Consider the following 61,910-nt stretch of genomic DNA (forward strand, 5'->3'; position numbering starts at 1 on the left):
GTACACAATGTCTCCACAGCCTTAATCACACAACCATTAAAGCAACCCTGAACCAGGGAACGAATAGATCTCAGGGCACTGGTAATGGGATAATGAGCATTTTGCCTCTGGTTCATTGGTTTTAATCCAAGCTGGCGGATTGTAACTGAAAGTCTTTGTAAGAGGCAGCTCTTTGGTGGCCTATGTATGTTACACAAGCTAGTGCTTTCACTCCAGTTCTTAGCATGCAGGTGTCAACCTCACAAGACTCAAGCGGCACCTACTTGTCACTCAGCAGAAAGGCAAAAGACTGAATAATCAGTGAGGCTGAAAAACGTTCTCATCCCTGCAGGAGTTAGTCTCCAAAACAAGAGAACACTGGTGGATAGGGTGAGCAAATATATACCACTGCTGTCCATGTTGAACCTACTCTGTGGATAAACAGAAGATTCAGCTGCCCAATCCCATCAATCCAGCACCTTTCATAGCACTAAATTAAGTTTAAGAAAGGAGAGCAAGAATTTGTTTTTACAAATAAATCATTAATAATTTAGCATGGAATCAACAAGTGAAGAAGCACAGGGAAAGCATAGTCCAACTGGCTAGGAAACAAGAAGGTATTTGACATTTCCTTCTAGAATAGGGTTTGTCTGTGTGTCTTTTCTCCCCCCTTCCTCCCCCCCCCCCCACTTCTTCTGATCGAATCAGACACAAAAGTGTTTGTAGGCGGTGCTGTTTGTTATGCCGCATGTGTGCGGTCTCTCTGGAAAACAGCAGTGTCTGTATTTACATGATCACAGATCCTCACATTAAATCAAATCCTAAATCTATTATTTATATTATGGTACATAGCACCTAGAGAACCTAACTGAGATCAATGCTCCACTGTGCTAGGCCATAAAGAATTTACAGTCTAATAGACAAGACAATCAAGGGTAGGCAAAAGGAAGCATTATCCACATTTTACATATGGGGAACTGAGGCACAGAGATTAAGCGATTGCCTAAAGTGACTTTAAGTGACCATCCAAGTCTATTGCAAAAAAATTGTTGATGGTCTCCCCAAGCTCCAGCCTAATGTCTTAGCCACAAGGCTATTCCTCCTTTATTATGTTACTTTCTTCCAACACTACTACACTACTCACTGGAGCTGAAGTATAATGTAGCTTATACTATTACATCAGTATGGTAAATACCTGCTAGTGATATCTCCATTACGTACTATGCCTTCTTAGCATTAATTCTTAACAGCTCTCAAATCCTTAAAAAAAAAAAAAAAAAAAAAAAAAAAAAAAAACACTAAAGAAAAAAGGGCTTGTTTGACATGTTGTAGATTAGAGGATTTTCAGTTAAGATGCTGAATCTCCTCCTATTTGGGAATACAAATAAAGGGTAACACTGAAGGCCAAAACAAGATTATGCTTGTTAATATCAGATAACTTTCATTTTCAAGTATGAACATGGAGATTGTATGTAATATTGTGCATTCTATTCAGCTCAATTGTTTTGATATCTAGCTATCTGGATACAAGTCCAAGAGATTTTTGGTTAATTTAATCTCCTTTCCAATTCATGGTCTCTCTCCCCCGACCATGTACCTGGGAAGTTATTTTGTCCTGTCCCATGGCAAACGGTTCTCTGATTAAGGGTAGGGAGGGCTGGGACATGAAAGACAGCTCTACCTAACTGGAAATCTAGTGCTATCTTTCTGTATTTGTTTTCACAGACTTGAGGTAAAGTCATTTCCTTCCGGCCCTAAACCTTGCTTTATCAGTGGACAGCAATATTCCTTCTTTTAATAATTAACTGAATAGAGTAGTAACCATCTCAGCTAAATGCTGTAAAATGAGTTGCTATTATAAAGCCCTTACTTTAAGCTGTGAGAGCCAAGAAGGGTTCCTTATAACTCAAGAATTCACAGATTAAAAACATACAGGTACGGACCCCATTTTCCAAAACCAACCTTAATCAGTCTAGCTGCTCAATCAATCTTTCAGTGACGGAACAAGTATATGTTGATAGAACTCTTCTTAGGTATGTCTCAGAGGAAAGTAATCTGCTATGTACAAAACAGCATTAAGGTGCCCTGAAGATGTTATCGTTTAGATGGAATATTGCCAGCATACTTTCTAAATGTGGCCTTCGGTGCACTGAGAAATCTAGAAGCCTTTCAAAATAAAATGAAAACAGCTAAGAGATTTTAAAGTGTCCTCCCATTTTTTTTTTTTTTACTAGCAAAAAATTAAGTTAAATCACACAGAGCAACTTAGATTTGGAGATCTACTAAAATAACAGTGACCAGCAAAGGTTATTTAATGACGAACAGCATGTTCAGCCCTTATTCTGTGTTTGTACAGCCTTAGCACAACGAGGTCCCAGTCTATGGTTGGGGCTCCTAGGTGCTATGGGAATACAAATTAATATCTGGAAAAGACAGATGCAGCTCCACCCCAAGAAGTTTATGATTCCGAGACGATACACGCAAAAATAATCTCCAAAAAACACAGAAGAAAGTCTAGCTAGCAGGCCCACAAAATTCATCTGCCAGTCAGGTATGTCAATCTCATGGACTGGGTACCAAATGAGACAGCTTCAGTGTCTAGTACAAGGGCGGGCAAACTTTTTGGCCTGAGGGCCGCATCAGGTTTTGGAAATTGTATGGAGGGCCTGTTAGGGGAGGCTGTGTCTCCCCAAACAGCCAGGCATTCCGCTGGCAGCGCAGTGAGCATAGGCTGCATGGGAGGGGGGCAGCAGGGGAGGGGCCGGGGGTTAGCATCCTGGGCCAGGAGTTCAGGGGCCAGGCAGGAGGGTTCCGTGGGCTGGATGTGGCCCGTAGGCCGTAATTTGCCCTCCTCTGGTCTAGTACATGGACACAACAAGAAACAACAACCAACCAACCAACCGAGTATTCATCTCCCAGTTTTAGTTGCATCCTCCCATATTACTGTCCTAGCTCTCTGCCGCCACCCTGCCCCCCCGGGCCATGCCACAATAGCGAATGTGTAAGTGCAACAATATATTTTTTAATCTAGAAAATTACAATCTGCTTCGGTTTTGGATTTGAAATTTTTCATTTCAGCAAGGGTTTATTTGCTTTATCAACAAAAATGTAAGAGCCATGTTTTCCTCTCGGTTACAATTCTGAATTCCACTGAAGCAAAATAGCACAAGCGAAACTGTGTAATTTGACCCAGTGTCTAGATCTTACAGATAGTTTAATCAACTAAATAAAGTGCTGTTGAAATTTGAACTGGTGTTGATGTTCTTTGCTTTCCCTATCAGGGAAAGGAACAGGAAAAAAAAATTAGGCATGTCTTACTTATACCTAGAGTTATATGCCTCAGGCTACCTACTCACATAGTTGCCTTATGTTATTGGACACACCTAAAGGATTTTGTAATTCTGAGTACATCTACAGTACATGAAAATGCTGTACTTAAGGGCACTCGATGGGTGAGCACAAGTGGAGCAAGGATATTGAAAATAAATTGTCATATTTAATATGCTTTATAGGATTTGACTGCCTTCAGATAAATTACAAAAGCCCTCTCAATATATTGTATTCCCATGAGTTCAGATTACAGCCCCCAGGCATTAGCAAGATCCTAAATGGCCCAGTCATGCAAAGGGCCCAGCACTTCCTGAAGAGAGTTAAGTGCCAGTTCCAATGGGAGCTATGGGTGTTCAGCACCTCGGAGGATTGAGTCCAGCTAGCACAAAATAAAACTGCAGCCCTCTCATTTCATACAGCGTTTGGCAGAAGAAAAAGGTCTGAATATGCATCTACCATTCTTTAGCACAGGAGACAGCAACAAGCTACACAAGCTTGTCCGTCAGATCAGGGAAGCAGATGCACTAAAACAGGTTGTCCACACCCCACTCACCAATGAGATTCTGGAAGACTTCCATAATTCCAGCAGCCATTCAGGAGTCCGGGGTGGAACACCACAGTCATGACCAATCTAACTCTCTCTCTCACACACACACACACACACACATATACATGTGCAAGAGGTGGCCTGAGTTTGGCTCAGACTCTCAGATAACATGGAAGTTTAAATATTGTGATTCACATTCCACAGTGCAAGTCTGATTAAAGATCTGCAAGACTCCAGTCAGCCGTGGAACATGGGGGAGAGCCCAGGCAGCACTGCTGAGGGGGCAGAACAGCAGAGAAGAGGAAGAGAAAACAGCTCCAGCACATAGGGAAAGGCAGCCCTCGTCTTACACTTCACTTTGAAAATAGCGGACTGGAGTGCAATAGATTTATTTCTTCTCCCTCTTCCCCCACCTTATATTATAATCTGGGTTTCCCTCCAATAGCTCCATGCATCCACCTCAACTGCCACCTCCTCACCCACGCAGCAGATTTGCTGAATATAAACTAACAAAAAGAAATTTTAAGAGTCACAGACCTGTTTTCTTCTGGGAAGGAAGGGGCTTTCCCCCTTTCAGCCCATCTCTTGAACACCAGTCCCCTTCCCACCTCTGCCTGTTGCAATGGCAACCAAACACTAGCATTGCAATCAGATCCAACCGAGGTGACACAAAAGTACTTCAACAAGGATTTTACACATTCAGCTGTAATGAGGACTCACACAGTAGTAAACTTGACAAAAACTGTCCCAGAGAGGTGAATGGGCCAGATTCTGAATCTTCCCTCATCCATGTAAGTCTGGAGTATTTGAATGGAAGCAAATGAAATAAACCAATATGCAAGACCTAAACTTGAAGTAAAGGAAACGGTTCAGCCAGAGACTACAAACAAATTCCCCAATTTCTGGGGATTAACACATACAGACAAAACCCAGTGTATCCAAAAGACAGAACTTTGAAATGTCTGAATATGACTAAAGAAGTTTTCAGCCAGACAGAATGTATTCAATAAAGCTGCTAATTCTTTACTTTATCAAGAAGTCTTAATGTATTAATACCAGGCTATAGACACAATATTGTGTTACTTAAATTACAGTTTTTATTTAGCCACTTTGAAACTAGCCATTTTAAGCCTAATCTTTGGATAGTATAGAGCAAGATTAGAGGACATAAAATTAAATAGTTATTGGTCCCTGTCAGAAAAGGGGTGCAAGTCTTTCCAGAGATTTCCAGACATTTCCTTGTCAACACGATCTGCCTTCTGAAAGTGTGTGATATGAGGGCCTATACAGGATTCCAGTCATATCACCACACTTTGCTTTTTTACAAGGCAGCGATGTGCTCTTGCAAAGTGGGGTAATTTTTGGCAGTGAAGTCTCAAAGGAAACAAAGAGTGAAAGGAAAACCCTTCTTATCTTGTTGAAAAGGAATAATTTTTTCAGAATTTGTCCTGACCACAAACATACTATTGGACTACTCTGTATAAGTGCTTCCTTTTATGCTTCTCTGCATCTAGAGCTAGCCATACTGGTGAATTTTCATTACAAGTTTAGTTTCATATTTTGGATAGCTAGTTGCTTCTAGATCAATCTTACCTTTCTGCAAATCTAGTCAATAGTCAAGGCTATGAGCTGTTCATATACAGTTTGCTTTGACTATTCTTTATTTGTGGTCATTTATGTGTGGGCAGACATGTACATCACATGACATTGTTCTGTCTCCTAGTTGGGAGACTTTTTTTTTTTAAATCCAAATACAGTGAACAGATTAATGTTCTTCATACAAGATTTCAGGTGAATCATTGTGGCGGGGTCTAGAAGTCATGAGGCATTTGGAAAACATTAGCAAGTCTCAACTAGCCAGCAGCTGTATGACTATCTGCAAATATAACCCTAACAAAAAAAAAAAAACAAAAACAAAAAAAACCACACACACCACACAAGGAGTCCGGGGGCACCTTAAAGGTGAACAGATTTATTTGGGCACAAGCTTTTGTGGGTAAGCTTCTTCAGATGCATGGAGTGAAAATTACAGATGCAGGCATTATTATACTGACACATGAAGAGAAGGGAGTTACCTCACAAGTAGAGAGCCAGCATTGACCAGCACGCATCAGCTGAAGGGTGAATAGTGCCTCTCTGTTTTAGGGAGCAGCCTGCTTGGTCTGTTGTTGGTTTTTGTTGTTCTTGTGCGTTAGCATTCTGATTTTTAATTAGTGTTATGCAGCAATCTTCCAGCAGGAGCATTCTATGTTTTTAACTTCTCGGTGTTTATGGCACGAACATCAGAGTTTCGGCCTCCTCAGAAACTACGTAGTTAAAGCAGGGTATACATAGACTTTTCAAAGGAGTTTCTAAACCAGATACATTTCACTCATTGTGAAAGCACCAGGGCTATACAAATCTACAGAAAAATAAACCTGGATGCAAACCTCCTCCCCCTCCCATGTCCTCAGCATTCCCATAGCCCTTTCATGGTCCTAGGACCCTCCTCACCAGTCTTGTCATTTTGTTTTGGTCTTATCTCAAAGTAGCCGGTGAGGGAGTCTCCCTTTTATAAAGTTTCAGCCACCTCTAGCAAGTAACCTTCCCATCCCCTGCAGCTTCAAGTTTCTTATTGGGGGAGTTGTTGCTTGGTTGCAGCTCACCTACAGTCTAGATTAGGAATGCTGGTTACCAGAGCTGCAGCCAGTTCATTGTTCTGGGGTGCTTCCATTTGAGTGGAAGACATCCAGGCTGACAACTCTGGATTATGTTCCATTGTTAGCCTTCTGCTAGGAGCCAGGATTTCTCCTGACACTTCCTGGACAATTCAGCTCAAGATAGAGGCTGTAGAGCCAAAGTAAAGGCTCAGTACAGTCTTACAATCAAAATGACATTCATGAAATAGAATGGAGTTTTCAAATTAATAGAGACAGACATATACCAAATCTGTCACACCCATTAGGTCTCTACTGTCATGACCAGACAATTCCTGTGCTGCTGTCATACTGTAACAAGGACCATGCGGTAACATCACAGCTATGATGGAACAGCACAGAAGCCTTCTACTTGGTGCTCAGTTAAGTCCTTTGCATTCTGCATTTGATTTTCAATATTTGACAAACTGTTATACAGTTTATTTGCATTATCCTCTTAGGCCCTTTGATACTCAAAGGGAGGCAAACAGAAGGTGTTTAGAAATCTACAAACTGCTGTTGACTTGTGAGAATTATACTTGAGTGGTTCTCAGAACTGTATGTTCTTTCTATCCATGATATTTATAATATACTTACCAAATTGGTAAAAAGAAGAACAGGAGTACTTGTGGCACCTTAGAGACTAACAAATTTATTAGAGCATAAGCTTTCGTGGACTACAGCCCACTTCTTCGGATGCATATAGAATGGAACATATATTGAGGAGCTATATATACACACATACAGAGAGCATAAACAGGTGGGAGTTGTCTTACCAACTCTGAGAGGCCAATTAATTAAGAGAAAAAAAACTTTTGAAGTGATAATCAAGCTAGCCCAGTACAGACAGTTTGATAATAAGTGTGAGAATACTTACAAGGGGAGATAGATTCAATGTTTGTAATGGCTCAGCCATTCCCAGTCCTTATTCAAACCGGAGTTGATTGTGTCTAGTTTGCATATCAATTCTAGCTCAGCAGTCTCTCTTTGGAGTCTGTTTTTGAAGTTTTTCTGTTGTAATATAGCCACCCGCAGGTCTGTCACTGAATGACCAGACAGGTTAAAGTGTTCTCCCACTGGTTTTTGAGTATTTTGATTCCTGATGTCAGATTTGTGTCCATTAATTCTTTTGCGTAGAGACTGTCCGGTTTGGCCAATGTACATGGCAGAGGGGCATTGCTGGCACATGATGGCATATATCACATTGGTAGATGTGCAGGTGAACGAGCCCCTGATGGTATGGCTGATGTGATTAGGTCCTATGATGATGTCACTTGAATAGATATGTGGACAGAGTTGGCATCGGGGTTTGTTACAAGGATAGGTTCCTGGGTTAGTGGTTTTGTTCAGTGATGTGTGGTTGCTGGTGAGTATTTGCTTTAGGTTGGGGGGTTGTCTGTAAGCGAGGACAGGTCTGTCTCCCAAGATCTGTGAGAGTGAAGGATCATCTTTCAGGATAGGTTGTAGATCTCTGATGATGCACTGGAGAGGTTTTATTTGGGGGCTGAAGGTGACAGCTAGTGGTGTTCTGTTATTTTCTTTGTTGGGCCTGTCTTGTAGGAGGTGACTTCTGGGTACTCGTCTGGCTCTGTCAATCTGTTTTTTCACTTCAGCAGGTGGGTATTGTAGTTTTAAGAATGCTTGATAGAGATTCTCACACTTATTATCAAACTGTCTGTACTGGGCTAGCTTGATTATCACTTCAAAAGTTTTTTTTCTCTTAATTAATTGGCCTCTCAAAGTTGGTAAGACAACTCCCACCTGTTTATGCTCTCTGTATGTGTGTATATATAGCTCCTCAATATATGTTCCATTCTATATGCATCCGAAGAAGTGGGCTGTAGTCCACGAAAGCTTATGCTCTAATAAATTTGTTAGTCTCTAAGGTGCCACAAGTACTCCTGTTCTTCTTTTTGCGGATACAGACTAACACAGCTGTTACTCTGAAACTTACCAAATTGGTAGCTAGACAGCCTAGTGCACGTATCTTGTAGCACAGGGGGAAAGATGGTACTGTAGGTAAGGAAGAAGACCTGGACTATTTCCCACTCTATCTATGGTATTTGTATAACCCTATTACCACCATAGTATCTGACCTCCTCAAAGTCTTTATCTCACAGCATACCTGAAGTAGATATCCTAATTTTACAGGCACATAGGAAATAGGTGGCGAATCATGGACTGAATGGCAGAGGGGAGGGGGCCGGTGTCAAGACCCATGCTAGTCACTGGATCACCCTTCCTGTCTGCTGCGACTTGAACAAGTCATTTAGCCTGTGCCTTTTCTCATGTTATTTACCCATCTTACAAGACTATTGGGAAACTTAGTTCATTAATGTCTGTAAAGCTATTTCAGTTCCTGCTAAAAGGTGCTATAGAAAAGAAAAGAAAAAAAAAAAAAAAAACAGAACTTCCTTTTCTAAAGAAAATGATCTTGCTTGATCCTAGACTGCAGAGCACCATAGAATATTTCAGTTGGACTGTGCTATGTGAAATAAGAATGATCAAGCAGACAATTATGCCAAGCTTGAGAAATGTGCTTGGCAGAGTGACAGACACTCTAGCAGTGTTCTTAATTATGGACCTAGGCTGCCCAGAAAACAGAGGTTAAGGCCACTTCCTCACATTTATTTTTAGGATATTCCACACCTTACTGAGTTGTACTAGAAGAGATGGGTCCCTTCAAAACTGCTTTGTGATCCACTTTTATTTTAGCACGCTGGTTAGAGCATTTCACAATACAGTATCAGATTAAATGACAGCAATGTGTCACAGTGACAAGACTTACTGAATATAAAGTGCTAAAAAAAAAGAAGAAGCTATATTTTAGTTCTATTTCAAGCATCAGGCAAAAGTACTCCTTTTGCACATGCGTTGTGTATATTAGGAAAAAATCAATAGTGGCAAGTCAGGGAAAGTTTTGCTCACAATTCTTTATGGTCTTTTTTGGGGTGGGGGAGTAAGAGTTCAATCTGTTTATCTTATAGAAAGAGAGGTAACTTGATTATGGTGTACAAGAACCTTCACAGGGAGAAAATACTAGGTACTAAAGGGTTCTTTAATCTAGCATTAAGGAAAGTGAAACAAGAACAAACGGCTGAAAGCAGAAGTCAGACAAATTCAAATAGGAAAGAAGGCATTTTTTAACTATTTCAACAGTGAGAGAGATTAACCTTTGGAACAAAACTACCAGGCAGAGCTGGATGGGAAACAGCTTTCCCATCCCTAAGAAATTTTTTGCAATTTCAGAGAGTTTCTCATTAGTTTTGTACGATACAGAATCTCGTAATTTTTTTGTGTGAAAAAGGACAGAAAGAGACCAACACCAGAACAGCCAGTAGCCTGGTGGTTAGGGTACTGACCTGGGATGTCGAAGACACAGATTTGAGCCCCTGTTCCATATCAGGTAGAGCAGTGACTCTCACATCCAGAGTGAGTGCTCTAACCACCACCTTATTGGTGGCTCTGGGATGAGAGGGTGTCTTCCCCTCTCTCATTTTGCCCAGAAACGGACTGTAGGCCTGATACACCTTTCCCAATTACAGTTTTGCCAAAAGTGACCCTTTCCCACAAAAAAGTTTTGAATCCCACAAATTGGCATTTTCCAACAAAGTGTTTTGTCAGAAAGTTTGCAACCAGTTCTACTGACAAGGGAAATGGTTGATTCTCCACCTCTTGGCATCTGGATCAGTTTTAAAAAGGATGCTTTAGTCAAAACACAAATATTGGGCTCAGTACAGGGATAACTGTGTTAAGCGCAATGGCCTATATTATACAGGGGGTCAAATCAGATACAATGGTCCCTTCTAGCCTTGAACTCTATGAATCCATGGGGGAAAAGTCAGATTGAAGGCAAAGTCCTTGCCCCTTCCCAAGTAAATGAGCTGCATGCAGGAGAGTTCTGCTGAGACTGAAGAGGTGAAATCCTTTCCTCCTCCCCAAATCAGTGCAGCAAATAGGACTATGTCACCACTGTTACTGAACTGAATTGGCTGCGGTAGCTCCTAGGACAAAGGCCCTCTGAAGGTCACAAGTGGGTTGGCCAATGGAGTTCTAAGGACTTCAAGATTTGACTCCCCACTTACAGCTTTGCTTTACAAGTAAAAATATTAAAAGACACTGTCTGGAGTAAGCACATCTCCAGTAAGCACAGACTTGGTATTTGAGGCAAGCCAGAGCTTGCTAATGATGGAGCCTAAAGAACAATAAGCTTGAATGAACTTGCACAACAGTCAGCCTGACTGTGCTGTCAAACCCCAGAAGTAAATGCAGACAGGGCTTTTGTGACTCAGTGCTTCTAGCCAGTGGTCATTTTTGGCTGGAATGTACTTTTTTGCAATATGCCAGAACTCTGTCCAAAATAAATGAGAGAGGGGTCTCTATAACCACTTCCAGTTACCCTTATCCCACAGTTTCAAAACTCTACGTAGTGCAAGAAATGAGGAGACTGAATTCTTCATTTAACAAAAGAATCTCTACAGCCTATGGAGTTGCACTGCTGCTGGAGACTGACAAATAGTAAGAGCCAATCAATCTACGGTCACTCAACTTTGGAAGAAGAGAGGAGCTCCAGTTTATGGTTGGTTAGCAGCTGAAGCCATTGTAACTGTTGCTATACATCTTGAAGCTGAGTAAAGAATTTGTATAACTGGGGCAAGGCAATTCGCAGAAGAGGGAAAACTTTTGGACAACTGCGGTTGCATCATATCATAGGATAGATGTTGTGGTCTGCCAGAGCTGACTTCCTCTAGTCCTGCACTAATCTGATATTGGGGGCAGAGGGTGCCACAGATTAGCCAATGCATCTTAGATCAGTACTAAGACTGTGCTGAAATGTGCCCAACTCCCTGTGGTCCAAGGGACTATTCTGGCAACCAGGAACTGTGGAGGCAGAGAAATGTTCCAGGCATGACCACAAGGCCAGGGCCTGGCAGGATAGCATGGTTATTAGGCTGGCTCTGTGCCACCCAGTGACTCCTGCTGCACTAGATAGATTCCCCAGAGGCTGGTTAAGACAACACTATTTCTCCTTTGACCACCAGAATAGCACAAAGGCGCCATGGGTGGGCTGTGGATCTGGCTCCATACATCAGTGTGCCAAGTGTACCTGTCTTACAGTTAAGAGCGCCACCAGCTTTTTTGCAGCCCTAGGCAGCGGAAGGTCCCGCCCCTGAAATACCGACGACAACCGGGGATGCTGAAGATCCGGCCGCCGCGGTCACCGCCCCCCAAATGTTAGTGCCCTAGGCGACAGCCTAAGTCGCCTAATGTGTTGCGTCGGCCCTGCTTACAGTCACTTGAGACCAGAAGACAAGCTACCATTGAAGACAATATATTCAGCTCTCCCACTGGGATAGCTGACAAGTCATTGAGAATGCTATGGATTAGATTGGGAAAGAAAAATTATTTGCTAAGAGTATAATGCCTTTGCGATAGAACTATCCAACAAAGACAAAGTCTTCCATAAGAAATACTTGAGTCAGACAGACAGACATTGAGATGGTGGCGGGTATAAGGTACCAGTATTTTTGGGAAAGCTGCTTCTTCCAAACTAGCCACTTCCTCCCCACTCCGCTCTTGTGCGGAAGCAAACCATTTATGGTAGCAGCAGTGTTGAGAGTTATAGTAAGGGCCCCAGTTTTACTCCACAAGAAGATAAAAGCACTGGTGACGGATTATCCACCCTACCTAAAGCCCTGGGTTGTACCTTCCTTCCTGCAAATTACAGACCTCTTATTTCAGACTGTACTCATGAAACAAAGGGTGTTTTGATTGGGTGGGGGTGAGAAGCAATACACATTTTGTTGTGCAGATTGTTGTATTCTTGCAGCATCAGCTTCTCCTTTGAGTCTTCTATGCTGCAACTACATGTGGGAGGTTTAGCACAATGGCCTCATTCTAATCATACAGATCTGGCTTTGTGTTGGGGAAAAAGGCATCACAGCATACCAGAGTTTTTTTATTTTGTGTGTGTATGTATATATATATTGAATTTATATAAAATTAATTCAAAATATATATATATTCAAAATAAGTTGAAGCCAGAAATCAATGACCTAACAGGCAGAAGTCTGAAGGCCAGATAAGCCCCCAGAACCTGTAGGAGATCTCTAAATAGATTTGGGTTCCACTTTGACATTACCATTTTCCCTTAACTCTTCCTTCTCCTTCCTCAATTGTACTATCTCCTTCTTTCTCAGTAACAGGTCTGCTACACCTATGGCATCCTCCCTTCTTTTTCTTGTAGTTGTATAGTCCTAATTCCTGCCATTATTGCTACCCACCTATGTTCCTACCACACAGTGGCCTACTTGTAGTGACTATGGCCTGGTCCCCACTAAGCCCCCACTTCGGACTAAGGTACGCAAATTCAGCTACGTTAATAACGTTAGGGTTACCATATTTTGTGCCTCCAAAAGGAGGACACTTCACGGGCCCTGCCCCCGCCCCAACTCCGCCCCTTCCCCTGCTTCCTGCGAACATTTGATTCGCGGGAAGCCTGAAGCAGGTAAGGGGGGTGTGGGGGGAGGAGAAGCGGCCCAGGCTGGCCCCCCCGGCGTTTCCAGCCTGGGTCGGCTCGGGCCCTGGGGTGCCGGCCCCGGCCCCCGGCCGAGCACCCCCGGCCCGCCCAGCACCGCTGGCCCCCAGCAGCCCGGCGCACCCCCCGGCCGCCCAGCACCGCCGGCCCCCGGCGCACCCCCCGGTCGCCCAGCACCGCCGGCCCCCCCGGCCCCGGGCCAGCCCCCGGCCCAGCGGCACCGGATTTTCCCGGACATGTTCGGCTTTTTGGGATTTCCCCCCGGACAGGGATTTGAGTCCCAAAAAGCCGGACATGTCCGGGAAAATCCGGACGTATGGTAACCCTAATAACGTAGCTGAATTCGAAGTACCTTAGTCCGAACTTACCGCGAGTCCAGACGCGGCAGGGAGGCTCCCCCGTCGATGCCGCGTACTCCTCTCGCCGAGCTGGAGTACCGGCGTCAACAGCGAGCACTTCCGGGATCGATCCGGGATCGATTTATCGCGTCTTAACCAGACGCGATAAATCAATCCCAGAACATCGATTGCCTGCTGCCAGACCCTCCGGTAAGTGAAGACGTACCCTTACAGAAGGAAATCTTGAGAAAGTATAGTGGAGACAATGGGCATGTTACTCTAACAGCACCTCAATGACTATCAGAACTCAACAACCCCTGAATACCAGTTGTCACATTTGATATACCAACAACACAGAAGAGCTAGAAGAGAAACAGCCATCCTTTTTTTGTTAACTATAAAACAAAAGCAAAAGAGAGGAGTGTCCTTTATGGTTACATAAAAGCCATTTTAAGCTTTCCCTCCCATGTTGTCCCCCGCCCCTATCTTTCTCACATGCATACACAGCTTTACCTATTTTTAGGCTACACAGGAAATCAGGCTCACTTGCTTTTTTGCCCACACAGTCTTCACTCTGCACCACTTATGCACCCACCACATAGCTTAAAGATAATGGTCAATAATAACTAGAATTTGTGTTTCACTGAGAACTGAGACCGTTTAATCATCATTTTGGTTGTTCTCGGGTGGCACTCTCAAATTTGAATGACCTCAGCTGTATGTTTCCATAATGCTGTGGGTCTTTTTGTGAAGTGCAACCTTAACTATGACTTTCCAGACTAACTTTTGAAAGTATTTTGAAGGAGACTATGTCCTCTAAGGTTATGTCTACACTGCATTAAAACACCCACAGCTGGCTCAGGCTGTAGGGCTAAAAATTGCAGTGTAGATATTCCACCTCTAGCTGGAGGTTGGGTCCCTCCCCACTCACAAGGTCCCAGAGCCCCATCCCAGACATCTACACTGCAATTTCACAGCCCTGCAAGTTTGAATCAGCTGCAGGTGTTTCATTCCCATTTAGACCTACTTTAAAGATGTCACAGCTGAAGTGATAAATTTATTCAATGCCAGCTTGGAATTAAGGCAGTGTTGCCTGGAAATATGACCACATGCAATGAGCACTTAGGCATCCCAGTAGAAACTAATTGGATTAGAAGAGAAAAACCAAATCAAACCCAAATGTGTATTTAAAATAATAAGGAGACCTTTTAGGGATTGATATGTTTGTCACAAGAGAGGAGTAACTTTGTGTCCCCACCCCTGTGTCTGAGGTATGTGGGTATTAAGCTGTAAAGACAGGTTTCAGAGTAACAGCCGTGTTAGTCTGTATCCGCAAAAGGAACAGGAGTACTTGTGGTACCTTAGAGACTAATGAATTTATTAGCATGCTCTAATAAATTCGTTAGTCTCTAAGGTGCCACAAGCTTTAAAGAGCGTATCAGGATCACCTATGAGGTACTGGAGGTAGTTAACGAACAGACTTTCTGTCTTAAGGGATTTGCACAAGGCTCAGAGCAAGCTTAGAGAATCTTTGCTTTCTGGGATGATTGGTGCTTAGTTGACATTGGCACTATTTAAATACAGTCAGTATTTGTGGAGGTCACCTCTCTCAGAGCCACCTCTAAGCAAGCCCTTAGCAATGAGGAAGCAAACAGCTCAGCTATCCAGTCAGACACACACACTGCATGTGAAGAGTCACTCTTGGATGACTCAGCCAGTACTTAGCACTTCATCTGTGACAAGCTGTGTATAAGCTTGTTGCACAATGGGGTAGCCTGTTATTTCTATGAGTCTCTCTCTCTCAGAAGTGTTACACACCCATGAAGCAGTGTTGTGGAAAGCATGCTGGCCGCAATACAAAGATTTCTCTGATGTGAAAGCCAAAGTCTTTTTATGAGCTAGGTGGCAGGGCTGCCAAGTGATGCAGTTTTGTTAATACTATACATTACTAACACTGTCCCCCATGCCTGATCTTTAAAGGCAATACTGTACTTAGTGTCCCAAGTTTTGAATATTAGTAGAAAATGTAGGTCTAAGAAAGTGCTCAAGTGAAGCAATCTACACATTAACTTCATAGGTTAAAGTAGTTTGAGGGAGAATTCCACCAGATTGCAATTTACAGCTCAATCAAGTGTTCTAGTTTAATTAGAGATATAGAATAAGTGGAGCAGATTGCACCCACCTGAATTTAGACCATTTTTAGACAGAAAACAAATAAGGCTATGGGATCTTTACCCTGGAATACACATGCGGAGCTATTTAAAATAGTATTAGCTTCCAGGGCTATTGACCCACTTCTGCTGTTTGCATCACAAGAAGAAATCCAGCTTGCCAAAAGGTGTGTGATTGGTAAAGCCCACATGAAAAATCAGAATGCCTCACACAATGGAATAGATTTTACAGAGAATTATCACCATGGAGGGTGGGGGGAGGGAAGGCCAAGGAAGACATTAGCAATTACTGCTAGGCAAGAAAAGTTATCCTCTCCTTCCCCCAATGGGTTAGCATCCCATTCCAGGGTATAAAAGAAATCATGGAAGGCTTCCTTACACTTTTGGCCTGCATATGTTCAGAGAGTGCAGTATTGAAATTGCAGTATTTCACCTAGCTTTACATGCAACAGGCCATCTTGCCACACTCTGGATATTAGGGCCAATAGAATTAGACGTGCATCAATGTGACATCCCTGGCCTAGGTAAACCCTGCTCTAGGTTTTTTGTTTTAAACTCTTGAAGGATATGCTGGATCTAGGAATGCTGATGCTGCGTGGGTTGCTACATCTGTTGATCTACATGCCATACTCAGGATGGTCTTCCACAGCCTCAAGTATCTCATAGAAGTACTGGGCCTGAGCTTTGGGACCAACCAGAGTCTGACCCCTGATAAAGTTTATCACACACACTCCACAAAGCAGAAGTACTAATCCAGTAAACAAAATCAGAAGAGAAAGCTTTAACTTTTGATTTTGGATAACATTTATAAAGCTATAGTGCAACCAAGTGGACACATTTAGAAAATACATACATTAATCAGACCAACATAACAGTGATGGCTGTAGGCAAGAGGCATTGTCAGGGTCCAGTACTCTAGAACAGGGGGTCCCAACTCCTCCCCCCCGCCCAAAGACCCAACTGTGCAGCTGCAATAGGCACTGAGGTTATTAACAAGCGTCCGTCAGGGAGTGGGGCACTGCTGAGCATGTGCGGCCCCTCACTTCAGTAGAGACCAGGACCAGCAAGAGGGCAAAGGGGCCATGCAGGTGCCACAACCAGCCCCTGCCAACACCCTCCACTTAGCAGTTTGCGGAGTGCCTTGAGCTTGTCGCTTGGCAGCCCTGCCCTGATCACCCACCCAGCACCCAGGCGTGCCTCACAGGCACCCCAACCTGGGAACGAAGGAGGAGCTACCAGTGCCAGACAGAGGCAGGCGCTTGGGCCATCACTTGACAGTCCTAATCACACAGTGTTGTCCAGGCAGAAACAAAGTGGCACCACCAAGCACCAGTCCCTGGGGGAGGGGGATTGCAAGGCCGATACTCCAGGGAGCCCAACAGCCATGGATTGCAGGGGGCAGTGGCTCACAGTGGGAATGGCCACAACTGACCAGCCTCCTTCAGCCACCCTGGGAGCCGCTGCCTCTCAGGACTGGCCCCCTTCTCCTCACCCTCGGCTCAGTAGCTCCACTTCACCCTCTGCTGCCTGCCAGGGTGCTGGGCTCCCCTGGTCCTGGGCAGGGGCCACCACTCCAAACTCTGCCCATGGTGGACTACCCAGGACTGTTTCACGGCCCACAGTTTGGGAACCCCTGCTCTAGAGGATATGGAAGCATACACTATGTGTATTTGGAAAATAAAACCTGCTTTCAGGAGAAAGCTCAGGCATTGTTTTTCACTTGTAAAAACAGTGTTAATACAAGTCTACTGAATTAATATTATTCCTCTTTGGTGAATATTAGCACATATATTGGCTACAGATGAAGTCACTCACACACACACACACTCCTTCAGTGGTCATGTGTGTAACTGGAGGCAAACTAAGCCACATGTGCGTTGTAGCACATGCTCAAAAAAACCAAACCTGAAGTTCATGGTACTGTATAGTTCACTTCATTTATGAACCATGATGTCCTTCAGGGAATCTCCTTTGTATGCTCTACAGGGAAATTGGACTTTTCAACTATATTCAGTGTGTGTTGAGGAAAACAATTGTGATAATCTGAAAGTTTTCCATTAAGACTATTGAATTCTTACCACCAACTCTAATGGTGACTATTTTCACTAAACACTCAGCTAAAGGCATTAAGGATGCAGGAGTATCACTGCAGTTCATTGCAGAAGAGGATTTGCACCCAGTTCTCAGTGCATACACTTATCTCTTCACCTCCCTAACTCCCAACTCCTCCACAGAGACAGTGCACAAGCTTCCAGAACTGGTCACCAAAACTGCCCAGGCAAGTCTCACACCTGTGCCCATGAATGGATACTCACCATAGTTACCCATTCTGTACATAAACGAAGAATCTGAGCACACAATTTAGATCAGTTTTGAAAGTGTGTTATTGTGTTTAAGTGCTTTCCCAACTGTCTCCTCAAGAGAATAAATTACTATTCCTTTTACTTCCAATACATTAGATATTTGTGACTAGGACCTTGCACAGTTTGTTAGGGAGTTTCTAGGCAGAAAAAGGTGACAGAGATCCTGCCCCCAAAAAGCTTCCAATCTGAAAACACATCTGTGAATCTCCAAGCACTTTACAGGTGTTAATTAAGCTTCAAAAGAACCCTGTGAGGTAGGAAAATATCCTCCCTTCCCCTCAGCCACAAAAAAATCTGCAGATCAAAAAGATAATAGTCTAAGTTTCCACAAGTGACCACTGGATTTTGCATGCCTCAATATTTGGGAGACAGTTGGGCTGACAAAGGTGTGTGTCCACTGCTGCCACTGGACTTCAGTTGCAGTTCTGACTTTTCAGCATTTCAGGAAAATCAGATCTAATGTGTCTCAAGCTGGCCACTGAAGAAGAGTGGCCACCTTTGCACCAAAACTTTCAAAAGAATTACCCATGAGCTCACAGAGTCTGCATCACAGGTAGAACTTGAACTAAAGTCTCCTAGCTCTGAGTTCTTGATCTAACCCCATAGAGCCTTTAAAAAAAAAAAAAATACAAGTTTACAAAACATTCATGAATGGGATATAACCTTAATTCCTCCTTGATGCTACCAGGCAATAATATTGATAGAATATGCTGTCTGAGGGAGACTATGCATCACTGACTGCTTTAACTGACTTGAAACATGGGACTGATGTTAAAGACAGCATGTCAGATGTGTCAGTCTCACCTCTGTCAACACTAGCAGGAGAATGACTGAGATGAGGCAAGAAAACTGCTTGATGTCAAATACATCACCTGAAACGAAGTTCCAATTTGTTTGACTCCAATGATATGCTTAAATAACTGGTGGTTTGTGTAACAGATAGACAGGACAGATACTCTCACTTCCATTCCCTTAAAACTCAATAGCTTGTGTGTTTACACTGACTGCTAAGGAGTCTGAACTAGGTAATTCAAGCCAGAAATTAAAGCAGCCTCAGACCTAACCATGGTTAACCTACTGAGGACAACACAGTGCAAGTGTAGACACTGTATGACTTTGTGTCAACCCTTATAGTCCTCCAAGCAGCTGTCCCACCGTGCCCCATTTCCTGCAACAGTGGCAGTTCTGGTCACACAGTTATAAACCACTCCACAGGGATCAGGGCGACTAGAAGCCACTGTCACACAACACTTTAAGAAAGTGTGGCACCTTAGAGACTAACAAATTTATTAGAGCATAAGCTTTCGTGGACTACAGCCCACTTCTTCGGATGCATCCGAAGAAGTGGGCTGTAGTCCACGAAAGCTTATGCTCTAATAAATTTGTTAGTCTCTAAGGTGCCACAAGTACTCCTGTTCTTCTTTTTGTGGATACAGACTAACACGGCTGTTACTCTGAAACTTAAGAAAGTGTGTATGTTTTTGAAATGCCTTTGCTTGATTGCCCACCTTGGCAAGCACACCTAGCAGCTCTTGTTGCATGCAACTGCCCAGCCAACCATGCCAGCTCCATTCAGTAGATGGGCCTGTGGGAAGAAGGGTTTGTGCAGGCATAGCTATGGACCAGCTGTACAAATGCTGACACGTAGGAACAAACTGCATTGGGGGAGGGGGATGCAGGCAAACGAATAGGACAGGGATCAGCAGCAAGGACATATGAAAACAAAGAACCGTTGCAAGGCCGACCACAAAACCAGGGAGGCCAACAATCGATGCTGAGTCACAAACCTACTGCTTTTACAACAAGCTGCACACCATACATGGCAGACACCCCACCAGCACCCCACAGAGCACCATGGACACCTTGGAGGAGCCTAAGATAGAGACCCCCTGCTGTGAACAGCAAGGTGGAAGATAAGGAGGGGAGACTCAGCAGGGTGACTCTGTTCAAGACACTGCTACAGTCTAGCCAGTTCCACCAGCTGAGCCCAATGAAGGGAAAGGGACCTTGGGAAAGCGTGTGCATGTATTTTGGCTTGCAATGTTTAAATTTAAAGCGGGCATCCAGCCCATCCCCATGTTAACAAAACACAGTATTGACTTTCATTGTTTTACTCCTATGAGAAGAGGCAGCAGCACAACAAAGAGAGGTAGAGTTGGCATCCACTTTTCACTCCCCATTGGCTAGGCAGTGGGGATGTGCAGACCACTCTGTTTATGTGAATAGGGATGTCCCTTTTATTCTCTGGAGACCTTGATGAAACTTTCATGGAGACACTCTGTAATAGTCTCCCAAAAGTTTCTAGGGGTGGCTGTCTTATTTCTTCCTCCATGGTGGAGGAAGAAAAGTTCCCAGGCCACTGCACAAGGAGTTCAGCTGGCACCATCGCAGTAAACAGGCGAGTGGCAAATGGGCCTGGACAGCTTTGGGACACCAGGAGCAGCTATGCTCTCTGAACCTTTTCTACCCTCAGGAGTGAGAAATCACCTACAGACACCAGTAATAGTGGGAAACAGTGCTGATATTCAGTGCCTTTGCCTTGTACTTATACCCAGGGACTAGAGCAGGGGTCGGCAACCTACGGCACGCATGTCAAAGGTGGCACGCGAGCCAATTTTTAATGGCATGCCGAGGTCCCGGCCGCCGGCCCCACTCAGCCCGCCGCCAGCCTGGGTGAATGGAACCCCAGGCTGGCAGCGGGCTGAGCAGGCCGGCGGCTGAGACCCCGGCTGGCAAGGGGCCAGCAGCCGGAACTGAAACCCAGCGCCAAACGATGCTGGGGCGCTCCACTGTGGGTGGAGGCGCAGTGTGCTCCCAGCTCGGGGGGCCTGCTGGAACTATCCTGCAGGCTGGCGCTGGACAAAGCAGCAGGCAGTCAAGCAAGTGAAAGGGGCTGGCAGGAGGCGCGGTGGAGGTGTCCGCGTCCCAGCCTGTCCTGCTGCCCCTCTCTCGCCACTGTGGCTGGACACCAGGGCACTGCAGGCACGTTCCATCCCTGTGGCCCCAGGGGGAAGGGAGCAGCAGGCCAAAGAGTCTTCTGCAGGGCCGGCTCCAGGGTTTTTGCCACCCCAAGCAGAAAAAAAAAAAAGCTGCGATTGCAATCTGCGGCAGCTCTACCACTGCCACTTCAGTCTTCGGCGGCTGGTCCTTCGCTCCAAGAGGGAGCGAGGGACCCGCCGCTGAAAAACAGGATGTGCCCCCCCACCCCTCCGTTGGCCGCCCCAAGCACCTACTTGCCGGGCTGGTGCCGGCCCTGGTCTTCTGCTGCCGCCCCCCATTTGCCTGCAGATGCAGTACCCCCACACAGCTGGCCCACAGCTCCCTTAGTAGGAACAGGAACAGCGTGGGGCAGGGACACATCTACCATCCAGGTAACCCGGCCGCAACCGGGACTGTCCCAGGCCAGCCCCAAGTCCCTGGGACTTTCCCCCCCCCCCCCCAACCTCCTGCCCTGAGCCCCCTCACGCCACCCAACCCTGACTCCTACACCCCCCATGCTCCCAGCCTCGACTCCTGCACCATCCACTTCCCCACCCCCTGCCCCGAGTGCTCCCACACACACATCCCAGCCCCTGAGCTCCTTCCCCCCCCACACACACACCCCTGAGAGGGTTGTAATACAACAGTACCTGTAAGAAATTTAAGTTACTTTTACCCCTGCAGGAACCCCAGACCAGCAGTGGACTGAGTGGGGCCAGCGGCAGGCTGAACAGCTCAGCCCCCCTGCCAGCCGGGGTCCAGACCTCCGACCCCGCTCAGCCCACTGCCGGCCTGGGGTACCAGCAGCCAGCCCGGGGCTCTGCTCCTGCCTCGGCCCAGCACTCTTCAGCCACTCCCTGCTGTGGCCCACATTGGAAAACTCAGCAAGGAAAAGCAAGGGCAAGGATCACACTAGACTGCATAAAATGCAGATCACATAAGATCTGCATTTTAATTTTATTTTAAATGAAGCTTCTTAAATATTTTAAAAACCTGATTTACTTTAAACAATAGTTTATTTATATAATATAGACTTATAGAGAGACACTTTCTAAAAACATTAACATGTATTACTGGCACGCGAACCCTTAAATTAGAGTGAATAAATGAAGACTCGGCACACCACTTCTGAAAGGTTGCTGACCCCTGGACTAGAGGCTGAGCTTTTACTGCTTCTTGCAAGCAAAAGTCCTTCCCCCTCTTACCCATGGCAGGCCAAACTCACCATGGCTGGGACTGGAGAGCAGTGCCATGCACATGTGCTCCAAAGTGTCAAGTATGTCTTATTAAAGTATTTATGGGAATAAGGGAAGGGAGTTTTGAATCTTTTCTTTCCCTTTCCATTGTGACTGTTAATCCAGCGATACTTCAGTCTTTTTTTATTAGCAGCTTCTCCCATTGTGGCCTTGAGGGATGACCCCTCCACATCTACAGAACACCTGACTCTGATGAGAGAAGGAGGAGGAGGAAGAATATGTTCAGTGAGATCATGCAAACACTATCCTGCTGAGACAGTATTTGAATCTTTCCTTGGTGCTATCAGTGTGCAGTTTCATGAGCCAGGTAGCCAGGGGTAAGCTGGGTTTCCCAGAATTACTCTTGGCATTTCAACAACGACAATGGCAATCCACCAGTCAGGAAAGAACATCCCTACTTGCAGCTTTCTGAAGAGGTCTTGTGTTCTTAAAGATGTGAGCGCCTTCCCTGACCAGTGCACATTGGTATCAGTGAAGTGTCCATGGTGATCCACCAACACTTGTATAACTACAGAAAACTAGAGCCCTATCTATTAATATACTCTGTGGCAAGGTGGGCAGGTGCCAAAATAGGGATAGGCATGCCATCTATTACCCCAGAGTAGTTCGGGAACCCCACTACATCCCATCCATCCACTATGTCCTGCACATTGCTGAGCGTAGCAGGAGCCCTACACAATTGCATGCCAATCACCTCCACTATGTATTTTTCAATTCCCAAATAATTTCCCACTGACTGGTAGCCATCTGGAGTTGCAAGCTTCCAGAATGCAATCACAACTTCCACTGTCAGTGCAGCTCTCATTCTACTGTCTCAGCACTGGAGAGACAGGGTGAAATCAGCAAGCAAATCCAGAAATGTGACCTTTCACAGCCATAAACTCTGCAGCCACTGCTCATCATCCAAACCTGTATTACAATCCCACCAGTTGGTGCTCATTTCTCAGGCCCAGAAATGGCACTCCAATCTGCAACTGCTCCCTGAATGCCAACAACACTACTGAATTGTTTTTCCATTATGTCCCTCAGTAAACTTTCCCCCAAGAAATCGTTATGTCTCAAGTTGTTGCAGTACTTCCTAAGCGTCTGCAAATACAGGAGAATCCTGCATCCTGTGTTTGCAGTATTCAGGAGAATAGTTCAGAGCTCTGCTGGTTCCATGCATCTGTCAGAGACCGAGAAGTGCCACACAGGTTTGTAGATTTAAAAAAAAAAAAAAAAAAAAAAAAAAAAAAGAGTAAAACATAGAATATGCAAGGCATTATGGGACAGAGAAAGTTGCACACTGGGAACTTGACCCTTAGCTGCCAGAGATCCCTGCACAATATATTGCCAACATTTCCCAAAAGGCTTAGCGCAGGACAGCAGCATGTGGCACACTGGGATACCTACACTCATACATGCACTTTGCATTGACACAAGCGCTCTTGGTGAGTTCACACAGCACTGACGCAAGCAGCCAAATATGCACGCACTCAGGCTATATACAAACTTCTGTGGCTGTATGCCAACATAACTTGCATTGACCGAAGTTTGTAGTGTAGACATGGCTTCATTCTCAGCCCACAGATAGATGTCTTTGCAAGTTAATAGATAAGAATCCGATCCTAATAAGTTATATCCAGCCCTACCTAAAATCCTGACAGCAAGTCAAGGAGACCAAAACCCTTTAAGAGGTTCAGAAATATTTAAACTGCCCAATCTGGCACAGCCTGGTCTGGGGTATGACAAAGAGGATATTCAATAAATGCAATGTAAGATTTAGATAGTCTGCAACTTTTTTTTTCCCTTGTAAGGAAGTGAAAGTCTTCCATATGGCAAAAATATATGGTTTGATTTTCCCCACAGCCTTCCTCTCCCTCCAGTATACCATTCTGTCCACAGGGTTCTCCCCTAGCTCACCAATACTAAAACTTAACTATGTACACTCACAAATTCTAATTGCTAACTAGCAGTCACAGCTACTCACCCCATGCTGAAAATATGGCTGCTGGTGAACATTATGTTTAGGGAAGTGAAGAACATAGGTAGAGTGCTTTGGCCAAAGCTACTTACTAAAGATGGGTCAGGACAGGACACGACTCCCTTGCTTTGTGTCTCTCACAGCTAGACCATGCTACATCTCACTACTGAGCTGCCCCCTCCCCTCTAGTAGCCAGAAGACACATTCCCTCCCCACCTGCAGAAGAGGCAGTTTGTGAAGGGCTTAGCACCATCTCTGACAGGTTCTAGAACCACATAGTGATCTGGGATTCCCCACTAGGGACTGCGGGAACTGCACATGGTTGTTACAATTGTCTCTCTCACACACACACACACAGCCATTTGCTCATAAGCATATTTAGTCCTCAACCAAGAGATAGCACACATTACCCAAGAGGAACAGTTTACAGTTCTGCAAGGAAGACACGAGAGTTCAGACTGCCAGAGTCAGGCCTGCCCCTCTTCATTTGTTTACTTTTTCAGCACCAAATCTATTATGAAGTTTTGACCAAATCAATACAAGTATACTAGAAATACATTAGTTGAGGAACTGGCCAGACAGGACTACAAGGATCTTAAAATATTACAGTTCTGAATTTGACTGTCCTGTCTTCCATAATTCACTTCCACCATTACTTAATACATTGCACAAATATTAAAAGAGCCTGAGCTAGAATTCTGGTCCTTCAGCTCCAAAAAAAAAACCACCACACAATAAAAAGCTTGTTTCCCTAGTGATCAGTTTCACTGAAGAGATCTCATAGCATATTTTCACAGCTCATATTTTTATGTATATATCTGAACTGAAGTTTGACATGGATATGATCATAAGAGCTGTGAGTTTTGTAAGCCCAGATGCCAACTCATATCAAAGTTTTTGTTCCATGCAAAGCTAGTATTGAAGCCAAAAGGTCCAAATCTATCACTAGTGTAAGGGGATTCAATTTAAAGGCAGTTATAGCCAGATTAGTTTGGCCCAATGGAAGTCTTGTGCATACTAAGAGGGATGGTAGAATAGGACCTATTGATAAAAATCCACACCCAGCCTTGAAAACTTCAGCCACAAAAAATTCATGAAATATACCCCAACACGAATATGCACAGAAGACATTGTTTGTTGGAAGAGAAGCCACAGCTAGAATGATTCTCTTCCCCCAGTGTAGAATTTCTAACCAAGACCTTTCAGTTAGAACCCAACATGTACAGTCACCAGATCTGAGTTATATTAAGTCCTCCATGGCAAGAGCACAGTCTCCCTACATGTTCTTTGAGTGCTGTGGACACAGAGGCAGCTATTTGAGTGTCAGGAGTGTTTTCTTTGGATCTGAATGCAAACTAACAAGTGAAAAGCCAGCCATAGACTGCAGCAGCTAATGAATTTCAAAGTTGCTCACAATCTACTCACTGTTACTCAGATTCAGAGAGATCTGGTCTATAGTACCATTTAAATTAGGCTAGAAAAGTCATGTATATACACACAGTTGCTAGATAACTGTAGAGTTGACAAGGCTGCAGGGTGCCATAAACATTGTGCTGTTATCAATGGACGATCTCAGATCACTGAGAAAAGCGCCATTGCAGTAAGGACACAGAAGCATAATTTAACAGTGGTATACACCAAGAGAGAAAGCCAGGACCTACTAGGAACAGAATAATCTCCTCTCACAGTTCTCCCAACAAGCTGAATGGTTACCATATTGCTATTCACACACCCCTTTCTTGCTAGGCAGATGAGTCAATCCAATAAGACTTTCTAGGCAGGACAGATCTACAAGTGTCGCTGTGTTCCTCTGTCATATTCATAGTATCTGACTTCTAGGATTCCACTGGAACTGCAAAGGCACCACCCATTTGGGGGCTGAGGTAGTCTACCCCAGCAGATCCTAAGCATTTAGAGCCAGATATTCAGAGATGATGAGAACTTCCAGCTCACCTTGAACTCAGTTGGATTTATACGTCCTTGCTTAAAATAAAAATATTCAGGTTTATGTTGGCGGACTCATCTGAGTTCTTCCAAGGTATCAGGAGCACATATTGCAAGGTTCACCAATACATCTTTTAAGACCCTCAATAGGAGGGGACTATGGTCCTGCCCCTTTAAGGGAGTGTGGTGTCACTAGCTATGCTCCATTCTCCCAGTCCTCATACTGAGCAAACATGTTATGCTCCATACTCTTCCCCTTGCATATTCATGTAGAGACAACCACAGTCTGGCCCATAATGTATAGTTTATAAATGACTTGGGGACCCATCTGTTATTTAAATGGCACATCCTATAAGAAACCTTCTCTTAATAGCCATTCCTATTAGTCATCGGAGCAGAAAGAAACCTGATTTCCATATCTGACTGCTGAAGGAACTGGGTAGTTAAAGCAGAGGACTGAGTCAGGATACTTAGGTTCTCTTCTGCTCGGTGTCCCCGTCTGGTTCGCTTTGTTTAACCCTTTGACCTCACTCCTGTCCCTGTGCTTTTATTAGTTGTCCCCTGTAATTTTTTGGTCTCCAGGTCCTGTGGACCCCCCCTTAGGCTGGGGGGGATCCTTTAGCAGTGGGCGGGCTTTGCCCGCCCACTTCCTGGATCCCAATAGGTCTGCCTTAAGCTTTGTAGGTCAGTCTAGCTCAGGGGTAGGCAGCCTTCGGCAGGCGAGCTGATTTTCAGTGGCACTCACACTGCCCGGGTCCTGGCCACCGGTCCGGGGGGCTATGCATTAATTTAATTTTAAATGACGCTTCTTAAACATTTTAAAACCTTATTTACTTTACATACAACAATAGTTTAGTTATACATTATAGACTTATAGAAAGAGACCTTCTAAAAATGTTAAAATGTATTACTGGCACATGAAACCTTAAATTAGATTGAATAAATGAAGACTCGGCACACCACTTCTGAAAGGTTGCCGAGCCCTGGTCTAGCTAGTCTGTGTTAGAAGATGTTTGCCAGTATACAAGTTCAACTCTCACTAATGCTAGAGGAAAGCCACTAAAAATCAATGGAGCTGCCTCAAGTTTTCAGCAGCATAAAGAGGAGCAGGAGTTTAGCTAGCATAACACAAGCCAACCAACTACAGCAGCCCTGGTCAAGCCCAAGGGAAACTTAAATTGATTCTTTCCAGTATGAACTACCAATCATATTTTGTCTATTCACAAAAAATGAATAATCTTATTGAAAATCTCAGACCTAGTCTACTCTCTGTCCTGTGTGGTTCACTGAACTTCCTAATACAGGAGAGCTTTGGTTGACTCACTAAATTTCTTCCTTCTTCCCTTTATCAGCTGCAGTCACTACTGAACTTAATCCCCAACCCAGACATAGCTGGCTATCTTCTCAGTTAGTAAAGGCATATCACTTGCAGCTCAATACAGTGCACAAAGTAAATTCCAACCCTTAAGTCATGGGCTGGGTTGGGTGTGTGTCAGATAGTTAAGTGTGAAGTTTTGTACTACAGGATAAATGCCCTGTCTGATACATTAGTGTGGAACAGTGGTGACATCCAGTGGCCAGTTAGATTATTTACACTTAAAGTAAATAATAGAAACACTTATTTATTCAAAGTCATGTTGTCGGAGGATTCTATTCAGATCCAAATTCATTTCATAAAGTTATGAGTCCTAAATGCAATGAGGACTTCTCAGCTGGTCTCCCACAAAGCCTTCTACATAACCCTTTGTTAAAAGTCACCTTGCACTACTTTACACACCCCACACTCCTGTTAACTTTTCCTTTTTTAATTCTCTTTCAGATGGAATCCATGTATACTAGAAGGCCCATATAAAGAGGCTCGCCTGCTGTTATGACATAGTGCTCAACTGTGACAAGCATACATCCAAGACAAAAGGGACATTATTTTCCTTTAATTTGTTTAGATTTATAACAACATCTTTAAAAAGCCCTAGTCCTCAGCTCTAGGCACCCTTGTGAACATTAAAAATGCAAGCAAATTAAAAATAAAGCCAGCAAGTACTTCCCAACCACAAGCCCAAAATAACTAGCCACAGTACAACTCAAGCCCAATAATTCTTCCCCATCTGAAAAACAATAGCCCCTTTCATCCCCCTCCCTCCAAAAGACTATTTCAGACCAAGGTCAGGCAAGTTCCAAAGGGGAGAGAAGCCAATGACAGCAGCTCCCTCTGTTTTCATACTCAGGGGTCAGACTCCAACTCAAGCACCTACACTGATTTCAGATGTGGTTTGGCAGCATGGCAGAGGGAGAAGGTGGTCTCTCAAACAGAGTTTACAAGCCAGTTACAATTCTCCAGGTCAAGATCAACACCTCACAATGAGAACTGACTGAAAAATGTGGAAAAACTAATGAAAAAAAAGTGTTGATTTTTTTTTTTGGGTGCAATTTGTGACTAAATTTTGACATTGAGAACTGTTGACCTCTTTATATACCAATACACAGCCAAAAAAATTAATGAAATTTCCCCCCCAAAAATTGAAAAGCTGTATTTAAAATACAGCAACTGGCTGCCAGTGCAGGTCCTGGAGCATTGGTATCCTATGCCTCTACCAAGAGGGGCTGCTTAATAGGCTGGCAGCTGCATTTCTACTTCATTTTCTGAGCTGATTTAAGGTGTAATGCCATGTGGACCACAATGCAATAGTCTATCTTGTCAAGAGCACATAGCAGCAGTCTAATCTCCTCAAATAATGGTGTATTGAGCAAAGACTAGTAACCATTTCTTGAAGAAAAGCCAACATCCCGTCCTCCCATAGGAGGGGTTCATGGTCTCCTAGCAATGGACCCCATTTCTTCACCAGCCAGGAAGGACACTGGTCCAAAGGACAAAACATAGGATAAAACACCTCAGATAGTATTGCCTAAACTCAGCCAAGAAGATTAAGACCTAACATTGTCCTCTTCAAATATCTGTTTGTGTCCCTTGACAAACAGAATCTGTTCAGTTTTACCTACAAAACAATCTGAAATTTCATCGCAACAAAAGAGACTAATATCAGCTACCAAGTCAAGGCATCTTAGATTAACCAAGCTGTTCACCACAAACAACAAATCCATCGATTGAGATTTTGTGGCTGCTAAAGGTAGAAGCAAAGAACCTCTTCTTTGCTACCCATCCAATGATGGCATAGGAACTTCAAATCCATTACAATATAAATGAGATCAGCTTCAACCTGAGACTGTCACCATTACTCCGGCCAGCTTCCCTCATGCTTCATCCAGCACAGGTCATCTGTAAATCAAAGCATCATAAACGCAAGTACTTTGTGATATTACCCCATAAAATGAGTTTTCGGGCACTGCTACACTAACCTGCCTATTGACCCCTTAATCTGTTCTTCCTGAGGTAGAAGTTCCCAGGGTTGCTAAAGAGGCAGTCTAAAGGACAGATATATAACCTACTGATAAAGTAATGGACACAAGCAGTAATCGTTCTAAAACAAAGTATCTTTTCATTAAAGTAATAATCCCTAATACAGTGTATCCTAAAAATCCTAAACAATACACAAAATCCCTGAGACACCAATCTCTTATTGCAAGTTAAAGAGCACTTAAACTACAATAGCATATAGTTTAAACGATACTAAGCAAAGCAATTTGTTACAAGTGCCCAGTTTGCAACACATTACTAACAGCAGATCTTAAATTGTTTTAAAGTGTGCATGTGTGTTTTACCTGCTTAGGTACAACACACATGCACATCTCAAGCATGCACGTATTAAATACTATAAAAACTATCCTAAACTAATATTAAAGCTATAATTAAAAGAATATTAAGCTTACTCTGTAAATCCATTGCGGCTTTCTTTTAAAAATCAAATCACTGCTGCTGTTGTTCAGCTCCTGGTCAATCAGTTTTGCTCCACTCCAGCCTTCTTTTCTCTCTCTCGCTACAGCAGTTTGTCTTTAGCTTCTCTTGCTGGCTTCCCAGCTCTTTCTACACAGTTTTCCTCTTCTCAGATACACTTTCTGGACTCCAAAAGTGCTGCTGGCAGCTGGCCTTATATACAATGTTGTAGCTCTTTCTTTATATAACTCACAGGTGCTGACTTTTGAAAGTACCTGGACAGGAGGAGGGGATGCTCAACCTTTGGCCCCACCCCCCACTCCACCCCCTTCCCTCAAGGCCCCACCCATGCCCCACCTCTTCCCACCCAGTTCCATCCCCTCCCCCAGCACACCCCGTTCTGGCTCCTCCTCCCAGCCTCCTGCATACTGCAAAACAGCTGTTCGCTGGGAGGGAGAAGATGCTAACTGGAGGGTCCCACCAGTGGCTGGGAGGGACTGTGGGAGTAGGGGGGGAGCTAATAGGGGGCTGCCAGTGAGTGCTCCAGCCCCAAAGCATCCACAGAATCAGTGCCTATGATATAGCTTCATATTCTTAGCTACAGTTATCTCACTCACATGTTCAGCCTTGACCATTACCTCAGAATTCTGATTGACAGCGCTGTACTTTAAAACCAGTTGTGACCAGTATGAGTGAGTTCTGACCCACTAGAGGCTTAACTGACTGACCTCTCTCACACCCCTCCCTTTACTGCACATGCTTAGTAGTACTATACTATTGGCTATCAGGTCTTTGCCTGGGCATGATTTTGCACCTGCTCACCAGTTGCCAGTCTTCAACATGCTCATTGATGTCCTTTACTTCAGAGCTGCGATTCTGCCTAGCCACACCCACATTCACTTGGCTCTTTGTCAGGGCACCTCTTTTTTGGGGGGGGATCCTAAATTCTTACTGAGCATGCTCAGGATCTGCAGTGGCATCTCAGAGTGGAGTGCTTTGCTTATTCAGAATAGAGATCAGAAATACAAAATTGAGGCTAGAGGGTGCTTAAGGGCCACGCTTTCAATGGTTCAGGATAAAACTTTATGATAGCATCTTATCAAACCCTTGAAAGAGTGGTCTGTCACAGAAAGAATATCTTCCTTCAGACCTCCAGGTTCCATTAGCCTTTGAGAGAGCTCCAGCAAAACAGATTCCTGACTTGGGGTGTTCCCCAACCTCAGCACACAGAAGATAATGGTGGGTGCATGTTATTAGCTAATATACAAGTGTCTAGCCTCTAATCTAAGCCCAAACACTGGATCATTGGTTCAGGAGCCAAATTACCCATAAGAGCCACAGTAGTGTGAATTCATTCTTACTATAGTTCAGGGGTGAGCAAACTTTTTGGACCAAGGGCCTGTGTATGGAAATTGTATGGCGGGTCATGAATGCTCATGAAATTAGGGGTTGGGGTGTGAAAGGGGTGAAGGGCTCAGGGTGGGTCCAGAAATTAGGAATTCAGGGTATGGGAAGGGGCTCTGGACTGGAGCAGGAGGTTAGGGTACAGGGGGGGTGAGGGCTCCAGCTGGGGGTGCAGGCTCTGGGGTGGGGATGAAGGGTTGAGGGTGCAAGAAGGTGCTCTAGGCTGGGGCTCAGAGGTAAGGAGGAGGATCAGGACTAGGGTTGGGGCACAGGAGGGAGTCAGGAGTGCAGGCTCCAGGGGGCACTTACCGGAAGCAGCAGCATGTCCGCTCTCTGGCTCCTATGTGGAGGCGCAGCCAGGGCTCTGTGCGCTGCCCCATCTGCAGGTGCCACCCCTGCAGCTCCCATTGGCCATGGTTCCTGGCCAATGAGAGCTGCACGGACAGCGTGCGTAGTTCCCCAGGCTGCCCCTACACATAGGAGCTGGAGGAGGGACATGCTGCTTTCAGGAGCCATGGCTTGGAGCGGGGCAAGCCCAGACCCTGCTCTCTGGCGGGAACTTAAGGGCCGGATTAAAACATTTGAATGGCTGGATGTGGCCCGTGGGCCATAGTTTGCCCACCCCTGCTATAGTACTATATATTCAGTATGATAGGGGAAATATTTCATTTTTATATATACGTATGTTATTCTCAAAGCAAAATGACTGACCAAGTATTATTATCTTATCAACTACAATTGGTTAATAACATAGTAAAAGCATCCTGACTGGTTAATAATTAAATCACACAATGTTTTAATATATGCTGCAGAGAGACACAATAAAGAACTGCTTGTGACCCTCAGTCTGAGTATCACTGCACTAGATCAAGAGTGTGACTAGCCATGTGAGTTAAATCAGAAACCACCCAGGACAGTCTGTGTTTTTCATGGTAGCCATAAAAGCCTGAGCTAATTCTAAGGATTTGTCATCCACACAGATGTTAAAATCATTGAATATTGTCAGTGTCTCTAATGCCACCATGTAGGTAATATTATTGATCACACAGGACATTTGCAGTGAGGTGAGGGAATGAGTACATTAAAACTAGTCCCACCTTGACCTAGTCTTGGGACTCACACACAAGCTGAACTATATTTGATCTAGTTTTGCAGTAGAAAGTTTCCAGCATTTGAGGTTGCATGCAAACAGCACAACCACATCAGCTCCTCAGCAATATCCCTTAGCTTCGTACTGCACTGACTATCCAGTTCTGATATGGACAGCAAGGGAGGATTCTGCAAGGCAGAGCAACAAAAAAAACAACTCATCATCTTTAAAAGGAAACATACAACTTTGACATATATCTGCCAGGGCAACCACTAATAACATTTTCTAGTTTGAGGTTCTTGCTAATAACCAGATTGTGACAGAGTGTGAGTAGCCTATGGCTGATTCATCATTCTGTACTCTTGGGAAGTATCCCCACATGGGGTAAATTGACAAGGTAACAGTTTAAGTACTAAGTGATTAACTAATTAGCTGGGTGAGTCAAGTCCTCAGCTGGAAACAGTTAAAAGAGAGACAAGAAAAAACTGTAGGGAAGACAGAAGGCCCAAAGAATTCCAAGAGCAGAGCTTCCTCCACTCTCCCAAATATGCCTTGGTGGTAGGTAAAGGCTTGGGGGAAAGCCTTATGCTGTGAGGAACAAACAGTTGTAGAACATGTAGTAAATACAGCACATGGCTTTGACCTTGTCATTGGGGTGGGTGAGGACTGTTTGCAGCAGGGTGAGGTAACCCCAGCCTGTGACCAAGGTTTTGTCAGCCTACACAGATTGACTTCACCTGGGAGAGTAGTGGTGCCTGATCACTATCCTGCCCACCCCTACACCTTCCTTGCAGCATTTTCACTGTATAGTTCCATAAAAAGATAAAACCAAAACAATATGGATAAAGAAGGTGCAAATAAACTTAAATGCAGTCAGTGCAATCACTTAATTATGATAGCTCAATGGTTTGAGCATTAGCCTGCTAAACCCAGGGTTGTGAGTTCAATCCTTGAGGGAGCCACTTAATTATGTGCCTCCCACCGCATATCTCTGCTGTTTTTCCTCTCTATCAGCAAAGGATTTTATTCTTAATTAGTTCAAAATCTCTACTCCTAGCCTCCAGCCCCAATTACTCTAATCTGATTGCTCCTGTTTTCTTGTGCATTTGCTACCCCTTCAGTTTGACAGTGCCTTTGGTCTGCTACTCAACTAAATCAAAGAATAAATGTAATAATATACAGGATGTGGGCTTGATTGCCAGGAACTGCCCACATAGAGTTGGCCAGCCCCTAGGGCAACAGAACATCATTCCCCTTACAACAGCCTTCCTTTGCTTTCTCTTTATAGGACCCCTCATTAGGAAGAAAGTGAGACTGCCTGTAGTGAATCAGGCTCCCCTAGAATCCAGCTGTCCCCTCTCAGGTCTCCTGAGGTGAGAGAGAAAAACTGCTGGATTCTAGTTTCCTCCGGTGTATTCCTCTTGAACAGTCTAAATCAGTGTTCCTTTCCATTATTAGAGACTGGAACAGGAGAAAGTTATGACCATCAGGGCTCTCTTTCTCTACTGACCATGATTTAGTTGATCAAAAAGCCTCTGGAAAGCCTAACAAAGATTCAGACTGCCAGGAAGCATCACCGTCTTAAGCCTGACTCCATCACTGTGGGAGAAGAAACCGCAGGGAGCTCCTAGACATGCTTTGCATATGATCCGTGGACCACAGACTGAAAACCGCTGTTCTAGCATTTTCTTGTCTCTTGTTCTGAGGGCAGAACAGCTTTTCTTTCTGGTTACACCAGTGATTACATCCCAGAGTGTACTGATGTTATATTACCATCCCATGCAGCAGGTAGTGCAGCTTTGAGAGCCATTGCACAATATGAATTCCCCCAACACAGAGCCTGGAAACAAATTAAAGAAACACCTGTGCTAAATAATACTGGGCTAATCCACTATTAAAATTCATAAATTGTCCTCCAGCAGAGGTTTTCATTGTTTATAGGTGCTGAGCTGCCATAGTGTCTTCAGTGAAGGAGATAATCTGAAGCCAAGGTGGCTTAATAAACAATTCCAGAAGGATTTTGCAGAGCCCATGTCTCAGACAAAGCTTGAATAAGCTGTTTACAACAAGGACCAAAGAATGGAAATTCTGGGAGATGCAGGCAAGGGGGTAATTCCCCCAGAAGAGTTTTGTGATTTTGAGACTAGAATGATCAGGTACACAGAAGGATGAGAGAATAAACAGGTTTTAGAAAGGAAAATAATAGCACTGGATTCTGAAACTAAACACAGCAGGCAGGAAGATTCTGGATGGATGTTTAAAAAAAACTATCCCAGGATCATGCTATTTTCTAAAGCTGATATTCTTAAGCCCTCAGAAGGAAGTGTAACTGTTATCATTATTTCAAAATGTAGTGCCTGGTTTTAATGCAAGCATTAGCCATCCTCAGGACTTCGGCACATCACGAACTAGTTACCCTTCTGTTATGTAGGCAGAGGCCTAGGATTGTACAAAATGCCATTACTCATCCATTGGACACTGTTTGCTACAATCTTGGAAAGAAGAAGACTAGATCAGCTGATGGGGCACTATTATAGGAATTATTGGTGTTTCTATAAGAGAGTTTATAGCTGTGTGTGAGCACATGTACTCCATTGCCACCACATTCCAAATTGTTGTAAATCACTGACACCTCACGGAAAACTTTGAAAAATATTCCATTTAATAATAATTCCACGTATACATCATCTATATTCTATATTGCCCATTCTTCTTTCTTTACTACTCAGGGCATCTGATTAAACTAGGATTTCTGTTTCTCAGGAGATCATCAGCTACTTATTCTTCACCTAAAACCCTAATCCTTTGTGATACAACAGTTACTTCAACATAAACCAGCTATGATGTGTCAAGGAGAGAATTAGGATTTCACATGAGGAACAGCATGAAATATTTATTCTTACCTTAATACTAAAACATGGGAAGAAAACAGTGGCTCAGGGGATAGGTAATTGGCTATTGAATCTTTTACCTTTGAATCAACTCTGCTCCAGGATGTTAGTGATCAAAGGTCGCTGCTATCCAATGGCTCTTTAGTAATCTTATGGGTAATGAGTTGGTCCATTTGTTAAGCCTGATCCACTCAATGAGAGTTAGGTCAGAGTTGGACCTCTAATGAGCAAAATAATGCATCACAATACGCATCCTCCCTAGAGAGGCCAAAGACTTATTGGGTATTAAAAGTAAACTGCTTTCTCAGTGCTAGATCTCGTCCGCTCCAGGTCAGGGTTGAGCCAGATCTTTGCAGGACAGCTTGCATTGCTGATGCCTGTGTTAAACCTGTTCTGTACACAGAGGAATCCAACCACCAATACTATCTTTTAGGGGCCTTCTGATAACATTACAGTCACAAAGGAAAAAAGGAAATATATATTGTGCAAGAAAAAATGTTTTTAATAATTTATGTGAGTCATCTGTACTGTACAAAAATTGATGCACACTGAAAGGATTGAATGATCACTCCCGGATATGCTATTTTTTAGTGGGAACTGGATGTTTCTTGGGAATGTGTACTGTTAATTTGATAAATAAAACGTGTCCCTGGCATTCTTACTAACCTGCTCTAACTGGGTATGTGGATGCTTCTAAAACAAACAAATTAACAAAAAGCATTTCAATTATCTTGCAGCCTTTGGCACTGAATGATTCACAGTGCATATGAATCTCACAGCTAAAACCTTTGACAGTGCAGCTTTCAGTGATCAAAATCAATGTGTTTCTCTCCCATTTGTGACTGCCTGATTAAAGCCTCTAAATATTTTCTGTCATTCACAGTGCACCTTCTGACCAAACCATTAGGTCACAAACAACTGACCTATAATTCCAAATCCATTCAACAGTACTGTCATTGCTGAGGAGTTCAACAATGTATACAAATCATTGATATTTCCTGGTTGTCTCCCTTTCAATCTCTTCTCAAAATCCCCATTTTCCACAGTCACTCCAACAGTATCCCACTATGTTGTGCTAAACTTTTCTACTAACCATAAACCAATGAGAGGAAGAAAATAGACTATGATTAATTTAATGTAAAAAAGGCAACTGCATAAGCACAGGCTACATGACATCAGTTTTTAAGTATAACACCTCACTGATTTCAGTAGGAATTCTGCTTAAAAACTGATGGCACAACACATTAATTTCAGTATAGAGTTCTGATTGAAAATCTATAATAATATAAGGCCCCTTGTTTTGTGTATTCCTCCCTCCTTTCTTCCCCTTGCCTGATGTAATCTCCCCTGCAATCAAAGTTAGCCTTTACTTAGGGCTTGGTCATGCAAGCCCTTATTTATAGGAATAGTCCGCTAAAGTCAATAGAATTACTCACATGAGTAAGGACAATTCAGATGAGTAAGAATCTGCTGGATGGAATCCTAAGGGGCCAATCCTGCAAATGTAGATGAATCACTTTGCTGATGTGAATGGTCTCATTCATTGATTTCAATTAGATTAGTCATATGAGTAAAATCACTCACATATATAAGTAATTGCAGGACTGAGCTCTAAGACTGTAAGCCCCTTGGGCAACCACCCTGTACTCATTCTTGCAAACTCTCATACATGTGCAAAGTTCCATTGACTGAATTACTACTCACATTAAGTAAGAACTGTTCATAAGAGTAAGGGTGCACACCATGCACACATAAGGGACAATACAAACTATTAGCTATCTATAATATATTATAAAAATATTTCATATTTTTAGACAACTGAAGCCTGCCATATAAAGACAGAGAGAGACTATGATTAAAAAATCTTTCTCAGCCCATTCAGAAAGGAATGATAAAAGGTGTAATTTTTTTCCTTTGTACCTCACCTTTAATGAGTATTTTGAGGGCTTAAAAATATGGTTTGTGATCAAATTGTAAAGAGTACCATTTTGATTATGCTGATCACTGTTTTTAATCTCTGGATATTTTCTCCTCTTTTGTACTATTCAATAGCTGTTTTCAGCTTCTGGTCTCAAACCAACAATGAGGGGAAATATTACTGTCAAGATCTAAAGATTATGCATCTGGGGTACATTGGAAATCTAGAACATGCGCTATTGAAATCAGCAAACCTTGTGATTTGTATAAAATGTACCAGTTTTTTATAAGGAACAATAATAGATTAATTTATTCTCTATATTTTTCTGAATTTGCTTTGATATTTACTTTTCCACCCATACACTGAACAAACAGGCTTCTGAGCCCCCTCCCCCCCAGGTAAACGCTGGATTTAATAAGATGCATCAGGTATGTTTTCTGTTTCTGAAGGAAGTATCATTATCTCCATTTTGCAGATGAGGACACTGACTGAGGCAGGGAGAGATTGGAGCAGAACATGATGTCTGATTAACTTCAGTGAGGGTGTGAATCAGGCCCCAGTTCTCTTGCCTCTTGATGCTATGCCTTTAGACACAAGCACTTCTCGTCTTGTTTTCTCTTCTTATCCTCTCTGTATCCTTCCCTGCTGTGAAAAACGCACGGTGAAAGTCCGGAGAGCACATGCGTGCAACCTCCAGAATAGGTCCCGCTTACCTTAGACTACGACATTTCTGTTCAGCTGCAGATAGAGACGGAAGCTGCCGGCTCTGCCCTGAAAGGAAGCAAGCCCTCAGCAGTCAAACAGGACAAACAGAGGCTTTCAAGCTCCTTGTTCAAAGCAAACACGTCTGGCAAAGGGCCTGGGACAGTGAGGGTTCTGCAGCATTAGGAGCCTTATCGTCCATGTAGGGGCACTGAGGAGTCTGGCTCCGCATCTAGGAGGGAAATCAGAACAGGCATTTGAAGAAACCGGAGTTAAACTCGAACCGAGGAGCTCTTGGAAAGTTCGTTTGTTCTCTGGATACTGGTAGCAGCCCGCAGCCCCTTCCCCCGCTCCTTTTTCTCTCCTCTCCTCGCCATCCTGTCCTCACACAAGCCTTTCACATCAGAGCCTCGCCCGGGGTGTAGTTTGCAGAGGAAGGAGACGCGGTTACCGAGCTGCTGCTACAGGTGCGGGGGGATCCGGCAGGATGAGAGGCAGTGCTCTAGGTCCGACCGGGCGGTGACCCTCTGCGATGGGCACTGCTGGAGCGGGGGGCGCTATTGCTGGACAGATGCACAGCTTGGCTTCTACCCGCTCTCTGTCCAGGTGCCTGCGTGTGGCAGCCAGGGGAGACAGAGAGCAAAGACACAGGGATAATGGTGGTTTCTCTCTGCAGTTTAGTGACATGACTGTAACAAGTGCAATGGCTGGAGATTAAACAAGGGCGATCTATGGCAAACAAACCGCTCACAAGGCCCGATACCGATCTCATTAATCCCACTGTCCCTCTGATTGACAGCACGGTGCTTTGGTTACTCCGCGTTTACACCAATGGCAATGCAAGCAGAAGGTGTCCCAGGAGTGGTGAAGACCAGGGGAGCATGGATCTTGGAGCATCCTAGGGGCGAAGAGGGGCTGGAGATAATGAGTCTCTTGCAAAAGAGGATCCTTGAGAAAAACAGAAAGTTAAAATGTTGATTTAAAATGTAAAGAAATCAGAGTCACGCTTAGAAATCTCCCTTGCCTCTAGGTTGCTTCCTAAAGATGGATACAGATGAAGTCAATGCATTAGGGTGGAGGAGACAACATGCAAGGCACTGGTATTTCAACAGAAACAAATCCAGCCCCTACCTAGACATTGTCAGAGCCGCAGGGACAGTGCCGATGGGAGCTGCCGCTTTGAGTAATTAGGATTGTTTTCCCCACTACTCTATGTTGAAAGCTCGTAAGGTCAAAACAGCATTACTGCATAGGGGGGCTCATAAACTCGGCCTGAACAGCAAGAAGAAGAAGCAAAACTATAAAGGCACAAATTCCCTTTTAACACACACCCCTCCCCACAACTAGGGTTGCCACTCCTCCAGGATTGCCTGGAGTCTCCGGGAATTAAAAATCAATCTTTCATTCGAGATTATGTCATGTGATGCAACCTCCAGGTATACGTCCCACCACAATTGGCAACCCTACACAGCACATTCACACACACACCCCTCCGGGACAGCTGGCGGCTTGTAGAAAGGAAACGGATCTGATCTTCGGAGGGCGGGGGAGGAGTTTGGGGGAGCTGATGAGACTGGTCCCTGTAGCCCCCCTCCTCTGAACCTATAGATCCAGCCTTAACGTGTTGACCAGTTTAAAACTCCGGAGTTTTAAAGAAAGCAATTAACCGGGTTTTGTTCCATTTTTGCATGATTAAAAATCACTTAACCGATAAATTTTGCCAGCGAAGTAGCTGCCTTTCTTCTCAGCTTGTCTTAAAATAGGGGACATTAGCACTGAAAAGCGTATGTTTAAAATGAAATGAACGCTTATTGGACTTCCAGAGACAATCGCTTCCACTCCCCTCTTCCACAAACGCAGCTGATCTATGGTTACATTTGTGTTTTACAAGGTCGGATCGATACAGGGATTAATTTGCATTTATAAATTCCTTTAGGAAACAATTTTCTGACAAGTAGCATTTTATTGATCCACAAATGCTTTAGCTATTAATAAAGTCAGAGGGGAAAATACAATATTTCAGCTATATCACTTTGCTCGTGCTTTTACAGAGCTATTTTCAGTGAAGCTCTGTATCTGTATAGAACCGAAGGACTAACTGAGATCTCGTCATGAAATCGTGACAGTCGAAATTGAATATAAAAGAGGGAAAAGTCCAGTTAAAAACTCACTCTAAAGGAAAAACAGAAATACATTGTACCCTTGAGAGGTTGCGATTTCCTTATATTTCATGAGGTCAGCATGCACTTTTTAGAGTCACGTTATCAGTAAGTAAGTTATGTTTCCATTTTGCTGAGCTAAGCCAATGAATGTCTGGAATCATTTGTATTGAGATGGTTCTTGGCAAAGTAAAGCTAGCTAGAAAGTTAAGAGAGTAGCTAGAACTGCTTTATCTGGTCTTTTCTTTGTTCCGCTCCTGAGAGTCAACAATGTGATGTCCTAATGCTGAATGCTCACATTTTAATTGCATATGCTCTTCAACAGAAGACAAGAGAGAATATTTTTCAGAACAAAAACTTGTTTTCCGTTACACTGTTGTTGCAACAAGTTGGTTCGGTTACACAATTATGTCTTTCCTCAAAGGAACTTCAGGCAATGAGTGCTAGCACAACTTTATCTTTTAATTACTATTTTGTAAATTGTTCTTTTGGGTGTTTGAAGAGACTGGCGTCTCGGTACGAAGAGACTATATATATCAGTCTATTCCACCTGAACTCAGAGACACAGTGTTTTCCCCGCTAGGTGGCGGTACAAGGCAATAGCATAAATTTAACTTGAGTAGCCATAAAACGTGTTTTCCTTTTTCCCAGGCTGCTGTATTTCCCACGTTAAGAAAGAAAATAATCAAACCGGGCTTTTAAAAATTACAAATGCATGTTGTAAACAATCGTTAAGAAATAAAAAGTTAACCTGAGACCGCAACAAAATATGAACATGCAATTAATTTAATATCGGTGCCGTATACTGTTCAATGGGAAGTGCCCTGAATAATTTAGAATGGAATCTGACTGTAACGGTTACGAATTATGAAAATCAGTTCCGTTAAGAAAATATTGTGTATCTTTAGTTTTTCACCTTTATAATCCGAATAACTGTAACAATATGCACATAAAAATATAAATGATTAAGGTAACCAGGGATGTTCCCGAATTGATATTGTAATAAATATAATAATTTGTATGTTATATAGAGTCTTTCCTTCAAGACTCTCAAAGCACTTTATGTAATCCAAACGTTGGTTAACTGGGATTCAGGGCTACACTCCTGCGAGGTGCAGATTATTTGACAGCTCTAGGTCCATGCAGATATTAAAAAGGAATACCGTTTGACACCCACATTGCAATTTTTCATCCCCAGATCTCAAAGCACTTTACAAACAAGGATGAGGGTCCTTATCCCCATTTTACAGATGGAGAAATCGAGGCACAGATAAATCGAGTGACTTGTCTAGGGTCATAAAGTGACTCGGTGGTAACTCTAGGTAGGTATAGCACCAAGTCACTTGTCTTCCATTCTTCTGCCCCCTCGTCACTGAACAACATCTATCTGTCTGTTTAGAATCTTGAACTGAACCCATCACCTTGTATCTGAGGGACACGCTATATGTACGAACTGTATAATATTCTGGCTGTATATCATCATTCTAGTAATAGCACCCTCCGCTCCACTCTAAACTCAGCTCTCATGAAGAGGATGTGTTTAAGCGGGAAACCAGAACAAACGAGAGTTTGCGGAGGGTTTCTTGCCTCCGTGATAACTATGTCAACAAATATAGCTAGGACTTCACAAGGGACATAACCAGATCTGGCTAAAGTAGAATCTGACTAGGCTAAAATAACATCTGATTAGACTAGAATCTTGCTGGGCTAGGATCTAGCCGTGGATCTGACGGGGCTCAGATCTCACTGCTCCATCTTCCCCCTAGTTTGCCGTATTTATACATACTGCTGCAGTGTGAATACTAAAATGGCAACGCTCTGTTTTGTGTAAACCCCCCTGGAGGCTGGTTCCTCTTTGTATTTGTTCCCCCCTCCCCGCACACACCCCTCCTTTTCAGCGCACGTGTCACATGTGAGCCGCCTCTTGTGTCCTGGGGTTCTATGGAACCCGAAGGGATACAATGTGATTGCGCACTTGATTGGCTGTTGCTAGGTGACGTCGCCTGCCCTCACGTGACTGGTGTTAAATGCCCGCCTGGCAGCTTCCACCGCGGCAGACAATCGTAAAGCTGCTAGGGAGCCAACGGAGCTGCCGCCGCCGCCCGGTGTCTGGGAGAGTGTGTGACCGGGCTAGGATGGTGACTCCTCCAGCAACAGAGTGGGACCTCCAGTGATCTCCTCCTCGGGGCTTCCAGCAGCAGCGTCTCTGCTCTCCCTGTACTTGTACTGACTGCTGAGGGGCTGAGGCGCCTTCCCCCCTCGCCCCCTGGTGCTGCGGCTGTCTCTCCCCCCCCCCTTCTACATTTGGGGAGGGAGGATCAGGATGACTGGAGTCTTTGACAGTCTAGTCTCAGATATGCATTCAAACCAGATTACCTCCAACAGTTACCACCAGCATCACGAGCACAGCAGCCTGCACAAGTCCCAGGAGTCCCCCACCTTACCGGTGTCCACAGCCACCGACAGCAGCTACTACACCAACCAGCAGCAGCAGCAGCACGGAACAGGCGGCGGAGGAAGCGGGTCGCCCTATGCACAGATGGGCTCTTACCAGTATCACGCCAGCGGCATCAATACGGTTCCCTACTCCGCCAAAGCCGGCTACGACCTGGGTTACACTGCCACTTACAGCTCCTATGGACCCTATGGAACCAGGGCTTCCCCGGCTAACAATGAGTCTGGTAGGGCTAAGCCTCTGGGGGAAATAGTTTGGGGTCAGCTGGTGTCAAACAGAGCAGCTCCATTGCTTTAGACAGAGCTTGGCCTGTTTACACCAGACGAGGATTTGGTCCATTATTTTTAAAAGTGCCCCTCTCTCCCCCTCTCATTTTTAAGGCTATCAAGCGGCTCTGACTGCGGATCACTGGTTTGGCGGGGGATGGGAGCAAGACGTTAGCAGGGGGATGGACTGGCCACGTTTCTCCCGGTAATTCACGCAGGGCTCATGCCGTGCAAATGGCCCGGAATAGGATGCATGGGGAACAACGTCTTGCAAATCAGCTGCCTTGTGTTGATTCCAGGTTAACTTTTCCCTACAGCATGGCTGGTGAGTGATGGTGGTGATTGTTGTTGTTATTATAGCAGAGAAGGAAGAATGCGAGCCCGAGGTCAGGATAGTAAACGGGAAGCCAAAGAAAGTGCGGAAACCCAGGACGATCTATTCCAGCTTCCAGCTGGCCGCTCTACAGAGGCGTTTCCAGAAGACACAGTACCTGGCACTGCCCGAGCGAGCTGAACTGGCGGCATCCCTAGGCCTCACCCAGACGCAGGTAAGAGGCCCCGGCACTTTTCACCCTCAGGGTGGAACTCCTGGCCCTGTTGCATTCAGTGGGAGTTTTGCCATTGACTTCAACAGGACCAGCATTTTGCCCTTTACGCCTTGCACGCTGCGTCCTGGAGCACAGAGTCTGTGCCTTTTAGCGCTGGTTCAGAGGGGCACGTGGCATATTCCCTGCTGTGTCTCACCCTGTCTGGTCTGATTGTTTTTTCTGCCCGCTGTTACACATCCAGTAACGGAGAACGCTGTTTGCAGTTCCCTAGTTTGCGCTCCCGAGATGATTAAATGGGCCGTGGCCCTGACCCCATTCGTGTCCGTGGGAGGGAGGCGCTGGGATTAACAAAACTCTCATTAGAGAAATGTTGTCTGCTCTCCGGCATACGGAGGAGTTGAAACTACTGATTTAGTCCTTCTTGCTCTCTTTAGCGCCCGGTTCCCTGCCCCACTCCCCTCACTACTGCATGCTCTGCCTGGCCCAGCTGAGGATCATGGAGCAGGCACTCTGCTCATAATAACCTCTGGCTTCAGTGGCTTACCATTACCCTGCCCTGCCAGCCCCCACACACCCAGCACCTCCCCAGCCCAGTTCTCACGCCTGTTTGTCCGTCTCCCTTCGGAAAGGTGAAGATTTGGTTCCAGAACCGCCGGTCCAAGTTCAAGAAGATGTGGAAAAGTGGCGAAATCCCCTCGGAGCAGCATCCTGGAGGCAGCGCCTCTCCCCCCTGCGCTTCGCCCCCGACCTCGGCCCCTACCTGGGACTTTGCTCCACACCAGCGCATGAGCAGCGGAGGAAGCTCCGCATCCAGCCCCAGCGGCGGAGCTGCCGCTTTCCTCGGTAATTACTCCTGGTATCATCAGGCGGCTAACTCCGCTTCTCACCTGCAAGCCGCCTCTCCTATCCTGCAGCAAGCGCAGCCCCATCATCATCACCACAGCGCGGCCATCAGTGCAGGGACGATTTTCTAACTCGGCAGAGACTGAGCAAACAAGCCCCGCTGAGCAGAGATCCAGGGGGATCAAACCCAACACACACCCGAGCGGACTGAGGTACAGACACTGGTGCTTTGATGAAGAATTTCTTCGGCATTCAACGCCGCCCTCTCCCTCTGGCACATTAAACAGGCGAATAACTCTTCGCTGCAGACTTTGCTTTGTTCTGACCCGGGTTCGGTTACCTCGGTGTGTCTCTCACCCAGTGTCTCTCTCTGTTCCAACTCGCAGACTAGTTCCTCGCTGCGGTTTATTTTTTCTCTTCCCGTGTAGTTCACAGCAAATAGAAAATAACGCCCCCCCCCCTTCCCTCCTCTCCTATTTTTCATCAAATCACCAGTGGATAACTTTTGTTAATTTTATTTTTTAAAAGTTTATAGGTGCCTTTGCGGATGACCTCATTTTGATGTTGAAAAAAGATAAATACTTTTTATATGTAGATTAAAAAAAAACCTCCCGAGTTTAAATTATCTTTTTTAAATGGGTGCAGGACTATCGTTCCCGAGGAAATGTTTGTAAATAAAGCTGTCTGTGCAGATTTTTTCCTGTTTTCTTTGTATAAAAAAATTTCCATTGGATCAACCTGTATTTCATTTTTGGTTTTGTGACCAAAGTGTGGAAACTCCCAGCTCTCTGCGTAGGCGCCACACATTCCTGATTATTTTCACTGTTTGATACGTTTTCTCGTTGCTGTCAAAATAAGCTACTGATTTCCCCCTCACGGTCGTTGTTTTAACCTTAAAACAAAAAAAAAGGTACTGTTGGTTATTTATTATGGACACAAAATACTCTTAATGTTGCTTTTACAATGAGAGATTATTTAAATAAATTATTGTTTTCACTGTCCTTGGGCTGTATTTCCTTCGGGATCCACACACACACATTATAAACACCTATTTACACTAGCCCCTGCCTCTCTGCAAACTTACCTTGCACATCCGCGTTTTACAGCCCAGCCCTGGAGGAGGGGTCTCTATGTTTCTTACGTGGCTTTCTTTGCCCTTGTTACAACTGTTGCATTGAGTAATTGACCGTCCCCTCCTCCCCTCCCCCTTCGCTTCCCTTCCACAATAAAATCTCGCCCCTGCCAGTCGGCAGCAGCCATGAATCACTCAGCAAGCCCCTAGCAATGCCAGACTCCGCCCCTCCCCCAGCGCGCTGGCGCCACAGACATTTAGTCCGGGACTGTCTCCTGCCAACTTGCAGCTCCTCCGGGCCCCAGTGTGACACACGAGGAGGCGACACTGGTAACCGATTCCAGCCCTGACCAGTCACCGCTGGGCGCTGCTCCCCCAGCCCCAAGAAGCTTTTTAAATTCATTATTAACTGCCTAGTTCCAAAATCAAGGGCCCTGCAATGTCTTGGGGCTGGCTGCTCGGCGGAGCTGCTCTAGTTCTGTCTGCATGAGTGCTGCTCAGAGGAGGGGTGGGATCCTGCTGGTTACTGCTGTGCTAAACCCCGGGCCAGTAGAGCTGTGTGTGCCATGGTATCAGTGACCTCCATTCAAAGTAGGCCTAAATCCTGCTCCTCGCCAGCCAAGTGGGAGCTATACAGATTTCTAGATCAACATCAGCCCCTTCCAATCAGTGCATTGTGCGGGTTGGTTACATTTCAGAGGTAACCGATTCTTTCCCAAGCTACCAATAAAACAAAGGTTGTTTTTGTTTAAATTAAACCAACTAGGTAAACCTTAATTTTGCTCAATTGCACCAGTGTCAATCTGGAGTAATTTCTATTGAACTCAATGGTGTTACTCGTTTTAAACCGGTCTAATTGACCTCCCCAGTTTGGCCCTAACTTGTCATCAGGAGCATTGTTTAGTTTCAACTTCTGGCTGCAGGACAGGCACAACTAATGGGTGTCACTTGACTTTACTGTTCAAGACCCCCCTATGTGTGGGTTGCCAACATCGCATGGGACTGTTTATAGCCCAAAGAGTGTTTTCATTTCACGGGAAAAATGGAAATGCTTCTACTGCCACCAGCTTTTGCAAAAGCTTTTATTTGTAGCAAAGCCTAACTGTGGGTCCTACCCATCTGCCAAAGTCCCTGGAAGCAGCCCCCGCTAACAAGATGAGTTAGTCAGTGCTAACATCTCATGCCTCCAGTGCGGCTCTTTGACAGGGGCATTTTCGGGCAGAGAGCAGCTTTGTAAAATCATGCTAATATTTGATGTAGCCCCCAAAGTGCCGCAACATGAAAGAGCCTTTGGGCAGGATATGAAGCGATGCGCCGAAGAGGGCTGCCTGGAAGCGGGCTTGAGTCCAAACCCAAGGCGGCCTTGTTATCTGTTGAGCCTCTGTAGCTCTTACTGTTGTTGCTCAGCAAGTGGAGCCTTCGGCCCCAATTGGCGCAGGGACTAGAGGAGGGAACTGGCTGGTGCTGAGGCCTCTGCTGCAGACAAGATGATTAAGAGGCCTAAACCACAGCGCCTGGGGCAGGGAATGTGCAGCCCTAGTTGGAATCGCGCAACAGGCCTTGGCATGAGAGCGGGGCGGGCGGGACAGGCGCTGGGGTGGGCTGGGTTGGCTGTAGACACGACGGAGTCTCGGAGCCTGGCAGAGCAGATTGCTCCGGGGAGCCACGAACACTCACCCCGGATGAGACGGAGACAGGGAGGAGGGAGGGAAAAGAGGAGAGAGTGAGCTGAATGAGAGAGGAAAGGGGAGGAGGGACACGGCAAAGAAAAGGGGAGACAGAAGAAGAGCGGAGTGTGGGGGAAGGAGAGAAAGATGGGAGCCGAGGAGGAGAAAGAAAGAGACAGAGGAGAGAAAGGGAGCGGGAGAGCATGGGAGACAGAGAAGGGGGGGAGGAAGCGAGAGTCTCCATAGCCGCCCCAGGCAAAGCTCTTGGAAACATTTCTCACAAGTTGCAGCTCTCTCCAAGACACAGGGCCCTGTGATCCGGCCCCTAGCCGACATCCCCTCCCCCGGTGATGAACGGGCCTTCCAAATGTGCTGATGACAAATGGAAATGGGAAACAGTCAACTCCCCTGCATCCACCGGGAAACAACCCGACTTTATCAAACCCATACATCTTAATTGTAATCCCTTTCGACCTGCACCAGAGCAGTGTCAGGGGAGAGCCAGGCTTTGGCAGGTGCTGGGAAGGGCAATCTAGCTAACTATGAGCCTCTGCCTTAGCCACGGTATGGCCACAGGAGTTTCCCAACTTCTAGACAGGATTATTTGTGGCCGAGGTATACGTCTCATGTTTCGCTTGGAAGCAAACCGCTGAAATAAAACCAGGCTTGCGTGGAGCTCTGCAGGCACTTTGGAGGCGAAGGAAGAGTTTCAAAGACAAATACCCTGGAGATGGTGGGCATTGAACCTTCTTGGTTTCTTTGCACTTCAGCAAAGACCTAACAAAAAACAACCCCACTCCCCAAACTTTTCAGTGTGATCAGCAGAGACAGAAATGTGGGTTAGATCTGACGGCTTCCTCATTTCACTCGGGCGGTAGGGTAAGAAACTGGAACTATCCGCCTGTGTGTAACCATTTCCGAGGCTCTTTAGTGAGGTTTTCAAGGGACACTTGAGCCGTGTTTGTACAGAAATGGAGGAGCCCTTTTACATTCTGCTTTTGCTTCCTAATGCCTGCTTTGAAATGCACCGTGTGTGCAGCACGCCAGGCGCCGCGAGCTCATTTAAAAGCAGTCCCACCTTTTGTATTTTGAGAAATAAAATACGTCTCTCTTTACACAGCCTTATTGCAGCCGCGGTCACCACATACAATACAGAGAGGGACTTGCGCCACGAGGTGAAAAGTTCGCAAAGCATTTGCCCGCTCGCTACTCGCTTCGCCAACCTGCAACAGGCAGCCAGGGGCCAAGGCACGGGGTGGATTTACGCCTGAAACCAAGAAAGTCATGTTCTAAGTTGGTCTGTTGTGTAATGACGTTCTGACAGCAGAGAGGCTAGGGAGAGAGTGCGCCCGCCGCACCCCGGCACCGCGCGGGGCTCCTGTCTCAGCGGCCAGCGCTAATAAGGTCTACGGCGCTGGAGATGGAGATTGTCCCGGTTTATTGGGTTCAAGCGCCCGCCACGATAGTGACACAGCAGAACAGCAGGATGTGGGGAGGTGGCAGGTTCCGATGCCTCGAGAAGCGGGACTTTCTGCATAATAGGGATGTACTTTGTCAGTGATTGCTACATTACACGATGCTACATTACGCCCTGGGGCTGTCAAAAATATATAGCCGTGTAAGCGCCCCACTGACAACCTGAGAAATGGGAAAACTAGACGATCGCGCCAGGAAGACAGACAGACAGACAGACTGACTGACTTTTCCTGAGAATCCTTTTCATTTATTTGATTTCCGTGTAATCCAGATACCACCTGGACTGGCCGCTGCTGGGCATTTCCCAGTGTCTCATCTTTCAGGCCATTGCTTTGAATTCCCAAACCAGTTCCCCCCCCCCCCCCCCCTTCACTTGGGTGCTATTTATTTTTGCGCTGGGCTTGCTTTACACGAGCTCTAAACGCACGTAACATTAATTAGCGGGAAGGTGAAAATACATTGAGATACTTTGCATTCAGGCACCTCTTTTATTATTGTTTCCCCATCTTCCTGTCTTATCCAAGCTAAGTGAGGTGCCCCCAGACCAACGAGCCCTGTCCAGCCTCTGTCATAGCTACATTTAGTTTAGGCTTTGCAAGGGGCCAGCAGCGTGAACACAGAACACTTCACATGCCCGGAGGAAGAGCTGCACTCTAGAGCCACGAAGCATTGCTGGGCAGAATAAAGGGGGTGAGGTTGGGGGGGAGCTGATCTTGGGGTGGTTTCAAGGTTAGGCTCCAAAAGTTGTGCTGTGCAGGGGAAAGCGGGGCTGGAGATTTCAGTTCTCCCCAACACTCTCTTGCACCTTTAGCAGCAAGCGTGCTCGGATTTGCCTGAACTGTTCCTGTGACTTGCTGCTGGAGGGCTCCTCCCGCCGCGTCCTCTTTTCCTGTGGGGTGGAGGGGTGGCTGCCACCCTAGGGCTCCAGCAGTGGGTCAGAGCTGTGCAGCACGCTCGGATCTCCCTGCTGCATTGGCCCCGGGTGGGGAGGGGGATGGGGAGCCGAGCCAGAGAAAGAAGAAGGGTGGGAGGGAATCTGGTGTAATTAACTTCTCCAGCTCAGTTACCAGATTGAGTCCAGGGGGACTCAGCCCGGAATCCAACCTGAGCCAGGGGAATCATCTCCCTGGCAAATTTGCAGGGGGAGGCTGGTGAAATTTTGCCCCGGGTAGGCAATTTACTCATTTGCCCCTATTAAGAGAAAAGGCATGAGAAATTGAATTAAAGCAGCTCTGGCAAAGGAGTTACTTGAGGCATGAATGTCTTCCCTAACGCTGTAGCAATCATGTGGCATTAGACACTTCCGGAATCCTATAGCCAACTTGAAAAATCCCAGACCCCCTTTTTCCCTAATTTTTGCTCTGATCTGTAATTTTATCCACATTTGCACTAGTTTGAGCATTCTGGCTCTCCCATCTGAAAGCCTGCAATTACTATATAATTCTTCGCAATTTCACATGTCCTAATATGGACTGTAATTTTTGCGCAAGACAATTTCCTGCTATTTCAAGCATCAACATTGTCAAAGTTGTATGTACATAATAAATGGGAATATCAATGCATAGTTTTTAGCATAACATCTTGACTCCTCGATAATTATATCCGTTCGGAGCCTACGCAGAATTAGCCTGAATTGCATGGTAACTGCTGCTGCTTTAAAATTTTTAAAAATTACTCATAATTTTCCCAAAGATTACCAAGATCTCGAGTGCACAATGTCATCAGCGTAATGAAGAGTAAACATTTATGCTAATAATCTGCAATTTTTTTCATCAGCTATAAAGACAGAGGCTATATAGCAGAAAATTTCAGTCATATTCTGCAAGAGCGGAGCTGCAAAAAAGGCTCCTGCTCTCAGAGGCATCTTCATCTCTGGGGGATTTCAATCCACATTTGCACTCTCGGGATATTATTATTGTGCTTGGCTTCTTCTTTTTATTTTTTTTCTTCCTCTCCATCCTCTCTCTCACTCTTTTTCTCCTGTAACTTAGCAAAATGCCGCCTTCCATCCTTTGATTTGTTGTAAAGCACAGAATTGGGTCCAGATTAACTGAAATTGAAACTGAAGGTAAGGGTGGCAACACAGTTTCATTTTTCTGAAGGGTGGATGAATGCGCTGTGTCGATAAGTTTCCCAGCGCGGGGAGTAGGGGGGTGGGGGAGTGATTATATATGCACCAACTAATTCTTCCATCAAAACTTCTTGTCACTTGTGTCAGGATTATTAGAAGGGGGGGAAAACCTCGATGCTCGATATCTAAAGATTCATAGTGCAATGGGAAGGGGGGGCGGTAGAGGAATCTAGATGTTGTTGTTCATGGGGTCTCTGGTGGATGTGTACAGAATATACTGTGTTTGTGTAGCTGCTGGATTTCACTGTTTGCTTTGGAATAAATCAGAAATAACAAAGCTGCAAACAAACGTGCAGCGGTGTGATGATCGCAGGCTGCTGACCTGTGCGATCAAATACGCTATTTCCTCCCACCTGTTTTAATAAAGAGGATGGGATGCAGAGTGGGGAAATTTGTTAGGAGAGGGAACCTAACGCACAAAAGAGGAACCTGGTTGTATTGATTACCGTTTCTTCTTGTTGTTGGTGCTGAGCTGAACAGTTTCTTCTTTGATATGTTTTATTTAATTTAGGGTGAATGTTCTGGTTCCGGTGATTTTTCGCAAACGTAAAAATTATTCACGGATTAATAAATATCGGGGGGGAGGTAAAGACAAATCAAACTTTTTCTCTGCTGTGAAACTTGTGAGGGAGCTGCAGGGAAGATAGCGGACTGTGGAAGGATATTTGATCTGGGCAAAATGTGGATTTATTTTTAACACGGGGGGAGACATTAGATGTATACTGATTTGGACTTTGATTTTTAAAACATTTCTAGATTCAGAGGCTGTGCTCTGCTCTGCAATTAGACTGACATACGTACAACAGCCATTCAGGGAGTTCTAGAAGACACGCCAGAGGATTTTTTTTTTCTTTTTTTCTTTTTTGGTAGAAGATATTAAAGAGATATCTGTTTGGCAATTTTGCTAAGTCTGTCTTCATTACTTCGACATTGTGCATTTGCTAATTTGGAAGCCCCTTCCTATTGACAGTCTTGCTCCATACGCCTGCAAGCAATTTGCAGAGCTCCAATATAGGAGAATTGCAGAGATGGCAGCTCGCACCTATTTTATTTTTTTTTCCTTCCCTTTTCTCAATGCACAGCAAATTTGGCTTTCAGTGCGTTATCTCTTTTGTTAATGCAAAAAGATTCCCTGGGCGAAAAAATTGCTCATAATTACCAGAGAGATGGGGAAACTGCATTAGAATAAATAAACCTGAAATTACTGTAATTATGTTGTGTTTGATGGGCTCGGCTTGTAATCAAGAAGAGAATACAGTGAAATGATGCTGACCCTCTTGGGTTTGCAGCTGTACGCACACTTTGGGGTCTTTTTTAGCAGAAAAGAGTCATTTTGATCATCATTAAGCGGTGTGTAGCCTATTTCAGAAGTGTTTGAAAATGAGGGACACATTTTTTTCCCGACAAGGAAAAAAAATGTCCCAAAATTGCATTTTGCCATTTACAGACCCATCCATACGGTTGTGTTTGGAGGGTGACAATTGGTAAAGGTATAATATTCGAAATCAGTATTTAATCATTGTAATGAGGTATTGTTTCAATATAAGCACCTTTGGATTATTCATAGTTTAATTAATATCCTCATTATGAAAATCTTCGAATCAGATATTTGATGAACTACTTGTCAGCAACAAGGCAGAATTAATTAGGTCTGTATTGAGATTAACATTTTCAAATGTACAATTATAATAGACTCTAACTCAAGACCGCCTAGTTGAGAGAAAACTAATAATTTCTCTATTTGAACTGTTAGCAAGACGTTATTGAATTAGTAGAAGCTAATATATCTTAAAGTGTTCCAATATGCTTGACCACACCGTTTCTGTTCGGTCAAAGGCGTTTGGTCTCTGACTGCATTAGGCTGGGGAGTGTGAAATTTGCATTATTATCTGTAAATAATGTAGCTACTGATTCAGACAATTATTGTTCAGATAGGTGCTGTTAGTTGCTTAGTGCTCACATTTTAGCCGGTGGCATTGCAGGAAATACAGAGTGTTTCTCCAGTATTTCTCCAGGCAGAATCCTTCATTCCCTATGAACTCAAAATGCAGCGGATCTCCCTTATCTCTCCCCTTTAGTCTCCTGCTCCAATCCTATGTTTACCAGTAACTGCACCCCGTGCCTTATCTTTTGAACGTACATTAGACATGACCGCATCATTTGATCACTCATCACCAAGAATTGAAAAATGGGTGCGTGTCACAACAAAAATCGATACAATTTATCATTACTTTCCTTCACACAACCTCCCGGGAGGGATTCCCCCCAGTATGGAAACTGCATGCAGATCCCCACATTGCAATCGGAATAAAAAGCAGATGCAGCGGCTTCCTAGATCAAATCTACCATGTGACAATTCTGTTTTGATTTATAAAGCTTTAACCAAAATTACAGCTGTGGTCATCTGATCTTTGCAAAGCCACTTTCATAAATTGGCATATCTAAACCCAATCCTCAGTTTTAATAACTCTTTAAATTATTAGATTACTTTAGTCAGAAAATTAAATTTTGCAAACAACTAGCTACTGTGAGCTACAGAACCATGCCACTGTCTCGAGCTCCTTTCCCACCACTTCTCCATTGAGTTTCATTTGTGACAGGACACCCCTATTTTATATCTATTTGATAGCCTTATTAGCTTGCAAATTTCCTGCGGCGATTGTTTTGCTTAAGGTTGGGGGGTTTGAGGGCAAGCTGTATCCTTCAGAGCATCCCCGTGATTGCTGGCGGCTTGCTCAGAAACATGCTCCTTCATTTCCTGCCCTGACCAAGTGAGTTTTCAGGGACAGCAAATCTCCACCGGCCCACACAAGCTGCGTGTCAGAACTGCTCAGATCCAACATGGGGAGGAAGGGAAAAGCTCCTCTGCATAATAATCACTTGCCAAATCCTTGTCCCGGAGTCGTCGTCCCCCCGCACCACACACACACCAACCTGCCCCCGCCCCAGAAAAACGGTAAAACTGGCAAGGCGCATTGCAACTTCATTAACACGGGGAGACATTTTCGGAGCCTACAAAGCCTGTAGCGCATAATTTGCAGCGGGATAAACTCTGCTTGGGGTCTTTAAAGCTAGGCCTGTGCCCCGCTTTAGTAGGGCACCCAAAACCAGGCACCCGCTTGAACAAATGATCCAGCCTCCCGCGCCCACTCACACACCTGGGGGCTACAGGGAATATTTCCCTTTCTCCCTTCTAGCCGGGCAGCGGCAGCTCCCACGCCACCCCCACCTCCCCGGCAGCCCCTGGATTGGCCCAGAAGGGAGGCACCGGGTTCTAGAGCTGGAACTCTCTGTACCAGCTGATGTCCTGATGCTCCCAGACTCGCCTTACAACGTGTCCGTCCAGTGAAAGGCGAAAACAAAGCCCCGGGCCGCTTGGGTGCCGGGCTCGCTTCGGGCGCAGCTCGCCCTCTGCTAGACAGGCGCTCCGGTTTTGACGCCTGGTGTAAACACACGTTGTGTGGTTAGACAGCAGCGAGCACATTGGTCTCCTTTTAAAGCCCAGAGCGGGCTGCCACTCAAGGTGCTCGCTCGGACCCCAGCATCCAGCCCAGGCCCCTTTGAACTTGTCAGCCCCCTTTTTTTAACCTGAGCTCCACTTTAACTTTCTTGCCTCTAAAACGCGGCCTTTTCCTGCAGCACCTGCTGCTTCTTCTAACCATTTACTTAAAACCCACCATTGCTTCCCCCGCTCTTCAGCCTACGGGGAAAGATTGCGCCTAATCCAAGAGAGGCAGAAAGGGGAAGCCGGCAGCACTTCCGTTTGCAACGAACAGGACAAAGGATGCATCAAAACAGAGACAGGGGGACGATGGTGTAAGAGGGGGCAGAAATCAGTTAAAGAGGAGTTTCGGTCAGGAGAATTGGGAATAAACATGTAGCCAAAGCTGATGTTAGTAACATTCCCCACTGAGCTCTCGAGGCCTATTTTCTCCCTATCAAAACAACAACCACAACAAAACAACCAGTGACTGTTGGCGAGTTGCAATGAAGCGAAGATAAAACCCAAAGGAGTCCGCACGGTGTGATTTGTCTGTATCATCTCCCACAGACAAGCTTGTTTTGAAATCGAAAGGCCTGTGTGAAATGCCCGATGGGATTTTACATATATATCACTTACATCATATTTATACACACACACACACACACTCTGTCTCTCTCTCTCTCTCTCTCTCTCACACACACACACACATCCCATCTGCGGAACACACCGAGCCACTTATTTAGGTACCGATAGAGATCCATCAATGAGATCTCTTGATTTATTCGCCCGGTTAAAATCGCTCTCTGGAAAGTCTCCCACGTGGATTGATCTCCACGACGCTCAGATTTATAGAAGAGGCCGCAGGTCCCTTGGCCAAGGCCTAATTCCCAGGCTTGAAAGAGGCTTGCACTTTCCCTTGCTGAGGAAAGAGTGTGAAACCTCAGCTGATAGTGTATGTCAATGTCCCTTCAGATCGGATTGCAGTTTTCCCATCCCCAGTGCTCTTGAGTCTGCTACAAACGCTGCAGGTGAGAAAATGCGCAGGCGATAAACAGCACACATGCAGCAGCTCTTTTTCCAAACCATAATTTTACTGTCTCAAAGAAACTTTATAACTTATGTACAAAGATTTGTGTTTTTCCCCAGATACAAAGCAATAAGTTAACATTCTCAATATAAAACTAAACTTTGACATATAGAACACTAAACACAACTGATCTCAGTTTATCACATCTTCCGAACTTCACAAGTCAAATGTCAAGATCTCAGGTCACAAAGCATCATGTTTTACAGCCACACAAAACGGAACGGAAAAAAGGCTAAATTTGTGCAACATGTTTACAGAACAATAATAATAATAATTAAGAATAAAATATGTACAGCGATCAGATCCTGCACTTCAGTAGCGCATGTAGACTTCAGATTGGCATTCTGTGTTAAAGCCTGGAGATTTTGTTTAAAGCTGAACTGTGTCACGTTAGAGCCAATTGGCATCTCTTCTTCCCTCCCATCTCTTTCCAACTGCTGAGTATAGGGAACTATTTTCTTCCTTTCCCTCTCTTTACATTACGTAAAGCGATCAACAGCTGCCGTGATTCCACTTCCATATTAAATAATGTGAATTTCTTTTCTTTGTTAAATAACACTAGAGATGTGAAAAATGCAGACCACTCGGAACAAACCTCTCCACACCAGCCAAGTATAAAAGTTATTGTAAAAGTTAAAAATCACATCCTTCTTTTTGCTGTTTTTGTTTTATTTTGTTTAAAGTAAACTGTGCGTTGAAACAGTGCCCTTTGCAAACCAGATAGTCCATGTGTTTCTAGCACTCTTACAGTGGTAATTTAAGTCAATAAATTAAATCCCCATCTCTCCCTTTAACAACAACAATAAAAATGTACACAGACGAGTCGTGAAGGGTACAGGAAAAATGCAAAGAAAAATATCTGGCTATAGTACAGGTTGTTTTCGCATTGCTGTTAAAGAGGAGTGGGGTAGTAAATAAATGACCTACATTTCATCAGCTAGACACAGACAGACAGACAGGACAGAGGAGAGCTTTTTTCCTCTACAAACATATTTTTCTGATTGTCCCACAAAGCTGAGGGTCGGATTTTCTCTCTGCTCCCAGGCTGTTCTCCGGATGATCTAATGGCTGCTCTGTCAGCTGTCAGCAGTTGGGAACCAGCCCCGCATCACATCTGTGCTTGTCTGCACCACGCTATGGTGCAGTGTTAATGGCTCTATGGGCAAGAGACCGCTTTCTCGATTGTTTGTTCTTTTTATTTCCCCCCTCTCTTTCTTTCCTCTGTTTATTGATTGGACTTATTTATTTTTCTGGACCGATAGTGCTTGAAATGGGGAAACTGGTTTGTAATCACATCAGCTGAGGTTGCTGCATAGCTTCTTGGTGGGCTGAAGGGTACCACGATGTGTAGCTGGGTATGTAAGTGCCCGGGGTCCCCGTAGAGGTCTTACCCGATGACGAGGTGGTGTTCCACACTGGGGGGACTGGGGGCGAACTGGCCGAGAGCGCCCTGCCATTCGCCAGAGCGCTGCTTTCCAAAGCTGCCCCTCCCTGCTTCATTAGCTTCTTGAATTTAGATCGCTTGTTCTGGAACCAGATCTTCACCTGGAACACAATAAAGGCATTACGGAATGGGAAGAAGGGCAGAGGGAGACGGGCTGGTTCACGGGGCTTTGTGTAAAAGTCTGGAGACAATGTGCTCACCACAGAGACTTGCCAGCGCCTCTGTTGCAGAAGAATGGAAAGTTCTTAGCTAGCCCTGACTCCTAATCTCAATACGAGAAGTTTGACTGATACAAATAAACCCCTAATACCTGGCCAAAGGACCGAAATACACTCGCCTAGGACGGCCGGGATCAGGCTTTGAAATTTCCAATCAAACTGCCTTTTCAGCAGGAAATCTTTTCACACTCTGACGGCATTTTGCTGTCAAAGCAAAGATTTAGGGATTAGCAGCGCCCATTTCCCCCTTTCCCCTTCCAGGAAATGGGTGCACGTGCGCTGCAACATACATTGGAGTTACAATTTAAACCTGGGTTTGGAAGGAACAGTAATACAATCAATAAACAAATCGTCCCTTTTGGAAATGAACTCGAGTCTCCTGGTCTCGGTCTCCTCCAAGCAGGCGGATTTCCAGGGTCTCCTTTCCCCTGCCTTTGCTAGCGGGGCGGGTGAAACCGTATTTTGTTTTGTTCGAACTCTTCTCCCGGAGCAGGCAACTTTGATTGATTGTTATTGCTCCAAACTAGCCTAGTGAGGTAACACTGAACCGACCCCACAGGGCCAGGCGCCCACAGCCGGCAAAACCTACCCTCAGCTATGGGAAACGTCGTGTCTCCCGTTTCAAAAATGCCGCGAGGATCAATTTAGAAACGCCGGGGCGAAGCATTTACAGTGAATACACAAATAAAAGCAGGCCGGAGGCTGGCGGGGAGGAAGAGGCGGGCGATGCTGGTAGATTTGGGGTGTGGAAGGCTGAGTTATTAGATCTATTGTTCCAGCAGTCCGGCCATGTCTGGCCCCAAAGCCCCCAGACAGAACCTGGGCACAGGCTTTCCACAAGCCGGACTAAGGCGGCTCGCGGTCCAGTGCAGGGCCGCTCGGTGCAAGGGAGGCAGAAGGGGGGAGAGAGGAAAAAGCGAAGCGATGAGACGGGCTGTGTGAAGGGGAGGAGGGAGCAGCGGCTGCTGTACCTGTGTCTGGGTGAGTCCCAGCGAGGCTGCGAGCTCTGCTCTCTCGGGCAGAGCCAAGTACTGAGTTTGCTGGAATCTCCTGTTCAAAGCCTGCAACTGCAAACTGGAATAAATAGTCCGGGGCTTGCGGATTTTTTTCCCTTTCCCATTAAAGCGAACTTCCCCTCCTTCTACCACAGTGCTTTTCTCCGAGTCGGCCCCTACAACCACAAACGATGCACAATAAATAGGAGTAACAACAGAAGCAGCATCAACAATAACAATAATGAGAAGGAAGAAAAGAAAAGTGAAGAACAAGTCGAGCTAACAAAGGCTCCAGGCGATTATGGCAGTCCAGGCTCCTTCCCAGAGAAAGTTTGCTATTTTTACAGGCTGCAGTTTAGGTTTAATTACCCTTAATTGCATACATTGTTTATAGCGCTACGCAATAAATAATTACGAAGACTAATACGTGCACATCTGGGTTGATTTTTTTCCAGCCGGGCATTGTGTGCTCTGTGTACTGATCCTCGCTGAGCCTCAGCCTTTTCTGACTAATTATTTTTATTTTATTTTTATAGATATATTTTGATACAAGCAACCTCCCTCCCTCCTTCCCCTCCCCCACTCCTCCCCCCTCCCCAAAGCCAAGTGCACCTACCTGTCTCCTCTAACCGGGTCTGAGTCAGGCTGGAGCTGTTGGGGTAGGATTGCACTGAACTGATGTAGGGGTTAGACGAGTGGCTGCTGACCGAGTTGACATAGGGGTAGCCCAGCGGTCTGGAGAAGGACGAAGCTGTGCTGTACGAGCTGTCAGGCTGAGAGTGGCCAGCTGAGTGTAAACAGTGCATGGAATAGTGTCCGTGGGACATGGGAGAAGGAGACATTTGCTGGCTGGGTGGCCCAAACTCCATAAAGACAGCCTTCCCTGAGACAGGGCTATTAAGACTCTCTGGCATGGTAGTCATGGTCATTTCTTGTCGCTTGGTCTGTGTGTGTGTTCTCTCTTCAGCGTGCCTTTTTGGGGTCTGTTGTGTTTCTCAGGACAGGAAAGAACGCAATTTAAGCGGAACAGGGCTTTTCACTTTCCATTCATAAGAAAATGGAGTTTGTCTCTTTGAAAAGTCTAAGCATGATGCCGTAGATCTACACAAACTCGCCTAAAAGCTTTGACTCAGCCAAGGCTATGAATATTCATGAGCTGGCGGAGCTGATTGGTCCGCCGTCTTGCATAATCGCTTTGGATTGGTCAAAGGCGCTTGGGGCTCGCCTGGACCCTAGTGAGTGAGACGAGCCGGACTTGGTGAGCTGAGAGTCCCCCGTCCCCTGTGTGTGATCATCTGGAACAGACAACGCCGGAGAACACAATGAAGGCGGCGAAAGAGAGACTTACAAGCCAGGGGCGGGCGGCCCAAAGTTACTCCAGGCGAGGAGTCTGCCAGCCAGGGGGCTTCACATCCTCCAGTGCACCCCCCTCCCCCCCAGAGCCCACTCCTCAGCCCGGACACCCTGTGATTCGCTGCGTCCAGACCCTATTAGTAAACAAGCGCGCGGAAGCGCCTCGTTCTGCTTTAGATGGAGAGAAACAGCAAAGGAGGCAGTCAGGCAATGAAGGAACGCAGGAGACACAGCGACTCCCCACAGATCTCTCCCTCCTTCCCCTTCCCTGGCACGAGGCCCTGGGGGTTATCACACCAACCTCTGCTGCTTTGCTCCTCAGGCAGGACAGTGCCGGTCCTTCCTGAAACACACGGGGTGACGAGGGCTCTGGGAAAGGTGGCCCTGCGTGTCTCCTCCCAGCAAGACTAGATCCAATGGATCTTCTTAAAGGCCTCGTGCCACCCACTGATTTCTACTTCAGCATAAAGGAGCTAGTACCTATAGACAATTGTGTGGTCTAAGCTGCAATTAGCATACTATTGGTGTTAGTTTTTGTGTGTGTGTGTGTGTGTGTGTGTGTGTGTGTGTGTGTGTATATATGAATGTATACACACATATAGTCGCATATCCATAGACACAGTGCATGCTTCTTTGCAATATATATATATACACACACACACATGCCTGCATTCTGTACCCACACACAAATATCACGAATATCCACCACACTGATTTATACCATCTCATAAATTATTGTTCAGTTTTTGCTATCACCTGAGCTGTACCTTTTCATTTTTTCCCCTCCCTAAAGTATCTAAATTGTGCATTGAAACCCAACCTGGGATGAAAACTTCCGTGTACGTGTGTGGTAACAAGGTGTGACTTTGGAGATCCTGCACAGAAAGCCTACGCTGAATCCCAAATTACTTTGTTAGATAATTAGAAAGTGTTGATAATTATTTCTTTCATAATTTAGTGGTGTGTGGCTGTAACAGGAAAATGATCTTGTGAAAGTTCACACGTGCAGATGTATTAGTTACTGATTCATTTGATTAAATGCTAGTCTCAAGTGCTCTGATCCACAGCTGAAGGCGGCCCCATTAGCATAACACTGATGTTTAATTTTCATACGCATAATTAGCCATATATTTAACACTAATAGCAACATGCAGCCTTTCAGCATTAAACAGCCTGGGATTTGATCTGGCCTGAGCTGAACTTTCTCGGTTACACCTAGATTGTCTAGGGTGCGCAGTTATCACAGAATCAAATCTATGTAATCAAGCACATTTTGGCAAAGGGAGCACACCAATAAAAATGAACATTCAAAACAAATCACATTGCTGATGTCGTTACAGATATTAGTGGAGGCTTCTCTCCCCTGAGCTCCTGCAGCTGCTGCTCACGATATTCCTCGCTCAGGGTATCTGATGGGGGCACAAATATGGCAGGAAGCGTAGCTGGGACTCAACTAACCCCCAAAATACAATCAGATACCTTTGCCGGCGTTTATTAGATGGGTAAACTCTTCAGGCAGTGGTGATGTTTGAAGCAACCAGCTAATGACCGTGCAAGCTGACAAGTCTAAGCCTCTCTGCTCTTTTTTGCTTTAGTGGCTCTGTCGGTTTTAATTGCCCATTTCCTAGCGCCTGTTTTATATCCTTTTTGGTTGCGATGCGTAAAGTTCATTTTCATAAAGTAGCTGCGGATTGGTGCTGGAAGAAGGGGCAATGGTCTATCCCCACATGGATTCCTTTGGCAATCAGCTCTCTCCCCCGTGCTCATCTTTTCAGCCCTGGCTATGTAAGTGATCATTCGAGGCGGGTTTGGGTTCTTGGACCGAGAGGGGATGGTGACCGTTAGCAGAGATCTAGGAGAGGTGTGATGAATAAGCAATAATTAAGTAATGTCTATAGTCAAACTGAAGGGAACTGGCTAGCCAGACTGAGTAATTTATTCCAGACAGCTGCAGATATGTCAACTATTAAGCAACAAGAGTGTGCAGTTGAGGATGTTCATTGCTAGATAAATGCCGTGCATGAGTGTCTTCACATCTGGAACATAGGAGGGATGGACTCCACTCCGTGTACATAGGCGTCAGATTCTGATCTCGGTTACGCCGGTGGACATTCGGAGTAATTCAATTGTCTTCACTATCTTTATTCCGAATCCACAGTGATGTAAGGGATCTTAATCTGTCCCCTTCTGTTCAACGTGCTCTACATAAATGAGCTCAGAATGTTTACATGGGGCTTTGATAGCTGCATGTCCCACAAGAGAGAAAAGCGCAGGCTGAAAACGCTTAGCTTTGTCTCCTCTCTATTTACTGGGTTTGGCGTTTTGTGTGTATAACACACACACACACACACACACACACACACACACACACACACACACACACACACACACACACACACAAGCTCCAACGGGTGTGTGTGCGTGTGTCTAAATCCTCTCTTAGTAAAAAAGACTGTTACGATTCTCAACCAGTACTGTGCTCGGTTTTACACCCTTTAGAAGTAGGGGACACAAAAGCCCACTGTAATTGTACATAACACCTGTTCCTAGATAGCCTGTCTATTTATTTGCGTGGTTCTGAACACGGACTAGAGATATGCTCTTCCATGCACAGACTCACAAATATTTACTTGTTTGGAAAATCACTGGGGAGAAGCGGGACAGCCCTAGCTAAAGTTGTGCCTGGGAGGGATGGGATCCAGCTGCAGGGTGAAGCTTATCCTCAAGCTGAAAAAAGTTTGGTGCTAGCAAACCAAGGGGGAAAAAAAGAATTAAATCCTTCTAAGCCTCCTTCA

General features: G+C 45.1%; 2 protein-coding genes across 2 annotated transcripts; one reads left to right on the forward strand and one right to left on the reverse strand.

Moving 5' to 3' along the window:
• The first annotated feature begins 42,166 nt into the window (after positions 1 to 42,166).
• On the forward strand, positions 42,167 to 45,189 carry DLX2 (distal-less homeobox 2). The gene is made up of 3 exons (XM_054044200.1): positions 42,167 to 42,757; positions 43,158 to 43,345; positions 43,975 to 45,189. The coding sequence occupies exons 1-3, from the start codon at positions 42,400 to 42,402 to the stop codon at positions 44,317 to 44,319; spliced, it is 891 nt and encodes a 296-aa protein (XP_053900175.1). The 5' UTR covers positions 42,167 to 42,399; the 3' UTR covers positions 44,320 to 45,189.
• A 10,654-nt stretch (positions 45,190 to 55,843) lies between these two features.
• On the reverse strand, positions 55,844 to 58,823 carry DLX1 (distal-less homeobox 1). The gene is made up of 3 exons (XM_054043755.1): positions 58,379 to 58,823; positions 57,739 to 57,938; positions 55,844 to 56,650 (listed from the first exon to the last, which is right to left on the reverse strand). Exons 1-3 carry the CDS (start codon positions 58,689 to 58,691, stop codon positions 56,396 to 56,398), a joined length of 768 nt encoding a protein of 255 aa, XP_053899730.1. The 5' UTR covers positions 58,692 to 58,823; the 3' UTR covers positions 55,844 to 56,395.
• Positions 58,824 to 61,910: the final 3,087 nt, after the last annotated feature.

This window comes from Malaclemys terrapin, chromosome 11, assembly GCF_027887155.1.
Source record: "Malaclemys terrapin pileata isolate rMalTer1 chromosome 11, rMalTer1.hap1, whole genome shotgun sequence".
NCBI lineage: Eukaryota > Metazoa > Chordata > Testudines > Emydidae > Malaclemys > Malaclemys terrapin.

Bases quoted from the DNA above. Each gene is read 5' to 3' on its own strand.
- DLX2 (XM_054044200.1), top strand. From the start codon at position 42,400: ATGACTGGAGTCTTTGACAGTCTAGTCTCAGATATGCATTCAAACCAG. The intron at 42,758-43,157 runs GTAGGGCTAAGC...TTGTTATTATAG, and splicing joins CCCGGCTAACAATGAGTCTG to CAGAGAAGGAAGAATGCGAG. The intron at 43,346-43,974 runs GTAAGAGGCCCC...CCCTTCGGAAAG, and splicing joins TAGGCCTCACCCAGACGCAG to GTGAAGATTTGGTTCCAGAA.
- DLX1 (XM_054043755.1), bottom strand. From the start codon at position 58,691: ATGACCATGACTACCATGCCAGAGAGTCTTAATAGCCCTGTCTCAGGG. The intron at 57,939-58,378 runs GTAGGTGCACTT...TTGTGGTTGTAG, and splicing joins GACCCGGTTAGAGGAGACAG to GGGCCGACTCGGAGAAAAGC. The intron at 56,651-57,738 runs GTACAGCAGCCG...ATTGTGTTCCAG, and splicing joins TGGGACTCACCCAGACACAG to GTGAAGATCTGGTTCCAGAA.